The sequence below is a fragment of the Hemitrygon akajei genome, unplaced genomic scaffold (assembly GCF_048418815.1).
Source record: "Hemitrygon akajei unplaced genomic scaffold, sHemAka1.3 Scf000092, whole genome shotgun sequence".
Lineage (NCBI taxonomy): Eukaryota > Metazoa > Chordata > Chondrichthyes > Myliobatiformes > Dasyatidae > Hemitrygon > Hemitrygon akajei.
The window spans coordinates 966128-1019656 of record NW_027331978.1 but is presented as its reverse complement, the minus strand read 5'-3'; the positions used below and the strand labels follow the sequence as shown (position 1 = coordinate 1019656).

General features: G+C 46.3%; 1 protein-coding gene across 1 annotated transcript; it reads left to right on the top strand.

Moving 5' to 3' along the window:
- The first annotated feature begins 45217 nt into the window (after positions 1-45217).
- Positions 45218-52939, top strand: LOC140722876 (uncharacterized). The gene is given in 3 exon segments (XM_073037511.1): positions 45218-45305; positions 50772-51133; positions 51470-52939. Coding segments are annotated over 3 exon segments (1920 nt in total).
- Positions 52940-53529: the final 590 nt, after the last annotated feature.

Sequence of the window (53529 nt, the reverse complement as noted above, 5' to 3'; positions counted from 1 at the left end):
CTGTCAGAGTCGACCATGACTGTTACGTCCCAGCTGACTCGATACGCAAGCCAGGACACTGCCTTATGCAGAGCAAGCTGTTGCCCATGTAGCACGCTCCCGTCTCCATGCATCTGGTCAACCCAAAGGAACAGCAGAGACTGACACAGCTTGGCACCAGAAGCATCACAGGAGTAGCCAGTTTGCGTTGAACACAACATCAGACTGCCTTAGGAGCCCCAGCTCCAGGTTTTGCCTTGTGGGTTTCATCCCGTGAGGGGTCGAGTTGCAAGGCAGCGGAAGATTGGGATCAGAGTTTTCCATCCCCTGGATGAGCTGCCAATCGTGTCTGTGACGAGATCTGAAGGATTATTAAATATGGACTGTTCCTTTAAAAAGAGAGCGAGAGCGGACAGCTTGTGCTCTTTCTGAGATGAGAGAGGACAACGAAAGCCTATGTGTTGCCTTGGAAATTGCAAGGCGGAGCTATATGATGGACAGCTGGTGTTCGGCAGTTGTAGAATATATACAAGGTCAACTGGGTTTGTAATCAGAGACACGGAAGACACTGACACTGGTTGAGCTTTGTGTGCCCACGACACTGTTATTGCTCACAGTGTGGACAAAGGGGTGAGCGGTGGAAAGCTATCGGAGTGTTTAACCCTCGCCTGGGTTGATAGCTTTACCGCGTGAAAACGGCACTCTCTTTTGTGTGGTCACAGTCGGTGACTTTAATAAGTTTCGGGAGCAGGAGGACGACGTGGACGACTCGACGGCATCGGCACTGGGAAGACAAAACATCCCCCTCTCTCTCTCTCTTCATCTACTCAATTCAATATCCAGAACCGAACAGACTTCATACCGATACCAATCGTAAGACTGTATCATTCACCACCTGAGCTGGGAGAAGTTTGGGAAAATTTTTTACTCCCTTTGTGCTGCCTTTATGGCAGTTATTTAGTTTATAATATTTTCGCGTAGTAATTTGTTAGCATTTTTTAGTTAAAGTTAGGATTGTTTAAATCAATTGATTTGTCTGTAATACATCGGGGCTGCGATGACGTCACATCCGGGTTCGCCGCGTCTTGTGGGGAATTACCGGTTTGAGATTCACGCAAGGGTGGGGGTCACTCACATGTGCGACCATAACGCTGACTAGGGTCTCTCTATGCACCAAAGACACAGTGAAAGCAACGCTGTAAGTCATTAGATAATCGGTATTTTGAGTTAAAATGTTAACGCCGATTCTGTTAAAAGTAACGACGGTCGGTAAGGTTTACCTTTTCGTCAGTTAAAGAGTCGGGATAGTTTGTATTGAAGTGTATCTAAAGCAGCCAATGGAGCAGCTAGATTCTGACTGTATGCTGCACTTTAATGTAATGTAGTTATTGTAGTTTTACCTTTGCAAGTATTCACAATGTAAATGTGATATTTAGAAGGGAACAAACACTGTACCAATCTTGTATTGTTTTTCAACAGTTTTCACCATGCGTTAATGTGAAGAGTGAACAGTAAATGGTTAATCTTACTGCGGTCTCGTTTGCATTGATTCTGGTTTATCTCGACGTTTACCTCGGCGTTATTTCACACCCGAGCGAGAACGTTACACCCTTATATATACATATACTCTGCTAACCTGTTTCCCTTATCTTGTTCTATATTACTTAATTCACGTAGTTACTAATAAAATAGAGTTTATAACGGAAGACACAGACTCCAGGTGTGTCCATTTCTGCTGGTTCTTTTTAACCCGTTACGGGGTACGTAACATAGCACCCGCTGAGATGCAGTTGGTGAGTCTGCTCTCAATGGTACAGCGGTAAAGGTCCGTCAGTATCCTGGGACAGAGGTGATCTTTCTTGATGCTCAGCAGGAAATGAAGGCGCTCTTGTGCCTTCTTGATCAGGTTGGACGAGTTCAGGGACCAGGTAAGATCCTCGGAAATGTGGACACCAAGGAATCTGAGGCTTGATACATGCTCCACTACAGCTCCGTTGATGTAGATGGGGACGTGAGTGTGGCTCCTAGCGTGCTTGAAGTCCACAATCATCTCCTTGATTTTCTGGGTGTTAAGGGCCAGGTTGTTTTCGGCACACCATGCGGCCAGGTACTGGACCTCGTCCCTGTAGGCCATCTCGGCATCCCCTCTGATCAGGCCAACCACCGTGGTGTCGTCTACGAACCTGATTATGGAGTTCGAACCATGTAGAGGAACACAGTCATAGGTGAAAAGGGAGTACAGAGGAGGGCTCGGCACACAGCCTTGAGGCACGACGGTGTTCAGGGTGAGAGTAGGGGAGGAGAGGTTGTCTAACTTAACTGATTGGGGTCAGTTAGTCAGAAAGTGCAAGGTCCAATTGCAGAGGGATGAGCTGATACCAAGTTGGTGACGTTTGCCGATCAGCTTGGAGATGACCACAGTATTGAAAGCCGAACTAAAGTCAATGAACAGCACTCTGAAGCAAGAGTCGGGGTTGTCCAGGTGGGTCAGGGCAGAGTGAAGTGCCATGGAGATGGCGTTCTCCGTTGACCTGTTGTTGATAGAGTAGTAGAGAGAGGGGTGAAAGAGAAGGAAATAGCGAGGAAAGGGGTGAAAGAAAGTGGTAGACTGGTCATGCATGGGTGACACTGAGAGGGATAGGGAAGAGGGAAGGGGGAGGGAGAGGCGGTGAGGAAGCAAAGATGATTGAGACGGATGATGATAAGGAAGAGGTGAGGGAGAGGTGAGATGGTGAGGAGACAGTGAGCAAGAAGGGAAGGCTGGAGTAAAGGGCCCTATGAGGAAGAGGGACTGTGAGGAGGGAGTGAGGGAGATGGGATACGTAGACAGGAGTGAGGGAGAAAGGCAGGGAGATGGTGTATCTGATTAGAATTGTTAGACCAACTATTCATTCAGTCCCCAGTTGCAGGGTCATTAATCATGTATGTTCAGAAGTAATCGAACAAATCCACCGTGGGATTACAGTTCCACGCCGGGAGTTTTACGGCGTATGGTTCTGATCGCCATATCCGACAGCGGGGAGTTTTACCGCACACAATTCACAGTCTCCGTATTTCATACCGGGAGGTTATTGTTCACTGCTCCTCGTCTCCGTGACAAGTTATTAATCTGCCGATTCCCACTGACCTGCTCTCCATACCCCGGCCATCCACATACTTACCCAAGTCTCTCAAACAGATGTTAAGCCCTCAGGCAAAGTCAGGGTTCAAAAGGTAAAGCATGTTGAGACTAATGTCGTGCTCTGCGTACATTTCAATGCAAGAAATATTGAAGAAAAGGCATATGAGATCAGGACATGAATCGACACGATTTACAATATTGTAGTCGTTAATGAGACTTGGCTATGACAGGAGCAGGAATGACAAATCTATATTCCGGGGTTCCGTTGTTTTAGACGCCACAGAGCGGGAGGGGTTAAAGGAGAAGTGGTCGCGTTTCCAGTCAGGGAAAATACCGTGGTAGTGCTCCATCAGAACAGACTGGAGAGTTCCTCTAGTGAGGCGTTATGGGTACAACTGAGTAATAAGAACTGTAGGATCACGTTACTGGGGCTGTATCACAGACCACCCAGCAGTCCGAGGCATTTCGAGGAACACATTTGTACAGAGATCACAGACTGTTCAAAGAAACATAAGTTTGTGAAAGTAGGTGAGTTTAACTTTTGACACATTGACTGGGCCTCCCATGCTCAAAATTCCTAGACTGGATAGTGTTTGTTAAATGTGTTCAGAAAAGTTTCCTTCATCATTACGTGGAAGTCCCATCGAGAGAGTGTGTGAGATTTGATTTCCGATTACATACTGAGACACGGCTAGTGACAGAAGATTGTGTAGGTTAAATATTTACATCTAGCGATCACAATGCCATTATTTTAAATGTAAATATGGATAAGGAACGGTCTGGCCTGCGGGTTGAGATCATAAATTGGAGAAGTGCCAATTTTGATGGTATCTAAGAAGGCTTTGAGAATTGTGCTTTGGGACACGCTGTTATCAGGCAATTGTGTACTTGGCGAACAGGAGGCCCTCAAAAGTGACATTGTGAGAGTACCAAGCTTGTACGTGCCTGTCAGAATCAAAGGTAAATATAACAGGTTTAGTGAACTTTGGTTTTCAAGAGATATTGAGACAGATATTGAAGAAATAAATGGAGCCACTTAGCAGATATCGGCAGGTAGGGACAAATGAGTTACTTCTGGGGTATGGGAGATGCAAGAGAGCATTTAAGAAATGATCAGGAAAGTTAAAGAAGACATGAGGTTGCCGAAGGAGACAACGTGAACTAGAATCCGAAGAGGATTCTACAGAAAAGGAAAGAGCAGTAGATTTGCGAGGGACAGAATTGGAATCCAGAATGGTCATCAATGCATGAAGCCGATAGTTATAGGTGCTGTGGGTGTTATCAGTTTTACTCGGGAGACGGAGGCAGAATCTGCTCAGAATATATAGAAGTGAGGCGAAGCAGCTTATTGACCATATACGTATTACAGAGGCGGACACGTTGCTGCCTGGAGGCAAATTCGGTTGACAAACTCTCAGGTCCTGCCAAGGTGTTCCTTCCACAACTGGTGGATGGATTTTAATGCAGCCAAGTGCGAGGTGCTGCATTTCAGTCGGATCACCCAGGGTAAGATTTCCACAGTGAACGGTACGCTGGGATGTGCGGTGGAACAAAGGGATCTGGCAATACCGGTCCGTAATTCATTTAAGTGGCAGCAGAGGTATATAGGGGTCGGAATGAAAGCCTTTGATACGCTGGCTTTCATAATTGAAAGTGCTGATTACAGGAGACAGGATGTAATGTTGAAGTTGTATAAGACGCCATTGAGGCCTGACTGGGAATATTGTGTGCAGGTTTGGTCATCTACTAACAGGAAAGCTATAAATCAAGTTGAAGCAGTCCAGAAGAAATTTCTAAGGATCTTATCGGAGCTGGAGGACCTGAATTTTAAGGAAAAGTATAGATAGGTTAGCACTTTAATACTTGAAGCATAGAAGATAGAAGGGGATTTGACAGAGGCATAATAAATAATGGGTACATATAGGGTAAATGTGCGCAGGATTTTTCCACTGAACAACACACACACACACACACACAATGCTGGAGGAACTGCGCAGGCCAGGCAGCATCCATACACAAGTGTAAACTGTCGACGTTTCGGGCCGAGACCCTTCATCAGGACTGAGCCTGAAACGTTTACTCTTTTCGATAGATGCGGCCTGGCCTGTTGAGTCCCAGCGGCATTCTGTGCGTGTTGCTTTGACTTCCAGCATCTGCAGGTTTTCTCCTGTTTCTTTTTCCACTGAGGTTGGGTGAGACTACAGTCAGTGGTCATGGGTGATGGATGGAAGTAGAAAAGCTGAAGAGGAAAGTGAGGGGAAACTTTTTCACTCACTGGATGGTGAGAGTGTGGAACGAGCTGCTACCGCAGTTGTTGCATGCGAGCCCGTTTTCAACGTTTCACAGAAGGTTGGATAGGTACCTGGATGGCAGGGGCATGGACAGCTGTGGTCCGGGGCAGGTCGATGCGAATAGGCAGATTTTTTCACAGAATAGATGGGCCGAACAGACTGTTTCTGTGTTGTACTTTTCTATGACTTTGTGAATCTGTGTCTCGTTATTGGAAATCAAACCCACATCCAACTGCCATTAGTTCCCACTCTGTCCGGTCTCTGAGCGAAGGAGTTTCCCCTTATGTTCATATTAAATATTTCACCTTCCACGTCACACTTAACCCATGACCTCTAGGTCCAGTCACACCCAACCTAAGTGGAAAATAGCCTGCTTGCATTAACCCTATCTCTACCCATCAGAATTGTGTGTGCCTCTGCACTGTTCCTTACGCCACAACGGGGGTTTCCTGCGCCCAGTATAGGTCTCCGTATCCCACGCTGCGAACTCTTTCCTTGTTTTCCAATCTCTCGCCCTCTCTCTCCCCAGCGTTCTCTTCCTCTCTCCCTTCCTGTTTCATCTATCCCTCTCTCACTTTCTGTCACCAACTCCGGGTGTTCCTCACTCTCCATCTATATCTGTGTGTGTGTGTCTCTCTCTCTCCTCCCTTTCTCTCTCCCTCCCCCACTCTCTCCGTTCACCACAGTCCCTGTCTTCTCCACTCACTCTCTCTGCCGTAGACCATAGCCTATCAGTTTGCGAATGTCATCAGCGCTTTTGTCTGCACTCCCTTAAATATTTTGAAATTGGAAATGATTCCCTTCCTGACTCCCATTTTTCCTACCACACAACTCCCTGGCTGGTTCTAATTTTCAATAAATCAGTCATTCCCACCCTGACCGCCGGGTTAACTGCGGTGAAGATAGTCAGCTTCTCCGTCTCTCCCTCCCCGACGGCCATTCCAATAACAGTGAGGACGCCCATCTCAAGTTCATGCGTCACTCCCTCAATAGCGCCCATTTCCAAACAACCTCTCACTCCCTACATGGGCACAATTTCTGGCCATTTAGAATGGGCGTCTGTTAAGAAAAATAAATTTCTCAAATCTTTCAGACGCAGTGAGACTCAACAACCCGCTGGTTAACCGAGGGCGAAGATGTTTCTGTGGCAAGAATTGCCCGGATGGAAATACAATAATCAGTTAATGCTGGAGTCAATAAATGAATAGTCATAAACATCGCTGAATTGTACCGGTTTTTGTTTGTTTCCAGTAGAAAGGATGAAATTGCGTGCCCCGGATCATAGAGTTATATAAAACGACAGCACAGAAACAGGCCTTTCAGCGAATCTAGTCAATACCAAAACCAGTTAAACTTTCTACCCAAACCAACATACACCGGGATTATAACCCTCCATATCCCTACTACCCATGTATCGATATATACTTCGACTGAATATTGAAATCAAGCTCTCCCGCACCACTTGTACTGCAGGCTCATGTCACACTGTTACAACGCTCTGAATGAAGACGAATTGTCTAGAGGTAAACCTAGGTAATTTCTAAAGTAAGTACATGTTCGGCACAGCATTGTGGGCCGAAGGGCCTGTATTGTGCTGTAGGTTATCTATGTTTCTATGTTTCCCTCCATATTCCCCATAAACTTCTCACATTTCACCCTGATTGTAGCCCTACCCAACCTAAATAGAAAAAGCCTGCTTGCATTTACCCCATCTATGCCCCTTGTAATTGTGTTTAACTTTATCAAATCCCCTCTCAATCTTCCATTCTCTAAGGAATCCAGTCTTACCCTCCTCAATCTTTCCTTATTACAGAGGTCCCCCAGACCCGGCAACATGCTGGTAGTTTTTCTGTACTCCTTCAACCTTGTTTACACCTTTCCTGTAGGTAGGTGACCAAAACCGCTCACAGTTCTCCTAATTAGACTTCACCACCGTATTATACAACTTCAACATAACAGCCTGTCTCCTGTACTCAATACATCGACGTATGAATGGCAACGTGGCAAAAGCTTTCTTTAGGACCCTATCTACCTGTGGCACAACTTTTGCTGGATTATGTACCTGTGTCCCCAGATTTCTTTGTTTATTCACAGTCCTCAGTGCCCCAATGTTCACTGTGTGAGACGTAGCTTGGTAGGTCTGAGAGAAGTGCGAAACCTTGCTCTGTTCTGCATTAATTTCCATCGGCCATTTTTCAGCCCACTTTACAACTGATGCAGATCCTTCTGCAAGCCATGATACCGTCCTCACGGTGCAGTAAAAGGTGGTGTTATCCGCAAATCTGCTCATCAGTGAACCACATTATCCTCCAGATCATTGATATAGATGACAAACAACAAAGGGACAAGCACCAATCTCTATCTGAGGCTGTGTCCTCTTGTCCTAGACTCTTCCACGTCCTTTCCAGATCTACTCGGTCTAGCCCTTTCAGCTTCGAAAGGATTCAATGAGATTCCCCCTCATCCTTCTGAATTCTAGCGAGTGCTGACCCAGAGTCATCGAACATTCCTTGTGATAACACTTTCTTTCCCGGAATCATCCATGTGAATCTCCTCGGGACTCTGTCCAATACCAGCACATCCTTTCTAAGCTGAGGGGCCGAAACTGTTCACAAAACTCAAGGTGAGGCCTCACCCGGGCCTTGTTAAACCTCAGCATCACATCTTTGTTCTTGTATTCTAGACCTCTTGAAATGAATGCTGACATGACATTTGCCTTCCTCACCACCGACTCAACCTTTAAATTAAACTTCTGGGTGTTCTGCGCAAGGAGTCCCAAGTCCCTCTGCATTTCAGATTCCTGGATTTTCTCCCCGTTATACAAAAATAGTCCACACATTTATTTCTACTACTAAAGTGCATGACCATGCATTTTCGAATATTTTCATGCTCATTCTCCTAATCCGTCTAAGTCATTCTGCATCTGACCTGTTTCCTGAGCTCTATCTGCCTCTCCAACAATCTTCCTATCATCTGCAAACTTGGCGATAAACGCATCTGTTCAATCATCTAAATTTTTAACATACAGCAGGAAAAGAAATGCTTCCAACACCCAACTGCTGCGGAACACCACTAGTCACTGGCAGTCAACCAATCCTCTATCTTCCCACTATTTGTTGCTTTGTTGTATGTCCTTTCTTTTGCTTTTACAATAGCTTTGACTTCCCTTGTCAGCCCCGGTTGTACTGTTTTGCCATATGTGTATTTCTTCATTTTTGGAATACACATGTCCTGCAGTTTCCTCATTTTTTCCCCAGAAAGTCACGCCATTGCTACTCTGCTGACATCCCTGCCAGCAGCTCCTTTCAATTTACTTTGGCCAACTCCTCTCTTCTCACACAGTAATTTCCCTCACTCCACTGAAATACCGCTACATCAGACTACTCCAGATTATCATTTTGCTCTTCCAGAGGTCAAACTTTATTCAGTGCAAACCTTTTGCTCTGATTATGTTTGTGGAATCCTCAATAATTCTCTTCACCTTGTCTATTAGAGGAACTTCATGCCTTCTTTTAGCCGCCCGGATTTCTCTCTTGAGCGTTCTCTTGCATGTATTCGACTCCATAAGGACCTCATTTGATCCAACTTGCCATTCTCTGCCATTCACCTCCTTTCTTCTTTTAACCGGCGCCTCAATAATTCTTGCATATCAACGTTCCTAACTTGTTATTCTTACCTGTAATTCTGCGTGGCACTTGCAAGCTTGTAGTCTCAAAAAATTTTTTTTGAAGGTTTCACACCTTCCAAGTACACTTTTGCCACAAAGCAGCCTGTCTCAAGCCACACTTGTCAGTTCCACTCTGATACCATCAAAATTGCGCTTTCTCCAACTCAGAATCTCAACGCACGGATCAGGCCTAAGTTTTGCATATTTAAGTGCATATTATTGGCATCGTGGTCACTGGATGCAAAGTGTTCCTATGCACAAACTTCTGTCCCCTGCCCTGCCTCATTCCTTCATAACAGATTCAATACTGTATACTCGCTTGTTGGGACCTTTGGTACTGATGAAGGAAAAGTTGTTCGACACATTTGACAAACTCTATCCTCTCTGGTCCATTTACAGTATGGGATTCCCAGTCATCATGTAGAAACTTAGAATTACCAACAATAACGATCTTAAGTTTCTTGCAGCAGTCTGCGATCTGATAGTCCCGTTAAAGTGGCCATACCTTTCTTATTTCTCAGTTCCACTCAGAACGCCTCACTAGTCCTGTTTGCAGTCTGTCCTGACGGAGCACTGCCGTGACATTTTCTCTGACTGGTGATTCCACATTAATCCTCCCGCTCTGTCACGTCTTAAAGAATGGGACCCCGAAATAGCTGTGACGGGTGTGGAGTGTTGGAGCTGAAACTCGCCCTGCGCCGGACTGTCCCGTTCACGCACAGGGTGGAGCCTCAACCCGGCTGGATCAAATTCACAGCCTGAGACTGGCCGAATAAAATGGAGAATCTCCGCCCCGCTGGTTGCGTCAGAGGAATGAGGAGGAAAAGTGAGATCTGCACGGAAATCCAGACAGAAACTACTTGCGACCGCGAGGGAAGGTTCAGGAAGTATCTGTAGTTCTGTCTGTGCTTGCTGCATTTGTCCTGGTCCCCTCTCCTCCCGCTGACCGACCTGTACCAGACCGGCGAGGAGGTGAAGGATCAGAACGGCGGACTGCCTCATTAACCCCGGCTCATCCGGATCTGTAATCAGCGACTGACACTGTGTAACCGAATAGCATCGGCAGCAGCAGTACAGACTGAATTCTCTGTGCATGGTCGGCATGTTTGTCATCTGGGATCGCCACTGAACCCCGTCCGTTATCAACATCAGAGGTAAATGTTGTCTCCGATTCTACAAATCAGTGAGCGTTTACAGCGGGGCTCGGCTTTTGTCAGGGTCGGGAGAGAATACAAGGGGAGAAGGGACACGGTCAAGTTAACAAATTAATTGTTGACCAAATACGTTACAAGAAACGACGACGTTCCCTTCTGTCATACACATTTTCTACGGTGGTTTCTACTGTCAGTGCAGATGAATCTTGCTCACGGAGAATGACATCTAAAATGTCCCACAAGGCAGGGTAGGGTCCCTTCTTCGATTTCTCTCCCTCCCTCTCTCCCTCTCTCCCCCTCCCTCCCCCTCTCTCTCTCACTCTGTCACGCACAGAGTGACACACTCACACAAAATAAAAACTAACTACTCAGAATAACAGAGCGACCGTGAGATTTTGCTGTTTTACTACTCGGACAGTCGCAGTGGAGAATGCCAAAGATCAATTTATTTAAATAAATTGCAAAAAAAAGATATTAAAACTATAAATGTAGAGAGTTTGGAGTAAAATTAAATATTGGAATCTCACAAAGTCTGGTAGCAATTGTAACCAGTAGTCATTCAGATTGCAGACACTGAGGAACTTTCTTTTATATATCAACGGGTGTTTATTGTTTTATTTTCCTGTAACAGAAATACTTAAATACAACATTAATCCACCTTTTTGCACAGTTGAAGTGGAGTGTCGAACTGGTCTGTGTGGTTTCAGCAGAGAATCCGCCCTGCGGACAGGCAGCAGCTTGCACACAGAAAATCGCGCTGTGAGTCTGACTGAACAACAACACCGGCCCCTCCCCCATAGCTACTAAATATCTGTCGCTGGACTGGTTGGACTGAAGTTAGCAGCAAACGACTGGAAAATATACCGACACGGAGACAGAACATTCTTGTTGAATTGAGGTGAGACTAACTCAGCTTCTGATTTTTTTTCCCCGGATCTTTATTCCCAATCAGCGCGTTGTCTGTGTTTTGGATCGCTGATCGAGAAGTCATCAGTTCTATTGTAACCCTCCTCTGGCGGTGGTGGTGTCAGTGATCCTGCAGTTTACCGTCCGCACGGGTGAGATTTTACACAGTTTATGCCCAGCTTAAAAACAGTTCTCGAACCAGAGGTTACGATTTCAAAGCCAGCGTGTGAAAAGCTTTTTTGCCAACTCGAGTTCCGTTTCCAAACTTGTCATTTCAGATGAATGTGTGTTCTTTCCTGTTTGTGACTGTGTTTATTCTGGGTGTTTCGAGCTGATCTCCTCAGCGTCATGTAGAAGCAAAGACTTTGATTTTGCTTCAGGCCTCGATACATAGAGAACAGTTGGAGGTGGGGATGGGGAAACAGTTACAGAAAGCGGCAGGTGGTATTACAGAAGGAAAACCATGATTTCACTGTGTGCGCAGAAAGCCCGATGGGCTGAGTGGCCAATTTCTGCGTGGTATGTTCACAACAAAAGCTCTGACTACAGTCATTGTAAATCAATTTAATGCAAACGGCCCATAACACATGTAAATTACCTGTCGCCGAACTAAAGCCGTAATTAAATCCTCCAGGGCTTTGACACAGATGATAAGACCCACTGGTCTCCAGTCAGAGGGTTAAACTATCTTCCAGCATTTGCTGAATTCTCCCGCGAAGCCGATGTCGAAGCCAATTTATCACCACATCCAGCATTTCCAAGCCCCTGAACCTCAGACCATAAGACAGAGGAGCAGGATCAGGCCATTCAGCCCATCGAGTCCGCTCCGCTATTCCATCATGGCTGATCCCGGATTCCACTTAACCCCACACACCTGCCTTCTTGCCAAATCCTTTAATGCCCAGAAGGAACAGCAAAACGATCAACTTCTTCCTTAAACATACGCACGGACTTCGCCTCCTGTGCAGTCCGTGGCAGAGTATTCCACAGACTTACTACTCTCCGGCTATTAAAAAAAAACTCTTCCTTACTTCTGTTCTAAAGTGTTGTCCCTCAATTTTGAGGCTTTGCCCTCTAGTTCAGGATACCGCCACCATCGGAAACATCCCCTCAACAGCCATCCTATCTAATCCTTCCAGTAGGTTTCAATCGGATCCCCACGCATTCTTCTAAATTACAGTGAGTACAGGCCCAAAGTTGCCAAATGATCCTAAAAATGTTAACTCCTTCATTCCCGGAATCATGCTCGTGAACTTCCTCTGGACTCTCCAAAAACAACACATCCATGCTGAAAACTGTTTCCAAAACTGTTGGAAATACTACAAGTGTGGCTGACTAGTCTCTTATAAAGACTCAGCATTACCTCCTTGCTTTTATATTCTATTCCTATTTAAATAAATGCCAACATTGCATTTGCCTTTTCCCTAAGACGCAACCTGTAAATTAACCTACTGGGAGTCTTGCACGAGGACTCCTAAGTCCCTCTATACCTCTGATGTTTGAAACTTCTCCCCGTTTATATAATTTTCTACGCTATTGTTATTTTACCAAAAATGAATTATCATACATTTCCCAACATTTTCTTCCATCTGCCACTTTTTTGCCCATCCTTCCAATTTGTCTAATTCCTGCTGCAATCGCATTGCTTCCTTGGCACCACCTACCCTTCCAGCTATATTCCATCTACAAACATTGCCACAAAGCCATCAATTCTATTATCCAAATCACTAACAAAGAATGTGAAAAGCAGCGATCCCATTACTGACCCCTGAGGAACACCGGTAATCATGGGCAGGCAGCCAGAAAAGGCCCCTTTTATTCCCACATGTTGTCTCTTGCCTGGCAGGCATTCCACACTCCATGACAGTATCTTTTCTATAACGCAATCGGATTTTATCCTGATTTTAACATGTCTTGTGTGTGGCACCTTATCAAACGCCTTCTGAAAATCCAAGTAAATGATATCTGTTGTCTAAGCCCTTCATGTATCCAAAGGAAAACTTTAATTTTGTTTTCTTTACTACTCTGAAAGCATCATATCTGACACCGGCCTAACTAATAGCACTACGGAGATGTGACTGTAAGACCGGGTCTAGATGCTCATTATTACAGATTACACGGTGCTGTGAAAGAACAACAGCTCAAAGGGGAAAAATCGGTGTAGATGTTAACTAAGGAATCTGAATGTTCTTTAATCAAGATATAGAGGTAGTATTAATGCACAATAAGTGTGATTTTAAATACTTAACAGCAGGGAAAAGGGGGATACGGAGATAGTAAACAATAGAGATCCAGCAGATGTGGAAAAAAGAGATTCACACGGGAAATGCTGGAGGAAGTCCGCAGGCCTGGCATCATCGATGGAGAGGAATCCCTCGACCTGAAACGTCGTCTGTCTAGTCCTCCCCATAGATGCTGTGTGACCTTTGATTTCCACCAGCATTTTGTGGTTGTTATGGGTACAGTGTCATAGACCCCAGAATAAGATCTGTCAATTAGGTGAAGGTAAGTATCTTTTGAAGTTTTGCAGCTACATATTGAGAGACGAGCCAATTGACAAGGCTATCGCAATATGTCACAATATTTTTAGAGTGTACATTATAACCCTCTGTGGGAAAATTTTATTTTTGATTTACTCCTTTTGTGCAACAAATACGGATTCATAAGAAACATTGGACAATGGGGAGCCAGTGGATGTAGTGTACCTGGACTTCTAGAAAGCATTTGATAAAGTCCCACATAGGAGTTTGGTGGGTAAAATCAAAGCTCAGGGTATTGGGGGGAAGACATTGACATGGATAGAAAACTGGTTGGCAGATAGAAAGCAAAGGGTAGCGGTGAATGGGTGTTTCTCGGAATGGCAGGTGGTGACTAGTGGGGTGCCACACGGCTTGGTATTGGGACCACAGCTGTTTACCATTTACTTCAACGATTTGGATGAAGGCATTGAAAATAACATCAGCAAATTTGCTGATGATACTAAGCTGGGTGGCAGTGTGACATGTGATGAGGATGTTAGGAGAATTCAGGATGACTTGGATAGGCTGGGTGAGTGGGCAGATACTTGGCAGATGGCGTTTATTGTGAATAAGTGTGAGGTTATCCACTTTGGGAGTAAGAACAGGAAGGCAGATTATTATCTGAATGGTGTAGAGTTAGGTAAGGGAGAAATACAAAGAGATCTAGGAGTCCTTGTTCATCAGTCACTGAAGGTGAATGAGCAAGTGCAGCAGGCAGTGAAGAAGGCTAATAGAATGTTGGTCTTTATTACCAAGGGAATTGAGTACAAGAGCAAGAAAATCCTCTTGCATTTGTACAGAGCCCTGGTGAGACCACACCTGGAGTATTGTGTACAGTTTTGGTCTCCAGCGTTAAGGAAGGACATCCTGGCTATAGAGGAAGTGCAGCGTAGATTCACGAGGTTAATTCCTGTGATGTCTGGACTGTCTTACGCAGAGAGTTTAGAGAGACTGGGCTTGTACACGCTGGAATTAAGGAGATTGAGAGGGGATCGGATTGAAACATATCAGATTATTAAGGGATTGGACAAGATAGAGGCAGGAAATATGTTCCAGATGCTGGGAGAGTCCAGTACCAGAGGGCATGGTTTGAGAATAAGGGGTAGGTCATTTAGGACAGAGTTAAGGAAAAAGTTCTTCTCCCAGAGAGTTGTGGGGGTCTGGAATGCACTGCCTCAGAAGGTAGTGGAGGCCAATTCTCTGGATGCTTTCAAGAAGGAGCTAGATAGGTATCTTATGGATAGGGGAAATCAAGGGATATGGGGACAAGGCAGGAACCGGGTACTGATAGTAGTTGATCAGCCATGATCTCAAAATGGCGGTGCAGGCTCAAAGGGCCGAATGGTCTACTTCTGCACCTATTGTCTATTGTCTATTGACCCCAGAATAAGGTCTATCAATTGGGTGAAGGTAAGTATCTTTTGAAGTTTTGCAGCTACGTATTGAGCGACGATTGACAGGGCTATCAAAATATGCCACAATATTGTTAGATAGTACATCATAGCCCTCTGCAGGAAAATTTTATTTTTGGTTTACTCCTTTTGTGCAACAAATACGGATTCATAAGAAACATTGTGAGTGGCTCCATGTCGTTGGACGCGGGATCAGGATCCGCCGAATGGGGCTGAGTCACGGGGCCTCCGGTTATCTCCAGCCCGATCATGGCATTAGGTGGCACTGGAAACACAGCACGTTTGTAAGGATTTGCGGTGATGCTATGGCCCGACTATTGCCATGCTGCTTATTAAGTCCCCCGATTTGATCCTGGTCTTGTCACAGGACAATTTTCAATGGCCAAATAACCTGCCACTGTGTGGGGATGGAGGCATCCGGATCACCCAGAGGAAACCCATGCGATCACAGTGAGAACCTGCAAACTCTTACTGGCAGCGATGGGAATTGCAACCGGGTCGTTCGAACTGTAAAGACTTGGGCCGTTGTATAAGTCGCTGGTGAGACTGTGTTTGGAGTACAAAGTATGGTTCTGGCCGCTATATGTTTGAAAAGGCTTGGTTAAAGTGGTAAGAGTGCAGAGATTTGCGAGTCTGTTGTCAGGGCCAGAGATCTCTGCTCTGGGGAGAGAATGTCCGCTCTATGTCTTTACTCCCTGGATTGTCGGAGACTGAGCAGCAATCTTACAGAAGTGTTTTAAATTATGAAGGGCAGAGTAACTGACACGTTCTGTTTTATTGTGTAATTCAGGTCATTGCCAGCTGGTGGTGCTTTCTTCTGCCCGGACGGCAGACAAGCAGACGACAATCAACCAACGACAGTCAGAGTCATAATGGACACAGGTATGTTCACTGGGCTCTTTCTCACTAAAACTCTGTCATGACAGTACACGTGTACATAGAACATAGAATAGCACAGCACATTACAGGCCCTTCGACCCACAATGTTGAGTGGACCCTCAAACTCTGCCTCCCATATAACCACCCACCTTAAATTTCTCCATATACCTGTCTAGAAGTCCCTTAAACTTCACTAGTGTATCTGCCTCCACCACTGACTCAGGCAGTGCATTCCATGCAGAAAACACTCTCTGAGTTAAATATCTTCCTCTAATATCCCCCTTGAACTTCCCTCCTCTTACCTTAAAGCCATGTGCTCTTGTACTGAGCAGTGGTGCCCTGGGGAAGAGGTGCTGGCTGTCCACTCTATGTATTCCTCTTAAAATCTGGTACACCTCTATCATGTCTCCTCTCATCCTCCTTCTCTCCAAAGAGTAAAGCCCTAGCTCCCTTAATCTCTGATCATAACCCATACTATCTAAATCAGGCAGCATCCTGGTAAATCTCCTCTGTACCCTTTCCAATGCTTCCACACCCTTCCTACAGTGAGGCGACCAGAACTGGACACAGTACTCCAAGTGTGGCCTAACTAGAGTTTTATACAGCTGTATCATTACATCGTGACTCTTAAACTCTATCTCTTGACTTATGAAACCTAACACCCCATAAGCTGTCTTAACTATCTTATCTACCTGTGAGGCAACTTTCAGGGATCTGTGGACATGTACCCCCAGCTTCCTCTGCTCCCCCACACTACCATGTATCCTGCCATTTACTATGTACTCTGCCTTGGAGTTGGTCCTTCCAAAGTGTACCACCTCACACTTCTCCGGGTTGAACTCCATCTGCTACTTCTCAGCCCAGTTCTGCAACCATTCAATGTCTCTCAGCAATCTTCGACCATCCTCTGCACCACCAGCCTTGGCGTCATCTGCAAGCTTGCCAGCCCACCCTTCTACCCCCACGTCCAGGTTGTTAATAAAAATCATGAAAAGTAGAGGTCCCAGAACCAATCCTTGTTGGACACCACCAGTCACAACCCTCCAATCCAAATGTACTCCATCCACCTTGACCCTCTGCTTTCTGCAGGCAAGCCAATTCTGAATCAGTTAATGTAATCAACTAATTTCCCAGTATGGGCTGCACATTTAATAATGGTAAAACCTCGAGGTAGCTGTAGAGCAGTGAGTAAGTTGTTTACAAAGGTGGCATTACTGATGGGGTGGCCAGAGGAAGTCAGGAATCCCCATGTTCCCAGAGATCCCCGTAGTCATGAACAATCCCAAATGCATAACGGGAGTCTGTGGAAACGTTCCCACTTCTGTCTGTTGCTGGGATACAGGCACGAGTCAGAGCAAACAGCTCAGCCGTCTGGGCGGAGACAGCCACTTCAAAAGAAGCCTGTTCAATGTCTTCACTGTCCGTCACTATAGCATCGTTTCCCTGCTGGATCCACAAAAGAGCTTCCATCCTCAGAAAACGTTGCCTTGGGCTTGAGGGGGTATTGCGGAAAGGATGGGAGAGTCCGTCCTTCTTTCACGGTGATCTGCTCAGTGGGGGGGCATTGGTGCTGCTGATCTCATGGCCTGAAATTGCCCAGAGATGGGGTAGAACGTCCTGGGTTCAGTCAATATTAAAAGAATGTCTTACCAGATGTCCCGTCTTCACCTCAAAGTCCTTCCAGTATCGGAGTTGGCCCGCGGCCAAGTCTTGCCAGTTTCCCTCAGTGCTGGGGGCTTGTTTCGTCAGGGTGTAGGCAAGGAACTCTAGGCTCTTTGGATTGAACCCAGGGCAAACCCTAACGGTGGTATGGCAAGCCACCAGTCCTGTCTGTCACCAAAGGAAATCCGGAACTTCGGCCCGTAATGCACTGCCCTCTCTTCCTTTAACCTCTCCAATCACCGTGACTGGGAACTTCTATCCCTCGAGGGGTGCATAATATTGGCTTTCCTCAGTGACGTAGTGTCATAGCACAGAGTCACATGAGAGTCGACCGCTGGCAGAAGGGGTTCAAACGCAGTGGAGTCCAGATTAAGTGCCCACCACTGGGGGGGGGGGGGGGGTTCAGAAACTAGGGAAGCTGTCGGTTGTTTGCCAGTTGCAGGGTGACAGAGAATCTGTGCAGAGAATCTCAACTTCCAACGTACAGAGCAAGTCTCTCCCTGCTAGATTACACCCCCGACTGGTGGTGACTGTAAATGAAACCTCACACTGCTTCCCCTGGAATTCCACCTGCAGTGGCTGGGTACGTGCCTCTGAACCCAGACAGAGTGATTGTTGTGTCTGATAGCTGGAATCCCTTTTCCGATACTGTTTCCTGATCGAGAGTGGTTGTGGTTGCCCCCATATCAATCATAAATGGAATTGAAATTCCAGCAACTGTCAATATTACATTGGGCTCTTCCTGAGGGGTGGTACTCATGGTAGGAAGAATCCTTGCTTGTCCATTTCTAAACAGGTTGTTGTCCCCACCTGTCCTTTGGTAGGTTCTTGTTCCCATTTCTGATCCCCAGATGTAGCCCGCTCGCGTCCTTCTTCCGGCTGAGCATATTCACCTTTAATATTAGTTCCCTTAAGGGTTAATCGGGATTCAAAAGCCGGGTCCCAATAATATGTCAAAGCTCGTCGCATTCGATTTCGGTCATTGTCAGGCCAAACCATATTACTTGTTTTAATCATGTTGGCTAACTCAGTTGGTAAGCATTAGAGCAGTAAGGTATTATACTGGGGGGACAGATTCCCATCATTAAATGTTTGGTCTCCTGTGAAAATGCCATAGCAGGCCACAAATCACTCCCAATAGCCTGGTCCTGATTCCCCAGAGTTAGGTTTGCATTCAAGTACTTTAGTGATGTTTACAGGTTGCTGGAGAGCCCTTTCCAGGGCTTGAATAATCTGGTGTGTCTGATCATTCTGATTATGTTTTCCCACCTGTAACTCCTGATAGGTTTGGTATCTCAATTCTGCCTTCCATTTCTGCCCTTCATCAGCTGAGAGAATCATGCAGCAGAGACTGAATAAATCTTGCGGAGTCGCATTAGACATTTGTGTAGTACTGTGGACACACTGAGCAAACTGTGCTGGTTTTTCTTTTCTATCTGGGGCCTGATTCATGATCATTATCATTTCTCGAGGCTTCCAGGGTGCATACACAGGAATCACTGAGCGCTGTCCCTCCTCCTGCTCGTGGATTGGGCAGCATTTGGGTGGGCAGTTGTCTTTGTGGAGTCACTAACTCTGGGGTTTTATTGGATTCTTCCCTCCCTGTCACGGAATAATCCTCAGTATTTCCTTTCTGGATCTCAGGATGTAGTGACATCCCTTCCCTGTGCCGCTGTTTTACTGGAGCGGCCAACGTATCTGGGTACTGGGAGGATTGGGGTTTGGGAGCACTGGGTGCACTTGGCCCCTGGTAAGGTAGGAGAGGTATGGTGGGTGCCCACTCCTCATCACGGTCACTGTCCTCAAACAGGGTCGATATGACAGACATGGGTTTGGGATCCCTTGTTTCCCTATCAGTTTGAACTTTAGAATGACGTTCCTGCCCTTCTCTCCTATCTGGACCAGCCTCGGTTTGCTTACGTTGTTTTTCCTGCTCTCATTTTCGCCGCCCATCCACCCATTCACGCTCCACTTTTAGCATCTCCCAACCTTTGGGGTTCCTTCTGCAGTACAGACCTCTATCCCTTTGTCACATAAATTATTCCTCCAACTTGCTAATAATATACTGTTCCACTTTACATCTGCCTTTTCCTTCCATTCCCTTTTCAACAATTTCCACTTCAATCCACAGTTCTTTTTCCACATCAAATTTACTGCTTGTTCTCATGAGGTAATCTCCCAGGTTTCCCACCCCCCACCACCAGCGGCCACATTTTGTTCCCCAATTTCCAATTCAGCGCTGCACTCAACATCCACAAATCTTTTTCCTTGTCTGGAAAACTCTCACACAAAATTGTGCAGGGCTGCTCCTGGCCCACTCGTATCAATCAACTGCAATTAACCCATGTTCTCTAAGTAATTTACCAGGTACAAAGCCTCCTGCTCAATTAACAATCAGATAAATTGACCCGGCTGGCATCTTCTGCCAATTTGATAAATTGACCAGGCACGTCTGCCTCCTGCCCACTTAGTAGAATTTACTGGGAGCCGCCTCCTGCCCACTTAGTAAAATTTTGCCTACCTTAAATGAGTCTCCCAACAGATTCCTTCCGGATCCCCTCAAGGTATGTGATCAGCCTTGGGAGAGGGACCGCAACTCCAAAGGAACTAAAGGAGAGCGACAAAAGGTAAAATAACTATTGGGCATGGAGTCAGTCTCCGCAGTCCCCAGAGTGGTCCAGCCACTTACTCAGCCCGTCTGCTTGGCACTCCCTGTATTGGGATCCTGTTTGTGACTCCAAATGTTAAAGTTGAATAAAACTCGGGAGACCAGCTTCTTATCGTCACCACAGTTTATCGCACATTTGCCTGCAGGAGTTTGAGACCCTGTTGTCAAAGGGAAGGCACGTAAGCACTGCCACCATCTGACAAGTGGACTGACTTAGTCAGGTTACAGCTGTATATTTATATACATAGTAAGCCCCATACATTCCTATTGCAAAATGCTCATTGAACTGGTCATTGAACTGGTCACCAAGTCTGTTGGTTCCAAACTTAATTAGATAAGAGAGTTTGCTAAATGAAGGTTTTAATTACAGATGGATGTACTGTCCAGTCCTTATCAGTTATTCCCTTTGCAACGCCCTGACTTAATTACAGACAGATGTTTACTCCTGTCCTTATCAGTGAGTGTCAGAGTCCAGTCCGGTCCATAATTCGCGTTCCGGGTCTCGATCCAGTCCGAGGGCTCCGGACTCCTGGTCCTGCAGTAGTCCCTCCCGTCACCTGTCAACTAGTTAGGACCCTCCTGGCTCAAGGAGGCACACCTGTAACTCATTGAGCTGCAGGTGCTTATAAGGGGTCTTGGGTCTGGGACCAGGGGCATGGTCATTTTGTTCTGTTTCCTGTTCTTTGCTGGTTCTGAACTCTTCTCTGCATTCTGTTATCCTGCCCGGGCTCAGATCTACTCTTGATCATGCTTCTCTGCCCTGTACCAGTACTGCCAGGTTGGTCCTCTTCCCCACCTTTCTTCCCATGCGCTGGTCCCGCTTCTCTGCCCCGTACCAGTACTGCCAGGTTGGTCCGCTCCCCCACCTTTCTTCCCATGCGCTGGTCCCGCTTCTCTGCCCCGTACCAGTACTGCCAGGTTGGTCCGCTCCCCCACCTTTCTTCCCATGCGCTGGTCCCACTTCTCCACTCGTTTGTTTTGTTCGCGCGGTCGCGCTATCTGCCGGCCGTTCCCGATTTTCCTGTTATCATGGCTGTTGTGTTGGTCACCCTGGACCTATGCCCGTTCCTACCCCTTGCCTCCACCGGGCAGGCCCGGCCAGTCTGCCGCTGCCCAGCAGGTGTTCTGCCCCGTCCTCCTCTTCCGCCCGAACTCTGGGATTGTGCCACACACCCGCCTAGGGGTCCACATCATGCCCAGGCCTCTGGTGTTTCTGCCTGGGAGGCAACCCTACCCGGGACATATGCAGCCCACCAAGGGAGGGCTCTCTTCTGCTCCGCCCTTCTCTTCCGCCCGAACTCTGGGATTGTGCCCCGCACCCGCCTAGGGGTTCGCGTCGTGCCCAGGCCTCCGGTGTTTCTGCCTGGGAGGCAACCCTACCCGGGACATATGCAGCCCACCAAGGGAGGGCTCTCTTCTGCTCCGCCCTTCTCTTCCGCCCGAACTCTGGGATTGTGCCCCGCACCTGCCTAGGGGTTCGCGTCGTGCCCAGGCCTCCGGTGTTTCTGCCTGGGAGGCGGCCCTACCCGGGATATATGCGGCCAGCCCAGGGAGGGCTCTCAGCCAGCCTATCTAGCCAGCTAGACCTGTCTGCCTGACTGCCTGAACCCCGGGGACCTGTCTGACTGCCTGAAACCCGGGGACCTGTCTGACTGCCTGAACCCCGGGGGACCTGCCTGACTGCCTGAACCCCGGGGGACCAGTCTGACTGCCTGAACCCCGGGGACCTGTCTGACTGCCTGAACCCCGGGGGACCTGTCTGACTGCCTGAACCCCGGAGACCTGTCTGACTGCCTGAACCCCGGGGGACCTGTCTGACTGCCTGAACCCCGGAGACCTGTCTGACTGCCTGAACCCCAGAGGACCTGTCTGACTGTCTGAACCCCGGAGACCTGTCTGACTGCCTGAACCCCGGGGACCTGTCTGACTGCCTGAACCCCGGAGACCTGTCTGACTGTCTGAACCCCGGGGACCTGTCTGACTGCCTGAACCCCGGGGGACCTGTCTGACTGCCTGAACCCCGGAGACCTGTCTGACTGCCTGAACCCCGGGGACCTGTCTGACTGCCTGAACCCCGGGGGACCTGTCTGACTGCCTGAACCCCGGAGACCTGTCTGACTGCCTGAACCCCGGGGGACCTGCCTGACTGCCTGAACGCCGGGGACCTGCCTGCCTGAACGCCGGGGACCTGCCTGCCTGCCTATCTGAACGCCGGGGACCTGCCTGCCTGAACCCTGGGGACCTGCCTGACTGCCTGAACCCCGGGGGACCTGTCTGACTGCCTGAACCCCGGAGACCTGTCTGACTGCCTGAACCCCGGGGGACCTGCCTGACTGCCTGAACGCCGGGGACCTGCCTGCCTGAACGCCGGAGACCTGCCTGCCTGCCTATCTGAACGCCGGGGACCTGCCTGCCTGAACCCTGGGGACCTGCCTGCCTGCCTGCCTGCCTGAACTCCGGGAGCCCGCTCCGCTCTGCCTGCCTGCCTGAACCCCTGGGACCTGTCTGACTGCCTGAACCCCGGAGACCTGTCTGACTGCCTGAACCCCGGGGACCTGTCTGACTGCCTGAACCCCGGGAGCCCGCTCCGCTCTGCCTGCCTGCCTGAACTCCGGGAGCCTGCTCCGCTCTGCCTGCCTGCCTGAACCCCGGGGGACCTGTCTGACTGCCCGAACCCCGGAGACCTGTCTGACTGCCTGAACCCCGGGGGACCTGTCTGACTGTCTGAACCCCAGGGACCTGCCTGACTGTCTGAACCCCAGGGACCTGCCTGACTGTCTGAACCCCGGAGACCTGTCTGACTGCCTGAACCCCGGAGACCTGTCTGACTGCCTGAACCCCGGGGACCTGTCTGACTGCCTGAACCCCGGAGACCTGTCTGACTGCCTGAACGCCGGAGACCTGCCTGACTGCCTGAACCCCGGAGACCTGTCTGACTGCCTGAACCCCGGGGACCTGTCTGACTGCCTGAACCCCGGGGACCTGTCTGACTGCCTGAACCCCGGGGGACCTGCCTGCCTGAACCCCGGGGACCTGTCTGACTGCCTGAACCCCGGGGGACCTGCCTGACTGCCTGAACCCCGGGGACCTGCCTGACTGCCTGAACCCCGAGGACCTGCCTGACTGCCTGAACCCCGGGGGTCCTGCCTGACTGCCTGAACCCCGGGGACCCGCCTGACTGCCTGAACGCCGGGGACCTGCCTGCCTGAACCCTGGGGACCTGCCTGCCTGAACCCCGGGGACCTGTCTGACTGTCTGAACCCCGGGGACCTGTCTGACTGCCTGAACGCCGGAGACCTGCCTGCCTGAACCCCGGGGACCTGTCTGACTGCCTGAACGCCGGGGACCTGCCTGCCTGCCTACCTGAACCCCGGGGACCTGCCTGCCTGAACCCTGGGGACCTGCCTGCCTGCCTGACTGCCTGAACCCCGGGAGCCCGCTCCGCTCTGCCTGCCTGCCTGAACTCCGGGAGCCTGCTCCGCTCTGCCTGCCTGCCTGAACCCCGGGGGACCTGTCTGACTGCCCGAACCCCGGAGACCTGTCTGACTGCCTGAACCCCGGGGGACCTGCCTGACTGTCTGAACCCCAGGGACCTGCCTGACTGTCTGAACCCCGGAGACCTGTCTGACTGCCTGAACCCATGAGACCTGTCTGACTGCCTGAACCCCGGGGACCTGTCTGACTGCCTGAACCCCGGAGACCTGTCTGACTGCCTGAACGCCGGAGACCTGCCTGACTGCCTGAACCCCGGAGACCTGTCTGACTGCCTGAACCCCGGGGACCTGTCTGACTGCCTGAACCCCGGGGACCTGCCTGACTGCCTGAACCCCGGGGGACCTGTCTGACTGCCTGAACCCCGGGGACCTGTCTGACTGTCTGAACCCCAGGGACCTGTCTGACTACCTGAACCCCGGGGACCTGCCTGCCTGAACCCCGGGGACCTGCCTGCCTGCCTGCCTGAACCCCGGGGACCTGCCTGCCTGACTGTCTGAACCCCAGGGACCTGCCTGACTGTCTGAACCCCGGAGACCTGTCTGACTGCCTGAACCCCGGAGACCTGTCTGACTGCCTGAACCCCGGGGACCTGTCTGACTGCCTGAACCCCGGAGACCTGTCTGACTGCCTGAACGCCGGAGACCTGCCTGACTGCCTGAACCCCGGAGACCTGTCTGACTGCCTGAACCCCGGGGACCTGTCTGACTGCCTGAACCCCGGGGACCTGCCTGACTGCCTGAACCCCGGGGGACCTGTCTGACTGCCTGAACCCCGGAGACCTGTCTGACTGCCTGAACCCCGGGGACCTGTCTGACTGTCTGAACCCCAGGGACCTGTCTGACTGCCTGAACCCCGGGGACCTGCCTGCCTGAACCCCGGGGACCTGCCTGCCTGCCTGCCTGAACCCCGGGAGCCCGCTCCGCTCTGCCGCCTGTCTGAACTCTGGGAGCCCGCTCCGCTCTGCCTGCCTGCATGCACTCCGGGAGCCCGCTCCACTCTGCCTGCCTGACACTCTATCTACCTGAACCCTAGCTGTACCCTCAAATGCCATGGCATCCCCATCCTGTCCTCCCCCTAATACCTCAGTGTCTGCTACCTGTGTTTGGGTCCATCTGGCCACGTTCCTGACAGTGAGTCCTCCTCCCTTTACTCAAAAGAGGGTACAATGTATAATGTTACCAACTAACGAGGGTGCAGTGTATAATGTCATCATCTCTCAGTGTGTCTCTCTGCAAGCCACAGAGAACTGGTTATGAGCCTGTCCTGGCTAACCACTGAAGACAGTGTTTACATCGGTTCAAATATTCCTATTCAGTCCCAATTATTCTTTTAGCCAGAGGTTACATAGGTTCAGAATGATTTTTTTAAATATATATCCTTAATTCCTCAAGAGGGTTCGGGGGAAATGTTTATGTCCAATATAGAAACTGATGATACCTGTGTGTATTGTGGCGATGCAAAAGTTGCTGTAGAATTTACAAGTGGGAAGAAGTGGAGTGATATTTGGAAATCTGACTTTTTAAAGCATAATTTAGCAAGTTAACCACTTATGGACAATTTGCAAAAGCTCTGGTAAGAAAATCCTTCATTACCTGTTACACTCCTGCTACATAGTTTGTGTGAGAGAGCAGATGAACTTGATCGAACCCAGAGGAAGTCATAGTTCTTATCGACAGTGATTTGCTAGCTCTTAAAATGAATACCTCATTATATAAAAATCACTGTGCACATGTCACTGGGAAAAAAAATATGCAGAATACATGATTTATGTGCACACTGGTCATTAGAAATTAGAGCGGGTATTGGAGGGAAGGTACAGAGACCTTCAGTGTCCCTGATGCCCTCACCTACAAGAAATGCATCCAGCTGCAGCTTGTTACCCTGCACTTGAAGGAGCTGGGACTTGAAATTGTTGAATTCTGGATCAGCTGGGAGTCAGAGGGGGTGATAGATGTGACATGAAGAGTGGTGTAGGACACAGGAAACTGGGTGACAGGCAGGTGACTGAGGTTAAAAGGCCATCGAAGAGTACTCTTGCGGACATCCCACACAACAGCGAGGTGGACCACTTTAGAAACTGTTGGGGGGATTACCTGGCAGCAGAAAGTCAAATAAGTGATAGGGGATTCATTGGTTACGGGAATGGAACAAGAAGGGGACTAATATCCTAGTATTAAGGCTTGCTGGAGCTAGTGTGGTGGGAGGGTGATGTGCTTAAAATAAGTTGTAGGGGGAATGAGAGCCAGAGTGACAGAACGTATAGTGGAGAGGGTGCATTGAGTCAAATTGAACTGACTTTATTACATACATCCTTCGTACACATGAGGAGTAAAAATCTTTACGTTACTCTCCGTCTAGATGTGCAACATGTAATTTATAGTAATTTATAATATATTGTTTATAAAAAGAAGAATCAATATAACATCAACGTGCAACTGTATCGGCATGAATTAATCATTCTGATGCCCTGGTAGAAAATGACATCCCAAAGCCTATTAGTCCTTTTGCTGTGATACTGTTTCCTGGATGGTGGCAGTAGGAACAGTTTGTGGTTGTGGTGAATTGGGTCCCCAATATCCTTTGGGGCCCTCTTTACACACGTCTCTGTAAATCTCCAGAATAGTGGGAAGTTCACATCTACAGATGCACTGGGCTGTCTGCACCACTCTCTGCAGGGTCTTGCGATTGAGGGAAGTACAGTTCCCATACCAGGCAGTGCTGCACCCAGTCAGGATGCTCTCTATTGTCTCTTTGTAGAAAGTTCTTAGGATTTGGGGCCCACAACAAGCAACTTCAACCATCTGAGGTGAAAGAGGTGCTGCTGTGCTCTTTTTGCAACACAGCCAGTACATACAGAGCATTTGAGATCCTTGGTGATGTTTATGCTGAGGACCTTAAAGCTGTTCAACCTCTCAACCCCAGATCCATTGATGACAATAGGGGTTAGCCTGTCTCCATTCCTCCTGTAGTACACAATCAGCTCCTTTCTTCTTGTGACAATGAGGGAGAGTTTGTTTTCTTGACACAAGTCAAATGTTGTTCAGACCTCAGATATCGATCACTCAGCTCCAGAATTGCTCCCAAAAACTCCAGCCATTGCTACTGTATTGCCACTCCTACCTTTTCCCTTCCAAACAAGTTTGGCCAGCTTCTCTGTCACAGAAACATGGAGGAGTTCAGTACGGAAACAGGCTATTTGGCCCATCAATGCTAAAAAAAAAACATTTAAGGTATCTTATGCAACTACCTGTACCGGGACCATCGCCCGCCATACCCCTACCATCCAGGCTCCCATCCAAACTTTTTTTCAAATGGTGAAACTGAGCTCACGTGCACCCCTTGTGCTGACATCTCATTCCACACTCTCACGACCATTTCAGTGAAGAGCTTCTCCACATGTTCCCGTTAAATTTTCACCTTCCCCACTTACCCATGACCTCAGTTGTCATCCCACCCAACCTCGGTGGAAAAAGCTGCTTGCCTTTACGCTATCTGTACCCTCATAATTCTGTATACTTCCAACAAATCCTCAAAGCAATGTTTAATGACCTTGTCTATGTTTAGAGCATTTTTTAGGTGTATAAGATGATGAGGGGCATTGATCGTGTGGATAACCAGAGGTTTTATTCCCAGGACTGAAATGGCTAACATGAGGGGGCATAGTTTTAAGGTGCTTGGAAATAGATACCAAGGGGATGCCAGTGGTAAGTTCTTTACACAGAGAGTGGTGGGTGCATGGAATGCACTGCCCGCTATTTGTGTGAGAGTGTTTCAGTTACTGTGGGGCCAGGAACCCCTGCAGCTCAGTGGAAACCAAATAATACCCATGGAGAGAGTCAAACTGAGCCAAGTCACAGATTGCAGATGGCAGAAATGCCCCATTCTTATAGAGACAGGAGGAGCATCAGAGAATTCAATGCTCATTCCAGATACCAGCACTGTGCCCAGTTAGAAGATGCCAACTTGGGTTGAACTTCACTGTAACTGTGTAATTCCAGATCACACCTTGACTACTCAAGTGATCTCATCTGAAATGTTGTTCTACAGCCATTGATGGATTTTGTGAATCCTTTTACAGGTTAAAAATGACAAGGAATTTGTCTACAGGAATCTCAAACAGAACACTCCAGCTTTGCTGTCTCTATCGAGATATTTAATAATTGGAGCAAGGGACTCACTCGATAATCCTTCCTGCTGAGACTGTGGGATTCGCTTGGTCATTTCGACTAAAGATACATCAGCAAGTTCATACTAGGACAATGCCATTCACCTGTTCTGTGCGTGAGAAGGGATTTAGTCAGTCTTCCCGCCTGTGGACACACCAGTCAGTTCACACTGGGCAGAAGTTGCTCATCTGCTGAATTTGTGGGGAAATATTCACTCAGTCATCTGACATAATGGCTCACCAACGTGTTCATATCGGGGAGCGGCCATTCATCTGCTCGGACTGTGGGAAAGGATTCACTCGGTCATCAGCACTGAAGGTACACCAGCGAGTTCACACTGGAGAGAGGCCGTTCACCTGCTCCGACTGTGGGAAGGGATTCACTTGCTCATCTAACCTGAAGGTACATCAGCGAGTTCACACTGGGGAGAGGCTGTTCACCTGCTCGGACTGTGGGAAAGGATTCACTCGGTCATCTAACCTGAAGGTACATCAGCGTGTTCACACTGGGGAGTGGCCGTTCACCTGCTCAGACTGTGGGAAGGGATTCACTTGGTCATATAACCTGAAGGTACATCAGCGAGTTCACACTGGGGAGCGGCCATTCACCTGCTCAGACTGTGGGAAGGGATTCACTTGCTCATTTGACCTGAAGATACATCAGCGAGTTCACACTGGAGAGAGGCCATTCACATGCTCAGACTGTGGGAAAGGATTCACTCGGTCATCTCAACTACAGAGACACCAGTCAGTTCACACTGGAGAGCGGCCATTCAACTGTTCAGACTGTGGTAAGGGATTCACACAGTCATCTGACCTACTGGTACACAAGTCAGTTCACACGGGAGAGAGGCCATTCACCTGCTCAGACTGTGGGAAGGGATTCACATGCTCATCTAAACTGAAGGTACATCGACGAGTTCACGCTGGAGAGAGGCCATTCACCTGTTCAGAATGCGGGAAGGGATTTACTCAATCATCCATCCTACTGGCACACCAGTCAATTCACACTGGGCAGTGGCCGTTCACCTGCTTGGACTGTGGGAAGGGATTCAGACGGTCATCCCAACTACAGAGACACCAGCGAGTTCACACTGGGTAGAGGCCGATCTCCTGCTCAGACTTTGGGAAGAGATTCTCTCAGCCAGATCAACAAAATGTGCATCATTGAGTTCACACTGGGGAGAGGCAGTTCACCTGCTGTGAACGTGGGAAGCGATTCACTCAGTCAGCTAACCTTATGTAACTCTCACTTTGGCTGGCAGCTTAATTTCGGAGTTGATCACCCCCCAGCCCGGCCAAACATAAGAAATTTCGTTTGGGTGGATGCTGTGTGATGTGTTTCCTGTTACAAATCAGTACCCCGAAATTACAAACAGTACACAATATGTGATTAAGCAATTGAGATTTATAATTCTTACTTTGACTATAGGGTTAGTAAAGTAAAGTAAACAAAAAAAAGAAAAAGGGCCCACTCTCTCCATTCACGTCTTCTCATCTGTCCCCAGCAAAAGACCATGAAAATCTCTCTTCCTGACTCACAAAAAAGGTTTCTCTCATCGGATAGCCCAGCACTCCAAAACCCTGTTTTCTCTGGTCTTAACCAAGCATTGCTGCTACAGAGAAACCATTGCCTCAGCAGTGAAACATTACAGAGAGGTCATTACATCAGCAGTGAAACGTTACAGCATGTTATACTTATGACACACTGGCATGGTCACACTGGGGAGGAAGTTTCAATGAGCTGCATGCTGGATATTTGTCCATCACCGTTGCTGAATGCAATTTCGAGAGTGACTGTCGGAGCTGAACTCTGCAACTATTGCTGCTGCTCACCACACCCAGTTCTGCACCCTGGTCACTGGGCATGGGAGGAGTTTCTTCTGCTGCACATTCACCTTTAACGGGACTGGAGTTTAATATTCTGGATCTGAGACAAATAAATCAGTTTATTTTAAATTCTTTCTTTGGTACTTAAGTGAATTTGTTACACATCTAGTGTACAGTAGAGAGTCAAACCTGGCCAGCTGGACCCTGCCAGTGATTCTGTTCCATTAGATTATAAGGACACTCAGTCCTCGTTTATTGTCATTTAGAAATGCATGCATGCATTATGAAATGATACAATGTTCCTCCAGAATGATATCACATAAAAAACAGGACAAACCAAAGACTCACATTGACAAAAAAAAACACATAATTATAACATATAGTTACAGCAGTGCAAAGCAATACCATAATTTGATAAAAGTAGAGCATGGGCACGGTTTAAGAGAAAGTCTTGTTACGTACCCGTGACACGTGACAGTGGTACCCTTGTCACGTGACTGGGGTTGCAGTTATACTGGACATGAGGTAATGGTGGAGTGATGTCATTTTCCCGCCAGTAGAGGTCATGTGACAGGTTTTTTCTACAGGGTATAAAAGGGAGACCCACCCTGTCAGGTGGGGCAGTTCGTGGCAGGATTTGCCAAGATGACTTCATGTTACTGTGTGATTTAATGTGATGACGCAGTTTAGTTAAAAATGAAGTTTTATATAATGCCTAAAGTTTAAAAGGTCAGAGCCAACGGTTTCTTTGCTGATGGAGAGTGAAGTTTGGGAGATGGACATCGAGAAGAATCGATTTTCGATGGATTGACTTCGACCTTGTGTGATCCTCATTCGGAAGGATTTCGTTTACTATTCTCACGATAGTCTCCGCTGGAAAAGCGGGAGATTGAGAATATTGTGGAAGGAAGGTCAGTCACTTTAAGTTGTTATATTTAATAAAATTCGACGTGGGAGTTCGACGCTGGGAATCGAAGGACATCGACGTGGAAGAGAATTTACATCGCTTTAAAAAGTCTCTCCTTCTAAAAGTACCGTGAGCTTTTGAACTGTCGGCATATCGTTCTTTGAACTGTTTTCATTCGGCAATTCGCTTTGGGAGAACTGTTTTTTTTTCAATACTACTTTAAAGACTGTTTGAGACTGCAAAGCTATTAAGAACTGTCTGACCAGCTGTCAGCAGCTGAGCTCGGATCATTGTTTGGGTTTGTTTACTTTTGAGGGGGGTTTGTTATCTGTGTTTAATAAACGTGTTATTCGTTATAAAACCCCTTGCCTAACTCATCTATATTATTGTTGCCCGAATACGTAACATAATTATGGGGGCTACGTTCGGAATTGAATTATTTGAGTTTAAAAAGTTTTTTGAATTTTGAATCGGTGTTTTGGTAACGGGGATTGCTCGATTTTTTTTTGTTTGATTGGCTTGTGAGTGGTATTCGGCAACGATGAATATTGATGAGTTTCTGGATTCGCCAGTCGCGGATTTGTTAGCGAAGGCGAAAAAAACTGAAGTGTCTGAGATCGCTAATCGGTTGCATCTTAAAGGGATTTTGCCAACTACTTCAAAAGCTGTAATACAGAGAAAGATCGCGTCTCACTATGTGGCTTCGGGTCATTTTGAAGAATCGATTTTAGAATCGTTTCCAATAAGTAATCTGGAGATGCAGTTGCAAATTGAACAAATGATGTTAGAAAGGTGTAAATTGGAAGCTGAGCAAAAGCAGAGAGATTTTGAATATGCAATGGAGAAATTAAGGTCTGTAGAACAGTCTGCTGATTCTAAAAAACCGTTTGTTGCTAGCCAAGAAATTAAATTGGTCCCTCCATTTAGTGAAACAGAAGTGGAAAGATATTTTCAACATTTTGAAACTATTGCTCGGATGTCAGAGTGGCCGAAAGATAAATGGTCAGTGTTATTACAGAGTGTAATCAAAGGCAAGGCACGACACGTTTACACAGCTTTAACTGCTGCACAAGCATTAGATTATGATATTGTGAAAGAAAATATTCTCAAAGCATATGAATTGGTCCCAGAAGCGTACAGGGAAAGATTCAGGAGTTTGAAAAAGTCTGTGGAAAAGACTTATGTGGAATTTGCCTATGATAAAGCTATGTGTTTTGAGAGATGGGTTTCTTCTAAAAATGTAAATGGGGACTATGAGACATTGAAAGAGCTGATTTTAATGGAGGAATTTAAAAGAAGCATTCCTGTTGAAGTAAGGACCTACTTAAATGAGAGGGATACTGATAAATTGCAGGACTGTGCTAGATTAGCTGATGAGTATGTTTTAGTCCATAAGAATAAATTTCCTCAGGGTAGAATTTTTAAGAGGAAAAATAATATGGAGACTCCAGGTAAATTAGAAATTAAATCAGAGGTTAATGAGAGAGGTAAGGAGAAAGGAAAACCTGTGAAGGAAAGACAGTTTGGTCTTATTTGTAACTATTGTAAGAAGCCTGGCCATGTAATAGCTAACTGTTTCAAATTGAAAAAGAAAGAGAAGGAAGCAGTTCCAGATGCTTGTGTGCAACATACTGAAGCACCTGTAAAGTTACAGGGTTTGGTAAACACAAATGAGGATTTGTTAGAGTCTGACAAAGTTAGAAAGGGATATGATCATTTTATAACTGAAGGGTTTGTATCCTTGAAAGAAGGATCTACTCTGGTGCCAATAAAAATTCTTAGGGATACTGGAGCTTCTCAATCACTGATGTTAGATAGTGTGTTGAAGTTTAATGAAGAGAGTGATACTGGTGAGGTAAATTACATAAGAGGTGTTGGAAGTGATTTTATGCCTGTACGTTTACATGAAGTAAATTTAAAGTCAGGGTTAGTTACAGGATTTGTTAAGGTAGGACTACAGCATAGCTTACCTGTGTAGGGTATTTCTTTATTGTTAGGTAATGACTTGGCAGGTGGACAAGTTTTTCCTGAAGTGCATTTGACAATGGAATCAGAGGTACCTGAGGTGAATTCTAACACAGATTTTTCTTGTGTTGTGACTAGAGCTATGGCTAAAAAAATTGATGTGCAGAATGAGGTTGTTACTCATGACTGTTCAACTCAGGATTTGAGTTTTGAGGATGTGTCAGAAACTTTCTTACCTTCGTTGTTTGAACAAGGTTCTGGGAGTAAGTCTGACTATGAAGATTTATCTCTGTCTCGGAAGGAGATGATAGCAGAGCAGAATAGAGATCCTGAGATTGTAAAATTAAGGGAACAAGCTTTACTAGGTAGTGAAATTGAGAAGGTGTCAGTAGGATATTATTTGGAAAAAGGAGTGTTGATGAGGAAGTGGAGGTCGCCTACAATTCCTGCAAGTGAGGAATGGAATGTTGTTTACCAGGTAGTTGTTCCTAAAGTTTATCGGAATGAGATTTTGACTTTAGCTCATAGTGTGCCTTTAGATGGACATCAAGGGGTAAGGAAAACTGTGGACAAGATTTTAAAACATTTTTACTGGCCTGGTTTAAGAAAAGATGTGGCGATGTTTTGTAAGACGTGCCATACTTGTCAAATTGTGGGTAAACCAAATCAGGTTACACCAGTAGCTCCATTACAACCTATTCCAGCATTCGGTGAACCGTTTTCTAAAGTTATTGTAGATTGTGTTGGTCCATTACCAAAGACAAAAACTGGTTATCAGTATTTGTTAACTATCATGTGTACTTCGTCTAGGTTTCCAGAGGCAGTACCACTTAGGAATATAAAAGCTGAAACTGTGACGAAGGCTCTTATAAAATTCTTTACTTATTTTGGATTGCCTAAGGAAATACAAACTGATCAAGGTAGTAATTTTATGTCTGGATTGTTTCAACAGATAGTTTATAAATTGGGAGCTAAGCAAATTACTTCGTCTGCATACCATCCAGAATCGCAAGGTGCTTTGGAGAGGTTTCATTCTACTCTCAAGAATATGATTAGGACATATTGTGTGGAGAATGAAGGTGACTGGGATGAGAGTATAAACTTACTTTTATTTGCAGTAAGGGAATCGGTACAGGAATCTTTAGGTTTTAGTCCATTTGAACTTGTGTTTGGGCATAGAGTTAGAGGACCTTTAGCTTTATTGAAGGAACAATGGATTAGTAAGGAAGTGCATACTAATTTGTTGGACTATGTTTTGAAATTTAAGGACAGGTTACATAAAGCTTGTAGCTTAGCCAAGGAAAATTTGAAGTTGGCTCAGGAGAAAATGAAGACTTGGTATGATAAGGAAGCTAGGATGAGGATGTTTAAGCCTGGAGATAAGGTGTTGGTTCTTTTCCCAGTGCAGACAAATCCTTTACAAGCTAGATTTCATGGACCTTATGAAATTGTGTCTAGAGTTAATGATGTGGATTATGTAATAAAAACTCCAGATCGTAGAAGGTCAACACAACTTTGCCACATAAATATGATTAAACCATATTTTGAGAAACAATCTGATACTGTGACTGTTGTGGTTAGTGAGAATGAGTTGGATTTAACTGGGAACATGATAGATGATTCATCTGACTTTCATTCTAAATCTAACATTGTTTCTGTTAGGTTACCTAATTCGACTATTTTGGAAAATATGGATGAGAAATTAGCACATTTACAGCTAGAGCAGAAACAACAGATGAAGGAATTGATTTTTAAGTATAAGGATTTGTTTCCAGATGTTCCGAGAAGGACTACTATAGCTTCACATGATGTAGATGTTGGAGATGCCAAACCTATTAAACAACATCCATATAGGATGAACATGGAAAAATGTGAACTTGCTGAGAAAGAAATTGAATACATGTTAGAGAATGATATTATTAGACATTCTAACTCGAATTGGAGTTCGCCATGTGTAATGGTGCCAAAACCTGATGGTAGTATTAGGTTTTGTACGGACTATAGAAAGGTGAATGCTGTAACGAAAACAGATGCATATCCAATTCCTAGAGTAGATGATTGTGTAGATAAAGTTGGAAAAGCAAAGTTCCTTACAAAGATTGATTTATTGAAAGGGTATTGGTGTGTTCCACTAACGGACAGAGGTAGAGAGATTTCTGCATTTGTAACTCCATCTGGGTTATATGAGTATAATGTTCTTCCATTTGGGATGAAGAATGCCCCAGGTACTTTTCAGAGGATGATTAATTCTGTGATTCAGGGATTGAAAGATACTGATGCTTATATTGATGATTTAGTGACAGGAAATGATACTTGGGAAGCACACATAATTGCGGTGGAGAAATTGTTTGAAAAGCTTTCAAAAGCTAACTTGACTATTAATTTAGCCAAGAGTGAATTTGGACATGCTACTGTGACTTACCTTGGTTATGTTGTGGGTCAAGGTAAGGTAGCTCCTGTTCAGGCAAAAGTTCAGGCAATTTTGGAGATTCCCACTCCAACGGGGAAAAAAACTCTCAGAAGGTTTTTGGGAATGGTAGGATATTATCGAAAATTTTGTAAGAATTTTGCTAATGTTGCCCTTCCATTAACTAATCTTCTGCAGAAGAATGTAAAGTTTGTATGGACAGTGTTTTGTCAGGAAGCATTTGAAAAATTGAAAACAATGATATGTGAACAACCTGTGCTTAAGGCACCTGACTTTGAAAAACCTTTTTCATTAGCTGTAGATGCTAGTGATGAAGCTGCGGGAGCAGTATTGATGCAAAGGAATGAGGGTGATGAGGTTGATCATCCGGTAGCATACTTTTCTAAGAAATTTAATAAGCATCCAAGAAACTATTCAACAATAGAGAAAGAATTGTTATCTCTTGTTTTAGCTTTGGAATATTTTGAGGTATATGTTGGTACAACTCAAAAACCACTTATTGTTTACACCGATCATAATCCGTTAGTTTTTCTGAGTAAGATGAAAAACAAAAACAGAAGATTGTTAAATTGGAGTTTGATGTTACAAGAGTACAATATTGTGATAACTCATATTAAAGGTAAAGATAATGTGGTTGCTGATTGTCTATCTCGATATTGAATGTACAATGTTTTTTTTTGGAGTGGTTTTTTTTATTGTAACACTCCTACTGTATTGTATATTGTGTATGTTATATAATTTATACATTTGTTTTTTTTCTTGTAAGTAATTGTTAAAATTTTTGTTCTTGATAGACCAAAAATGTTTTTTTTGGAGGGAGGTGTTACGTACCCGTGACACGTGACAGTGGTACCCTTGTCACGTGACTGGGGTTGCAGTTATACTGGACATGAGGTAATGGTGGAGTGATGTCATTTTCCCGCCAGTAGAGGTCATGTGACAGGTTTTTTCTACAGGGTATAAAAGGGAGACCCACCCTGTCAGGTGGGGCAGTTCGTGGCAGGATTTGCCAAGATGACTTCATGTTACTGTGTGATTTAATGTGATGACGCAGTTTAGTTAAAAATGAAGTTTTATATAATGCCTAAAGTTTAAAAGGTCAGAGCCAACGGTTTCTTTGCTGATGGAGAGTGAAGTTTGGGAGATGGACATCGAGAAGAATCGATTTTCGATGGATTGACTTCGACCTTGTGTGATCCTCATTCGGAAGGATTTCGTTTACTATTCTCACGATAGTCTCCGCTGGAAAAGCGGGAGATTGAGAATATTGTGGAAGGAAGGTCAGTCACTTTAAGTTGTTATATTTAATAAAATTCGACGTGGGAGTTCGACGCTGGGAATCGAAGGACATCGACGTGGAAGAGAATTTACATCGCTTTAAAAAGTCTCTCCTTCTAAAAGTACCGTGAGCTTTTGAACTGTCGGCATATCGTTCTTTGAACTGTTTTCATTCGGCAATTCGCTTTGGGAGAACTGTTTTTTTTTCAATACTACTTTAAAGACTGTTTGAGACTGCAAAGCTATTAAGAACTGTCTGACCAGCTGTCAGCAGCTGAGCTCGGATCATTGTTTGGGTTTGTTTACTTTTGAGGGGGGTTTGTTATCTGTGTTTAATAAACGTGTTATTCGTTATAAAACCCCTTGCCTAACTCATCTATATTATTGTTGCCCGAATACGTAACAGTCTCAAGTCCCGATCGACTCCAATAGTCCCGATATCAGGCAGCAAAAGGGAGAAACTCTCCCTGCCATAAACTCCCAGGCACCGACAAACTGATGCCTTGGAAGGACCGGACCACAGCAGACTCTGAATCCGTCCGAAAACTTCGAGCCTGCGATACAGCCTCCCGAGCGCCTTCGACCTCGTCCTGGCCACCGAAACAAGCAAAGCCGAGGTCTCGGAGGCCTTCTCCTCCGGAGATTCCGAACCGCACAGTAGCAGCAGCAGCGAAGCGGGCATTTCAGAAGTTTCTCCAGATGTTCCTCCACGCTCTCACGTCTGTCTCCATCAAATCAGGATACTTATTATACAATAATATACTTAATATACAGATACAAAGCTGTACTTAACAAGCAACAGACATCATTCTCCAGAGAGGCCGTGTGTGCTGCGTTGTGCCGCCATCTTCTCCTCCTCCTCAATGACAGTTCTTTTAAATCCTCCCCTGTACGGCCAAAGTCGGCATGGTTTTCCTCAGGAGAAATCTTCCCAGACAAATCTGTTGGAATCCTTTGGTGTGTTACCTACCCGTGACAGTGGTGTACTTGTCACGTGACAGGTGTTGAAGCTATACTGGACTTGAGGTAATGGTCTTGTCATGGTGGAGTGACGTCATTTCCCCTCGTCAGTAGAGGTCATGTGACAGGTTTTTTTTACAGGGTATAAAAGGAGGACCCCTCCCTATGAGGAGGGGCAGTTCGTGGCTGGATTTGCCATGTTGACTTCATGCCACTGCGTGATTTAATGTTATGACGCAGTTTAGTTGAAAGATGGAGTTTTATTTAATGCCCAAAGTTTAAAAGGTCATTGCCAGCAGTTTCTTTATAATACTGCTAGTTAAAAATCAGTGGAGAGTGAAGGTCGGAGTTCGGGAGTTAACAGATCGAGGAAAGTCGATTTCGATGGTGAAACAGATTCGACCTTGTTTGATCCTCATTCAGAAGGAATTCGTTGAATGTCCCCGTGTTAATCCCTGTGACTAGCAGAAAGGATTGGGAACAGTGTTGTAAAGGAAAGGTCAGTGCCTTTAAGCCGTTTCATTTTTCATCTTCGTAAATTCTTCGTGGGAAAAGTAGTTCGACTGGGAATCGCAACGACACGACGTGAAAGAGAATTTAAATCGTCTTAAAAAGTCTCTCCCTTAAATGGACTGTAAGCATTTTGAACTTGTGCAATACTACTTTGAAGAACTGTTTTTGCAACATCGCTTTAAGAACTGTTTAATCTGCCGCACAGCAGCTGACTTCCGGTTACTTGAGTGGTTTGTTTACTTTTGGGGGTTTTTCAGTGTTTAATAAATGCTTTATTTGTTATAAAAAAAACCCTGCCTCACTCTTATATTTATTGTTGCTGAATCTGTTAACAGGTGAAATAAGAAAGGCGGTGGGTGTTGTTTGTTTGGATTTTCAGATGGTCTTGAACCAGGTGCTGCAGCTGAAGCTGCTTAACAAGACCACAGCTCATGGTATTTGATGTCTCTGTGCCTGTTCCCGCTGGAGTTTAGAATTATGGGGGGGTGGGGGATGTGTTGGTGTTGCGGGGTGGGGTTCCTAAATACTGAAAAGCCGAGGTATGGTGGTTATGGAGAGGATGTTTCCCATAATGTGGAGCCCAGGACCAGGGGTACACCCTCAAGACTACAGGGAAATCAATTCAGAAGAGAGATGAGGAGGACGTCTTATGATATTATGTTTATTCAACACGGCCATGTCTGATCTATGCTTCTGTTCCCATCCCCGTCTATCTCCACCTCAAATGTACCCACCCACCTGCCTACACTCAGATAGATAGATAGCTAGATAGACACTTTGCTGATCCGAAAGGAATTTACTTGGAAGATTTAGAATTTTAGAAATTTCTATATGTCCATTTAAAATGAGTGGCCCTTTTCGATCCCTGTCCGTTTCTCTCTCACTGATCAACAGAGATATCAAAGAGCCCATCACATTCCCTTGAGTATCTCCCCCATCTCAATCCCTGGTTTCTTTCCCAGTTCAACTCCCCATCTCTCTTCCATCCCCATTCCCTCCAATCTCTCTCCACTGTCATTCTCTCCCACGCCTCTTTCTGCCCCCTCACTCACTCCCCGTTTATTTCTCACCCACGTCCGTCCCATTTTCCGCCATCCCTCACTGGTTGTCGCCCCCGTCTCTCCCCTCTGTTTCTTGCCTCCGCCACTTCCCTCCCATCCCTCCTCAGTCTGTCTCGCTAACACTCCAACAGCCTCTTGTTGCACTCTCTAACTCAGTTTGTCTCTCTCAATACCGCCACAAAGCCTGTTCTCTCTCTGTCTCTCTCTCCCACTTCCCTTCTCTTCTCCCTCTTCCTCTATGTCTCTGTCTCTTTCTCTTCCTACCTTGCTTCATCCAACTCCAAATGCCAGCAAGTTGAGATGTCACCAAGGATACTTACCTTGTCGATGTCACTGTCGCACATTGAAAGGGACGGGCCGCTCTTAAAGAAACAGTCACAGTACGACCGCAGGCTCGTAACAGCCGCAACACAACTTCCCCACTTTTGAACTCAATGCTTCAACTAATAAAGACAACCACGCCATTTGCATTCTTAACCACCTGATCAATCTGTGCAGTCTCTTTCAGGGAGCGATGAACTCGGAGTCTAAGATCCCTCTGATCATCAACACTGTTCAGGGTTTTGCATTTAACTGTGTACTGTCTCATACATTCGACCTACCGAGCTGCCAAGATGATCATCACTAATCAAATCTCACTGAGATTTCTCAGGTCCTGTTGAATTTATTGCCAAGTGCACAAGTACGGGAATGTACAGGAATAGAGAAACACTGACTTGTGGCAGCATCACAGGCAAGTACATTCAGATAACACACGGAACACAAATTATACGATTCTCTGTCAGTAACAATTGTTATGAGTGCTGAACAAACCAGTTGGAAATGGGGTTCAGAGCTAAACCCCCCCCCCCCCCCCGGGAACTATGCTGCTAATGAGAGAGAGAGAGATTAAGAACAGAGGTAGAGACATCTGCTACAGATTAGAGAGAGAGAGATGGTTGATTTTTTTTTGCTCTTCACGGATTATTTACCTTTCGCTACAAGGACGTTTCTTTGTTCGTTAACATTCCTGAGGAGACAGCAGAAGTGGCCTAGTTTGATGGACATAGACATATTGAGTTGATGGATGGCTGATACCCCGTCAGTGGGGATAAAAGACGGGTCTGTGGAGACATCCTCAGACACAGCAGTGGTCATTGAAACAGTGTTGTGCACCCACAGGAAGGAGATCGGTCACAAAGCTCACAGTGTGACGGCAGGGCTGGTGGGGGCTTGTGTGTGTCCACTCACGCCAGAGTGACGAGTCCACCACGGAAGAACGGTCTAGCCGAGAACGGAGGGGTCATAACCGAATGTCCGCAACGAAACACGAAGACAACAGAACGTTTGCCTGCTGCAGCTGCTGAATCTCTCTCCCCCCCGCAGCACGAACTGAAGTTTACAATTCATTTACCCTTAGAAATTGATAGAGCTTGTTTCTTATTATTGATTATTATTCCTACACTTCTATGTTTATTATTGCTAACCTGTTTTATATGTATATCTGCATTTTTGATATTGTTTTGCTTCGTTTACTAATAAACACCTTTAGTTACAGTACCACCAGTCTCCAACTTATCCTTCCATTTCTGCTGGTCTGTTAACACATTACGGGGTATGTAACACAATCTATATATATGTTTTATGTCATTAACAAGATATAAAATACATTGTGTCATGATCAATATTAAAATGTACATTTTGTATCAATAACAGACTTGCAAATGTTGAATTTGGTCGCTGTCTCCATTCCTCCTGTAATCCACAACTAACAACTTTGTTTTTGACACAATGAGGGAGAGGTTGTATTCTTGACACCACTGTGTCGGGTGATGACTTCTTCTCTGTCGGCTGCCTCGTTATTATTTGGGATCCGGCGGATCAATGTAGTGTGGTCAGCAAAAGTAATTAGCAGATTGGAATCCGCCACTGCAGCCCCACAGTGCACTATGTACTGAATGCAAAGCTACGAAATTGCATGTGAATAGCCTCCCCTCCCCCAACTCCACTCTTTCTGCGTCACCAGCAGACTGGGACATCGCACATCTCGCTGCCTCGGCCAGGACATTAAACTGTGAACAACTGTGGTCAGGGACTGATCTCTGGGGTACTCCAAACGCTACCTCCTTCCAGTCTGAAAACGACCCACTCATCCAGACACACACTACCGGCAGTTTATTGATCTCCAACGAAAAAGCCTAATCACCTACTCCAGATGTTCAATACCATTGCTGACTCTGAGTTTACCACCGTCAAATGCCGGGAGGGACATAATAATCAGAAAGTCTCTCGTCACAGCCGTGTAAATAAAATGTGATCTCAGTAGGTGTGTGGCGCATGCTCAGAATGCGAAGGAGACAGACAAACTGAGCCAAGTCACAGACTGATGAAGGGGAGGAATGATCAATTTTGATACAGAGAGGGAAGCAGAGAGTTTGATATTGTGCCTGATGCCGGAACTGTGGCCAGTTAGAAGATGTAATCTTGTTCCTCTAAATTGTTTTGAGATGTGACAGTGTTTTAATCAGAAGGCACCATGGAAACTAAAATTATTTCAGTTGAAATGTTGTCCTTCACCCACTGACGTGCTTTGTAAGCTTTTAACAGTGTAGAAAAGGCAAAGGATTTGTCTATGGGACTCACAAACACAACAGCACGTTAGTTCCGCTGTATCTGTCAGTTCACCAGCGCTTGAATGCCGCCGATGCTTGAATGTGGAGGCGGAGATGCCGGAGAAGACAGCGCCCCACTCGCTACAAGGAGAGCCCGATCACGTGTCCATGTCCGTGACCTGATTGGATACATCTCATGACGTTCAGAGCACTGTGACGTCATTCACTGGCTCTCATTTTGGAAGGGATTCCGTCAGCCATCTCAGATACACCAACAGCTTCACACTGGGAAGTGGCCGTTCACCTGCTCCGTGTGTGCGAAGAGACTCATTCAGTTAACCCACCTTGTGATGCTCCGGTGAGTTCACAATAAATAGAGGCCACATTTCTGTCCGGAGTGAGCAAAGAGTTTTACTCAATCATCCCAGCTGCTGCAACACCAGGAACTTCACATCAGGGAGGAAGTTCAAATCAGCTCCGTGTTAAATGTTTAACCATCACGGTAACTGAAGGCAGCTGCAGGTTCATGAGGGACTGTTACTGTCAGATTCTGCAGTTCTTGCGGCTGCTCATCGCACCCAGGACTGAACCCTGGTCACTGAGCATTGGAGGAGTCCGTTCTGCTGATGTTAGCCTTAAACTAGACTGGTGTTTAATATTGTGGAGCTGTGAAAGATAAATCACTTCTGTATCAGATCCCGTGTCTCAGGTACTTACTGTCTCTACCACACTCACAATGTACACTAGAGAGGCCACTCGGCCCATCTGGTCCCTGCCCATGTTTCTGTTCTATATCAGTATATGAAAATCAATCCCTGCTATTCCCCTCTCACTCTCCCTGAGATGACAGGTTGCAACTAGTCACCACTCCGTGGGATAGGAGATTCCCCTTGAATTTCATAGAATCACAGAAATCTACAACACATTACAGACGCTTTGGCCCACAATGTTGTGCCGACCATGTAACTTACTCCAGATCTGCTTAGAATTACCCTACCGCATCGCCCTCTATTTTCCTAAGCTCCATGTACCTATCTAAGAGTCTCTTAAAAGACCCTATTGTATCCGCCTCTACCACCGTCGCTGACAGTGCATTCCACACACACACACCACTCTTTGCTTAAAAAATATAGCTCTGACATCTCCTCTGTACCTACTTCCAAGCAGCTTAAACCTATTCCCCCTCGTGTTAGCCGTTTCAGCCCTTGGAAAAAGCCTCTGGCTATCCACACGACCAATGCCTCTCATCATCTTATACACCTGCATGAATTTCCTGCATGATTTTCTCCAGGGTGAATAAGACGATGAGCTCACTGTGGTTGTGACTTTCAGGGCTCCGGACGAAGATGGTTAAACTCCTTCTTCCCCGCTCTTTTCAACGTTTTGGGTCATTTTCACTAATTTTAACGGACTGTGCCTCAGACAGCTGGGTTGTTGCAATTGTTACGTGCCAGTACATTAGATCACTAATGGAGTCTGGTTTCGATGTGAAAACCACTATCTTCATTAGTATTGTAACGGGGTCCTGAATTACCCCTATGAACTGTGTTTTTGAAAAGAGAGAGGGAGATGTTCAACACGAGAGCGAGAGAGAGAGAGAGAGAGAGAGAGAGAGAGAGAGAGAGAGAGAGAGAGAGAGAGAGAGAGAGAGAGAGAGAGAGAGAGAGAGAGAGAGAGAGAGAGAGTGTTATGGTTTCTCTGCAAGCTTGTTTACACTTTTACAAGGACACTGTCAGCTTCTGTGTTACAGAGAGAGAAGGGAGGAACTGTTTGATGGACAGCTGGGGCTCAGCACGGTGAGATAAGTAGGAGGTCCGCTGATAGACCTCCAGACATATGGTTTTGGACACTGAATGAGCTTTGTTGTGTCCACAGAAAAAGGTGGGCTTTGGAAGATCGATCAGGAGCATCGATCAGTGGCTCTCGCAGTGTGAAAAGGCTGTGACCGGTGGGGAGTTATTCGTGTGCCCATCCCTCGCCTGGGTTAATAACTCAACCACAGAAGAACGGTCCCGTTTGTAGTGTCACAGTCGGTGACTTCCAAAGGATTTCGGAGGACGACGGGACTATCGACGGCGTCAGCTTACCTGAAGACTCAAAACTCTCCCTCTTTCTCTCTCCATCACTACTCGACTCAATCCCACGAACTGAACTGAACTTCACTCATCACCGTAAGACGGTATCCATTCACCCCGAGGCGTGACGAAGCTTGGCTTTCCTATTTCCACACACACACACACACACACACACACACACACACACACACACACACACACACACACACACACACACACACACACACACACACACACACACACACACATATAATCATTGCTAACCTGTTTGCTATATCTGCATTTATCTTGCTGTATAGCGTAGTTACTAATAAATAGCATTAGTTTATAGCAATACCAGACTCCACGGTGTTTTCTATTTCTGCTGGTTCTTTGACCCGTCATGGGGTACGTAACAGTATCTACTCCAAATATAAAAGATTAAAGGAAATAAACAGAAGTTAACAGTGTTATGCGTATATATAGCTCCCAGACTATCAAGCTTGGGAAACAATGCTTAAAGTCTTCAGATGGTAAAGTGGAAAAGTTCAGTAAATCCACGGAATAAGTGAGTGGGAGGAGAGATTTGTAAATCCACAGGAACATGTAGAGAGAAGGCAATTACGAAGAATTCCACACACATTCCACGCTGGGTAAACGAAATAACAGTCGCCGAAGATCTGATCCGTCGATTAGTTCCGAAATCCTCTTAGAAATATCACCAGGTGACAGTCACAGGAATATCGTCTTCAAGTGGTTACCACAGAACACCCCGATTCCAGATAAGGGCCAACAAAAGTGATACCACAGGATACTCCAGCAAATCCACACATATGGATGATACGAAGTGACAGTCACACATCCGTTGTGCACTGCGTGCCGATGATCAGATCAACCCAACCTTTTGGGCATGGAAGAGTTGCAGCCTACAGCAGTCACACGCTGAAGTTCCAACAGCTTGTCTCCCTCTCCCTCTCCCTCTCCCGCTCCCTCAGGCTGCTGCAGCTTGTGTCTGACGTCACAGCCCCGCCTCACTCAGGCACTTAAAGCGACACTCACAGTAAACGAACCTGCGGTCTCGTAACACAATGCACCTCTAAAGTCTGACAACAGACTAGCGAGTGAATCTTCGATGGTGCGGAGTCAGAAACCAAAGAGTTGCCAGCCTGAGTCAGGGGCTCCAGAGAGAGATGGGGTCCAGAGGAGGAGGACGAAAAAGTCCAGCAGGATGTGGTTAAAAGTGAAAGATTAGAAGCATTTGGAAACTGGTTGATTGAAAAAAAAGGTATTTAATTTATGCAAAACACAGGTGGAAATCAACAGATCAGGCAGAAATTTTGGAGAGGAATAAATAGAAAACGTTTAGGCCGAGCCCCTTCAGCATGCCTAGCCTGTGTACTCCGCTGCTTAGTTGCTCTCTGAATTACAGAGTGCCTCCAGCGTTTTGTGTGTGTGCGTCTCTGTATTTCCAGCAACTGCAGAATCTCCTGTGTTTTATATCTGCATTTTACTTTGGCATTAGATACACGTTGATATTGAGTATATTTCTTATGGGAGCCGCTTTCTGGATTAAAACAGCTGCAGATTTTTCTATACACACGATAAAAAGAAATGAGGTATGGACATTGAACCGGTGTTTGCAGAAATGTTTAATGGCACCGTGATTACCCATAGGGCAATGCGTTAAGAATTTCACCGGGGCTGAAGCGCCGATGAAATGCGCAGGCGTCAGGCTGAGGCCGCCCCTGAGTTTCACGCATGCGCGCAGTACACTGAAGCCTTTGAAAATGGCGGTTGCAGGTAAGAGTGATTCTCCGTGTTTTTATCTTAAACACCAACTTTGGGATAATTCCTCTGAATTTCTGACACCGTGGCCAGCAATCCCGGGACAGTGCTGCCCTCTTCCCTCTCTCTCAGCCCCACGATCCGTACACGGGCCCCGGGGAGCTTCCGGTTGATGAGGGAATGGGAACCGATGGATCTCTCAGACAGAGCTGAGCTCCAGCTGTCTAAATGCAAGGATTAGGAACTCGGAGAAAGGGAACAAAATCTTTTACATCAGCAGTTGACAAAATCGGCATTAGTACTCTTTTCCGTAGATGCTGCCTGGCCTGCTGAGCTCCTCCAGTATTTTGTGTGTGTTGCTTCCTCTAGGTCCTCTTGCTCTGGACTTTTCTACCGGTGAGAACATGTTTTGTCCCATTCTCTCTGGGTACGTAATGATATCAAACACCTTTGCCCTGGGCAACAAGTAGCTTTCACATCATAAATGTGCCAGACTCCGGTGAGACAGACTACTGCCCTTCCCTTCATATTCATTGGGATTGCATTCACTGAGTTCACCACCGTCAGTCATTGGGGGAGGGTTCAGGGGGAATATTTATGTAGAATACAGAAACTGGTGATGCCTGTTTGCATTGTGGTGATGCAAAAGTTGCTGGAGAATTTGCAAGTGGGAAGAAGTGGAGTGATATTTGGAAATCTGACTTTTTAAAGCGTAATTTAGCAAGGAAACCACATATGGACAATGTGCAAAAGTTTTGGTGAGAAAATCCTTCATTACCCGTTACAGGCCTGCTACATAGGTTGTGTGAGAGTGCAGATAAACTGGATCGAACCCAGAGGAGATCAAAGTTCCTATTGACCGTGATTTGCTAGTGTGTCACTGTGCACATATTGTCACTGGGTAAAAAATGCACAGTACAAGATTTATCTGCACACTGGTTATTACAAATTAGAGGGGAGATTATTACAAATTAGAGGGGTATTGGAGGGAAGGACGGGAGACCTCCAGTGTCCCTGATGCCCTCACCTACAAGATGTGCAGCTTGTAACCCTGCACTTCAATGAGCTGCAACTTGAAATGGGTGAATTCCAGGTCATCCAGCAGTTGGAGGGGGTGATAGATATGACATGAAGAGAGGTGAGTTACTCCCAAGGTGCAGGACACAGGAAACTGGGTGAGAGTCAGGAAGGGGAATGAGGTTAAATATCAATCTCAGAGTACTCTAGTGGCCATCCCCAACAACAACAGGTGGACCATTTTAGAAACTGTTGGGGGGAATTACCTGGCAGAGGAAAGTCAAAAGGCTGATAGGGGATTCGTTAGTTAGAGGAACAGAACAAGAGGGGACGAATATCCTAGTGGTAAGGCTTGCTGGTCGTAGTGAACAGGGGAGGGGGTGATGTGGTTAAAATAATTTGTAGGGGGAATGGGAGCCAGAATGACAGAACAGATAGTGGAGAGGGTGAATTGAATTGACTTTATTAGATACATACTTCATAAACATGAGGAGTAGAAATATTTACCTTACATCATCTAAATGTGCAATGTGTAATTTATAGTAATTTATAATAGATAGTTTGCACATAGGACAGTCAATATAACATCGAAATGCAATTATATCAGCATGAATTAATCAGTGTGATGGCCTGGTGGAAGATAATGTCCAGGAGCCTTTTGGTCCTTTTGCTGTGGTACCGTTTCCTGGATGGTAGCAGCAGGAACAGTTTGTGGTTGTGCTGAATTGGGCCTGTTTGTCCCTGATATTTGTTGGGCCCTTTTTACACACCTGTCCATGTAAATGTACTGAATCGTGGAAAGTAGACTGTGCAATGTATAATTTCCTTGTTTATATTTAGAGACATTTTTTGGTGTATAAAATGATGAGGGGTATTGAGCGTGTGAGTGGCCAGAGGAGTGTTTTTTTTCCCCAGGGTTGAAATGGTTAGCGCCGCTTTTCCACACTCCCATAGACCCTTTGTCCATCTCCTGAGTAAATAGAGATGGAAAAATATTTAAGATCTCCCCCATCTGCTTTGGTTCCACACGTGGATTGCCATTCCGGTCTTCCAGAGGACCAACTTTGTGCCTTGCAATCCTTTTGCTCTTAATCTATCTCTAGAATCCCTGAGGATTATCCTTCATCTTTTCTGTGACAGCAACCTCAAGCCATCTTTTACCCATCCTGATTCATTTCTTATGTGTTCTCTTGCATTTCTGATATCCATAAGAAACTGACTGCCTATCCCTGTTATGCAATTCCATTTTGTGCTTTACCAGGGTCTCAATATCTCTTGAAATCCAAGGTTCCCTACAGTTTCTATCTTTACCTTTTATTCTGACATACCCGCTTACTACTTTCAAAATTTTGCTTTGAAGGCCTCCCATTTACCAAGCACACCTTTGCCATAAAGCAGCCTGTCCCAATCAACAGTTGCCAGATCCTAGTATCTTAATTCCAGGTGTTGATCCATGCCCTGAACACATCCGCCTTTCCTACGCTGCTCCTTGTATTGAAATATACAGGGCTCAGCATATTCACTGCACCATGCACAACTTTTTCATTCCTGACTTTGTCTGAGGCCTGAACAACATCTGTCCCCACAACCTCTCTACTATCTGTTCTGTTATTCAGGCTCCCATTCCCCCTGCAACTTTAGTTTAACCCTCCGTACCCCACCTCCCACCATGCAGCTCTATCACCCCTTTGGCTTTCCTCTCCCCAATCAATAAAAAGGAGGTGCATACCAGGTACAGGCAGATAGGAGCAAATGGGGTATTTATGAAATACAGGAAATTCAAGTGAACACTTATGAAAGAAATAAAGGCATGAGGTTGCCCCAGCATACAAGGTGATGGAGAATCCTCAGGGATTCTGCAGACTTGTTAAGAGCAAAAAGATTGCAAGGGAAAAAAGTAATTCTCTGGAAGATCAGAATGGTAATCCATATGAAAGGATAACAGACTTGGGGAGATTTTTTTTGCATCCGTATTTACTCAAGAGATGAACACAGAGTCTATAGAAGTGAGGCAAAGCCACATCAACTTCATGGACCCTTACAGATTACAGAGGTGGAGGGGTTTGCTGTCTTGAGGCAAATCAGTGTGGATCAATCCCCAGGGCCTGACAAGTTGTTCACTAGGACCCTGCGGAAGACAAGTGCAGAAATTATTGGGGCCTTAGCACAGATATTTAAATCATCCTTAGTGACAGGTGAGGTACTGGAGGATTGGAGGACAGACAATGTTGTTCTGCTGTTCAAGAAAGGCTGTAAAAATGAACTAGGAAATTATACGTTGGTGGGCTTGACATCAGAACTGGGAAAGTTATTGGAATGTGTGTGCAGGAACCAAGTATATACTGTAAGTATTTGGATAGGTGTGGACTGATAAAGGATAGACAGCATGGCTCTAGCCAATCTTTCAGAGTCTCTCGAGGAAGTTATCAGGGAAGTGGATGAAGGCAAGGCAGTGGATGTTGTCTACATGGACTTCAGCAAGGCACTTGACAAAGTGTCATATGGGAAGTTGGTCAAGATGGTTCAGTCACTCAGCAGTCAAGATTAGACAGTAAATCAGATGAGACACTGTCTTTGGGAGAAGCCAGAGTGTGGTAGCAGATGGTTGCCTCTCTGACTGGAGGTCTGTGACTAGTGGTTGCCACAGGGATCAGTGCTGGATCTGTTGTTGTTTGTCATCTATATCAGTAATCTGGATGATAGTGTGGTTAACTGGATCTGCAAATTTGTGGATGACAACAAGACTGGGGGTTTAGCGGACTGCGAGAAGACTATCATGGCTTGCAGTGTGATCTGGACCAGGTGGGAAAATGGTTTTAGAAATGGAAAATGGAATTTAATGCAGACCAGTGTGAGTTGTTGCACTTTGGTATGACCTACCAAGGGAGGTCTTTCACAGTGACTGGTCGGGCACGGAGGAGTGTTGTGGAAGAAAGGGACCTGGGAATACAAGTCCTTAATTCACTAAAAGTGGTATAACAGGTTGATAGGAATGGAAAGAATGATTTCAGCCCATTGCCCTTCATGAACCAAAGTACTGATAACAATAGATGGATGTTATGTTGACTTCTAGAAATCATTGGTGAGGCCTAATTTGAAGTATTGTGTGCAGTTTTGGTCACCTACCTACAGGAAAGATGTAAAAGAAGTACAGAGATTTCAGAGAAAATTCACAAGGATGTTGCCATGTCTGGAGGACTTAGATTATAAGGAAAGATTGAACAAATCAGGACTTTATTCCTTGGAATGCAGAAGATTGAGGGGAGATTTGATTGTGATAGAGAGGCACAGATAGTGTTAATGCAAGCTGGCTTTTTCCACGAAGATTGGGTGGGATGACAACCAGAGGCCATGGGTTAAGGGTGAAAGGTGAAATGTTAAGGGGAACATGAGGGGAAACTTCTTCACACAGACGGTTATCCGGGTGTGGAATGAGCAGCCAGCATGAGTGGTGCATGTGAGCTCGATTTCAACATTTAAGAGGTTTGTGTTGGAACCTGGATGGTAGAGGTGTGGGAGTGGGCAATTTAAATAGTTCAGCACATACTAGATGGCCCAAAGGGCCTGTTTCTGTGTTGAAATTTTTTATGACTGTGACAACAACCTGAAATAATACAAAAATTCACTCTAAGTCCTTTTAACAGCTGTGCGGACCAACCAGTCATTTCAGCGGGAATTTTTATGTGGCATTGAAACTGTGGCACTTTAAGTTAATAATACATAAAAGAAGATCCCAGCTGCACATCAAGAAAAACTATTTGTGTGAGAGTGTTTCAGTTACTGTGGGGCCAGGCACCCATGCAGCTCAGCAGGAACAGGGAATAATACCAATGGAGAGAGTCAAACTGAGCCAGGTCACAAATTGGAGATGGCAGAAATGCCTCATTCTTAAATAAGACAGGAAGAGCATCAGAGAGTTTGATGGTCATTCCAGATTCCAGCCCTCTGCCCAGTCAGAAGATAATTTCTCTGTCCAACTTGGGTTGAACCTCACTGTAACAGTGTGATACCAGATGAAACCTTGGCAACTCAATCTGTAATGTTGTCCTACACCCATTGATGGATTTTGTAAATCTTTTTACAGGTGAAAAACGAGAAGGAATTCATTTCCAGGAAGCTCAAACACGGCACACCAGTTTCGTTGTCTCTGTCTAGATATTTAAGGAGCAAGGGATTCAATCAACCATCCTTCCGGCTCAGACTGTGGGGAGGGATTCACACGATCATTTGACCAACTGGCAAGACCATCATTTTGCACAGGAGAAAGGCCATTCTCCTGCTCAGTGGGAATGGATTCACTCGGTTATCACAATTGAAGGTACATCAGCAAGTTTACACTGGTCAAGGCCATTCATCTGTTCTGTGTGTGAGAAGGGGTTCTATCGGTCATCCCAACTGTGAACACACCAATCAGTTCACACCACACTGGGCAGAGGCTGGTCATCTGCTGAATTTCTGGGAAAGGATTCACTCTGTCATCTGACCTAATGGCTCACCAGCGAGTTCACACCAGGGAGCGGCCGTTCACCTGCTCAGTCTGTGAGGAGACATTCACTCGGTCATCCACCCTCCTGAGCCATCAGCGAGTTCACACTGGGGTGAAGCCGTTCACCTGCTCAGTCTGTGGGAAGGGATTCAGTCAGTCATCCAACCTACAGAGTCATCAGCGAGTTCACACTGGGGAGAAGCCGTTCACCTGCTCAGTCTGTGGGAAGGGATTCAGTAAGTTATCCAACCTACAGAGTCACCAGCGAGTTCACACTGGGGAGAAGCCGTTCACCTGCTCAGTCTGTGGGAAGGGATTCACTCTGTCATCCACCCTACTGGTACATCAGCGAGTTCACACTGGGGAGAAGCTGTTCACCTGCTCAGATTGTGGAAAGGGATTCACACTGTCATCCCGCCTACTGGTACATCAGCAAGTTCACACTGGGGAGAAGCCGTTCACCTGCTCAGTCTGTGGGAAGAGATTCACTCATTTATCCCACCTACAGAGTCACCAGCGAGTTCACACTGGGGAGAAACCGTTCACCTGCTCAGTCTGTGGGAAGAGATTCACTCACTCATCCACACTACAGAGTCACCAGCGAGTTCACACTGGGGAGAAGACGTTCACCGGCTCAGAATGTGGGAAGAGATTCACTGACTCTTCCACCCTACAGAGACATCAGCGAGTTCACACTGAGGAGAAGCCATTCTCCTGCTCAGTCTGTGGGAAGACATTCACTCAGTTATCCCACCTACAGAGTCACCAGCGAGTTCACACTGGGGAGAAACCGTTCATCTGCTCAGAATGTGGGAAGAGATTCACTGACTCTTCCGCTCTACAGAGACACCAGCGAATTCACACTGGGGAGAAGCCGTTCACCTGCTCAGTCTGTGGGAAGAGATTCACTGACTCTTCCACCCTACAGAGACATCAGCGAGTTCACACTGGGGAGAAGCCGTTCACCTGCTCAGAATGTGGGAGGAGATACACTGACTCTTCCACCCTGCAGAGTCATCAGCGAGTTCACACTGGGGAGAGGCCGTTCACCTGCTCAGTGTGTGGGAAAGGATTCACTTGGTCATCCGACTTACGGAGTCATCACCGAGTTCACACTGGGGAGAAGCCGTTCACCTGCTCAGTCTGTGGGAAGAGATTCACTCAGTTATCAAACCTACAGAGTCACCAGCGAGTTCACACTGGGGAGAAACTGTTCACCTGCTCAGAATGTGGGAAGAGTTTCGCTCTGTTATCCCACCTACAGAGACACCAGCGAATTCACACTGGGGAGAAGCCGTTCACCTGTTCAGAATGTGGGAAGAGATTCACTGACTCTTCCACCCTACAGAGACACCAGCGAACTCACACTGGGGAGAAGCCATTCACCTGCTCAGAATGTGGGAAGAGATTCACTGACTCTTCCACCCTACAGAGACATCAGCGAGTTCACACTGGGGAGAAGCCAGTCACCTGCTCAGAATGTGGGAAAGGATTCACTCAGTCATCTGACCTGCAGAAACACCATCCAGTACACACTGGGGAGAAGCCGTTCACCTGCTCAGTCTGTGGGAAGGGATTCACTCAGTCATTCACCCTACAGAGCCACCAGCGAGTTCACACTGGGGAGAAGCCGTTCACCTGCTCAGTCTGTTGGAAGGGATTCACTCACTCATCCACCCTACAGAGTCACCAGCGAGTTCACACTGGGGAGAAGCCGTTCACCTGCTCAGAGTGTGGGAAGAGATTCACTCACTCTTACAACCTACAGAGACACCAGCGAGTTCACACTGGGGAGAGGCCATTCACCTGCTCAGAATGTGGGAAGGGATTCACTCAGTCATCTCACCTACAGAGTCATCAGCGAGTTCACATTGGGGAGAAGCCGTTCATTTGCTCAGTCTGTGGGAAGGGATTCACTCAGTCATTCACCCTACAGAGACATCAGCGAGTTCACACTGGGGAGAAGCCGTTCACCTGCTCAGAATGTGGGAAGAGATTCACTCAGTCATCCCACCTACAGAGTCATCAGCGAGTTCACACTGGGGAGAAGCCGTTCACCTGCTGAGAATGTGGGAAGGGATTCACTCAGTCATCACACCTACTGGCACACCTGTCAGTTCGCAATGGGGAGTGGCTATTGTTATGAATCCCTAGGTTTTGTTTGCTGTGGACTGTCATTTTAAGAGAGAGAGAGAGATTAAGAAGGCGAATCAGTCTGACTTGCAGCTTGTTTACATCGCTCGCAGCTTGTTTAGTTTTAACCGAGGACAAAGACACTCAGAGTCAGACGGAGATGAAGGAGGAAAAATGGAAGGATCAAAACCAGGGAACTAGTGGCCAAGGGTCACTATTTAGAAGTTTCCTTTGCCCATGAGGGTGGGTTAATTATCAATTCACCATATATCGAATGTGTGGTTGTCCCCTCATTTGATCCATAGGAGTGGATCTGATTAGGGATATCCTGTGGAGACCACTTATGTGTTAACCCTTGCCTGGCTGTGGTGTGGTCATTCATTTGAAGATGATACCCCTTATGACAAGTAACTTTTGGTGATAATTTGTATGTACATTTGTAAAGATGATGGATAAAATCTACAGCGACTGTTCTCTCATTTTACCACCATGGAATCTGTGGAATTCGACATAATTGCCTTCTCTCAACATTTACCCTGGATTACAAATATCTCTCTCTCATCACGTATTCCATGGTTGAACTGAACTTTAATACTTTACCAT